Source organism: Thermobia domestica, chromosome 10 (genome assembly GCF_964235325.1).
Source record: "Thermobia domestica chromosome 10, izTheDome1.hap1.1, whole genome shotgun sequence".
NCBI classification, from domain to species: Eukaryota; Metazoa; Arthropoda; class Insecta; order Zygentoma; family Lepismatidae; genus Thermobia; species Thermobia domestica.
The window spans coordinates 68,534,349-68,606,437 of record NC_137463.1 but is presented as its reverse complement, the minus strand read 5'-3'; positions in this window follow the sequence as shown (position 1 = coordinate 68,606,437).

The window sequence follows — 72,089 nt, the reverse complement described above, 5'->3', positions numbered from 1 at the left end:
ATAAGAACTTAAATAATGGCACAATTCTTTTCAGAAAACTTCCAAGTTCAAATGCACTGCAATAGAATTGCAGAAATAACTGTTGGTAATATTATATATTGAAAAACGCAAAATGTGTTCCATGGTACAACAGTTTCCCCTATATTACATACGTATATGTATGTTACATACGTCAGGTATATGGTATATACATCCATCTGAATGTGAGTTCATTACCGGCTATATACAATTCCTTCTTTCATATGGTAAGTGCGTATGGATCTAACACTTACACAAAAAGTATTATCAAACATACGTTTTCAGTTATATGTTTGTTACAGGGTGTTTGATGTAGTACGTTAACAAAAACTACACGGTCTGTGCATGTAACATATGTTTTCACGTTCTCCACATACGTTTCTTTTCTCTGTAATAAAATTATAAAAGCTTTGTTTACTCCCAAAGATGTAGTGGAGGAAGTACCTACGTAAAATTTTATAGTTTGGCATGTGTTTAAATAAAGAATTCTAAGTAAGAACGTATATGGTAAGTATACTTGTACCTAGTAAAAATCTTCTAAAAATTAAGAATATGAGAACAAATCTACATAACGGTGAACATCTCTTTTATTTTTGTTCTTTTCGTGCATACCGATTTCTATCTAGAACGTGTAAAGTTGAGGAGCATCAAAATATAGTTGTTCAAAAATTCCAATATTCTCCTCATGTCTTCTAGACTGTTATTTATTTGGCGTCTACCACCAAGTGAGTACAAATTTATGACACACTTGCAAACTTGGATGCTGTAAACAATATGCCTACCTTCTTATATAACATCAATTAAATAACTGGAAGCTTACATGCCATTGAAACGTTTACTCATGATAAAAACAGGCACCAGCATGTACTAGATCACTCGAAAATTTCTATCGATTTAATTCAGAGTAGGACGCGACTATATTGCACTGTTTTAAGCACAGGGGGCAATCGGCGGTCGTATGTGCATAAAGTAAGAGAATTGCAAGAAACACGAAGCAACTTGTGCTAAATGCTTGTTACCAGCAAGATTTATTTCTACTCCATTCGGGACAGAGCGAAGTTGGTGGAACAGAAGGAAGATATGTCCGTACAGTGTAGGCACGAAGCTACGGCTGATACATGCGTAAGACTATAGTGAACTCGCACCAATCCGCGATAGTTCGTCACGAAAACAAAATTTCTCTCTGTTTCGTTCAGGCCGGATAGACCTCTTGTGCCCTCGCGCGGGTGAATTCGTAGAGTAGGCTGGAATTGACAGTCATTTGGCACATAAAGTAAGACAATCGATATAATCATGTGCTAAGTGGCCACTAAGGGCTAGATTTCTGTCTATTCCATTAAAAGTAAAGTGAACAACAATGGGAATGCACGTAGATTAAATGAATTGTGATAAGTATGCGTGACAGTGTGCTAGATTGTCACTAGAAGCATGATTTTACCTATTCGTTTCAGGAAGAGCGTAGCTGGTGGTCGAGCGCAGGTATGAGTTGATACAAGGTAAGAATGAAGCTAAGAAGTAAGAATTGAGATAAACTCGCACCTCCTTGTGCTACGTTTTCACACAAGGAGTTATTAGACAAAAAATTATAGTAATTGAACAATTTACTTCCAGTGGCGCCTTGAATTTTACTTGAGATGTCTTGTATTTTGGCATGCGCCTACAAAAGAAAAGTTTAGAGGGCATAATGATACTATTTCCACCAAGAAATGTGGGTTTCAATATCATATAAAGTTGATCCCGGATTCTTTATCTGTACTCAAAGTTATTTATGCAGTCGTCACATCTCTAACTAGAATAACAAGATATTATAACATGTTGTATAATATGTGATAATTACGTAATTCTACATAAGAATTCACACAATTCTCATACAGCAATACATCATATGAATTTCCCGAGGCTATATTGTAAATGATACAACTTAATAAAACAACTAATAAAATAAATGGAGTATGTTTAGCAGAAGGGATCCAGAAGCACGTAAAAAACACAACATTTACAGGAGAAATGGATAATGCAAGTACTTAGACGTAACATAACGTAACCAAATCTAACCTAACCTAACATAAACTAACCTAAGCTAACCTGAACTAACCTAATATTAGTATAAATAAGCGAAATCCTATCATATTTTGGAAAATTGTTATGGACCCCTATGCTATCATAATATAATATAAACTAACCTAAGCTAACGTAAACTAACCTAACCTAATGGGAACGGATATTACCAAAATCGTAACATTTTAGAAAACCGCTGGACCGCTTCTGCTAAACATAAGCTAAATAAGTATTAATTATAAATATTTTTGGGATAAATTTAAAACCCTAGATGACAGTGCTTCCTCTTCTTCATATGCTTCGAACATCATTAAGTCACAATGAGTTTTCGAGCGCAATGCTTTTAGTATAATTATTAATGTTTTCTTTACCCATGCCCAAATAATATAACATATTGCATTTGCTACTAAATGTACTGTGAATATATGAATTATTACTACTCGCAATAAAGCGCTCCATACAATCTACTCTAAAATAGTATGTTATTTCTTGCTCTCAAGTTGTGTACGTCCCTATAATTATACATTCTTTCTCAAATAGTTTGCGTAACAGTGTATATCGTTGTCGATAGCTTAGAAGAAGCTCGTTGCTCTAGCATCCGAATGCTATCTTCTCTTAGTGCAGTTATTGTACAATCGGTGACGAATTATAGCATACGCACATCTGAGAACGGTACAAGTATACTGTTTAGAAGCACTGATGCCAAGTTGAAAAGCAATTAAATGCTATCTCTAGAGGCAAAAAATACCACTTTCCATCTTCATTTCCCACATTCTACTACTACTACTACTACTAGTAGTAGTAATAAGTATAATAATAACAATAAAATAAGAAAACGAAACTTTGTATATCAAGTGTTACTTTTTAAGTTTCTCGGTGCATTATGAATAAATTTCAATCTTCCACGATTATAAAATATTTTGTGAAGGACTATTTACATTAATCGAAAGAAAATGAAGTCCACACCTATGTACCATCACCATTTACTGAGACGAATAGTTTTGTTCTCCACACATTTCATGTGGAACATTGGGAAATTGATTGTTTCTCGTTTGATATTTTCTTTCTTTCATTTGTTCATTGTTTTGTTGTCTTCTTTCTTCAAATAGCAGCTAAGAAATTTTGTTCCTTGGTACTTGATTTTTAGAGAATTGCATATGATTAAGCCACTCCTACCACTCCTAGCATGGACTTTGCCGATAACAAAAGTAGAACTTCAGACTAAATGTTGACAATATTGACACGTTATAGATGCCTTTCCGGATCCTGGCTTTTTGGGCTATTTTTAAGACTTTCAGTCAAGCAGCTACTGCATCGTCACTATTTATCCTAGGATCATGGTTCATACCCCATTCTCTTCAAAATAGAGCAGGCTTTCAAATGGTATTACCCTAGAATAATAATTCGACCGTCGATCTCTTCAGAATGGAACTGCCTTTCAGACGGTATGACTCTCGTGTCTCCATCATGTATGTGTGGCGGGAAAATGACAAAAAACGGGATTTTTGGGGTAAAAATATCCTTTTTTTTATCCCTTTGCCCATACCATGCCCATACCATATACCAGGAGAGGGAAAATTGATGTCGAAGGGAAACTTTTGATGGGGAATTTTTTTTGTCCAACTTTGAGCCCCTCTGCCCCCCCCCCCCGTGTGAACGTAGAGACCTCCAAAAAATCTGATAAATAGTACTTGGTAAACTAAATGTGTGGCGGGAAAATCACGAAAAACGTGATTTTTTGGACTAAAAATCCCTTTTTTCAACTTTTGCCCCTCTAGGCCCCCCTGTTTTTACGCAGAAATCGGAAAAAAATTCTGGTAAATACTACTCGGTGAACTGAATGTTTGTGAAAAATTTCAATCTTCTACGTGAAAAAATAGGCCCACCAGAAAAAAATTCCCGACCATGCCCCATGCCCCACTTTTACCCTATACAGAAGCATATTTGGATAAAAAATCACTGAGACGGCCCTAATTACCCTAGAATAATAATTCGACCGCCGATCTCTTCAGAATGGAACTGCCTTTCAGACAGTATGACTCTCATGTCTCCATCATGTATGTGTGGTGGGAAAATGACAGAAAACGGGATTTTTGGGGTAAAAATATCCCTTTTTTAACACTTTGCCCCTCTGGTTCCCCCTATTTTAACACTGACATCGGAACAAAAAAATTTGGTAAATACTACTCGGTGGACTAAATGTTTGTGCAAAATTTGAATCTTCTACGTGAAAAAATAGGCCCGCCAGTAAAAATTTCCTGACCATGCCCCACTTTTACCTATACAGAAGTATATTTTTTAAAAATTCCCTGAGACATCCTTAATTACCCTAGGATAATAATTCGACCGTCGATCTCTTCAGAATAGAAATGCCTTTCAGACGGTATGACTCACGTGTCCCTACCATGTATGTGAGGCGGGAAAATGACGAAAAACAGGATTTTTGGGTTAAAAATATCCCTTTAAAACCCTTTGCCCCTCTGGTTCCCCCTGTTTTAACACTGACATCAGAACAAAAAATCTGGTAAATAGTGCTTGATAGACTGAATATTTGTGCAAAATTTCAATCTTCTACGTTCAAAAATAAGCCCGCCAAAAAATAATGAACATAGGCTTAAAAAGGAAAAATACATTTTAAGATTATGACGTCATCACCTCCTATGTCTGGACGCAGGAGGGTCTGAAACCATATGTAATGTCTTCTACAATGTCTTTGGACTTTGAAAAACAACAACAAAAAAAAACGGACGAAAAAGCTCAAATAGAAGTGAAATAACGCAATGTACCATGAAAAATGCGTATGGTACAAATTGTACCATAGAATCCCCAAAGAGATTTTGTTGGCGTGCGTTATACATATTGTAAAATATCCCATATATGTTTCCAATTTCGACGAAAATTCCCTTTAACCGATTCCGAATAATTAATGATAAAGTTCTTCTCGGGTAATTAGCCAGGTGAAAACTGGTGGATAGGCCAACGTTTCGAGAGCTGTCATCGTTCTCATCATCAGGGCAATTATGTAGAGATCAGCGGATATAAGTAATGTATACTCTGGACTGGCGAAAATGCTGGTTGCTGATTGGCTGAATATGCTGGTTCCTGGTTGTCTAATTCGATCTGAAAACTTCAGCCAATCAGGAACCAGCAATTTCGCCAGTCCAGATTGTATATTACTTATATCCGCTGATCTCTAGATAATTGCCCTGATGATGAGAACGATGACAGCTCTCGAAACGTTGGCCTATCCACCAGTTTTCACCTGGCTGATTGCCCGAGAAGAACTTTATCATATACGCCGCCAGGAAAGCTTCAAATCTTACTTCGAATAATTAATGTCAAAATATCCCATTTTATATGAGGGGAGTCCTGATTCAATCCAAGACTATTGAGTTTATGGTGGGAAATATTATGTTCCAGGGGCATCATTTCAGACTTCGCTTAGGGGAGGCAAGGCACATAAGATTTTCACATTTTGTACTAGTATATTAGTAGACAATCGATTAAAGTATAGGTATTGAACAAACTCTTGGGGGAGCAATTACCCCATCCTGCCCCCCTTAAATGGCGTCCCTGTTATGTTCGTGTGTTTCCTAGCGGTTCTGGCGTTTCTTCACAAATGACTATCTCTCCAATTCTGATGAAAATTGTAATCATTCATTTTCCTTAATCTTACGGCTCTCTCAGCCTACAGGCCAGAAGCCTTGTGTGTGAAACTAGAAATTTAATTTATTAATCAGCGAACTAAAGCTAACTTGTTCTTATTACTTTGCTGTCATATTTGTTTATTTATTATCTTAAATATTAATTTCTGTGTTCAAAAGACTTCAGGCAATCTGAACATGTTCACCTGGATCAGTATAAACAATTTTCCATGTGCTAAACAAAACGAGTAAGCGCGAAGATATTATGGTGAAATCGTCCTGTTAATGTTTAAACTAGTACCTTCACAACAGTGAAGGATTCTCAAAAAACTCATGTACATGATTATCATTTTAAGTTTGTGAGTCCTAATGTTGAATTCAGTAGAGTATTCAGGTTTTGGTTTACTTAAGGAATGATATTTTAATTGGTAAATATCCTCTTGTCCAAAGAACGCCAACTAACGAATGCACGACGAACTAGAATGTCAGAAACTAGCACTCAATTATCAAATCACTTTGCTTTTATACCGCCTTTTCTATACTAAGTTCTGTTGGTGAACCAAACATGAGGACGTTATTAATTAGTGTATTATCTCAGGCTGCAAACAATGCCTCTTTACGTAAAAATACCATATAAAATTACTATTACAACTTTCCTTCGTATGTTGATACTTCTGATATATATTACAACTTTCAAAAGAACGAGAAAACTTGGATGAGTACGTATAGTCATAGATACGTACATTATAGATGCTTTGTATAATGTTAAGCAAGGTAACACTAATTAAATACAGTATTTTAGCGGTTTAAGAAAATTCAATGTATTCATTTTATTACTGAAAAATACTTCAGATGTTAGATATTTTGTTTCATAGTCTTGCAAATTAGTACACTGTAACATTGTCCTTAGCTATCAGATTATATTCAAATAATTATAAATAATTACACAATATAGACAAATATTTTACTTTTCGGAGGAATTTTATGGTTTGTTATTTTTTTATTCTTGATTTATTAGGAAGTCGTACACACTTGAAAAACATGCATCGTATATTTTCATAAGTCGTTTCCATACTGAGCGGCGAAATATTTTCCTTTGAACCGACATTCCGAGATATGTATAAATATGGCAGTCATCGTTTTAAGCGCGAGAGTAACAGGCCTAAGAGCTCCATCGCAATTTTCGACCGTTTAGAATCACCCCCATGAACGAGATGAAGTGCTTCCTGTAATCAGTTAGCTCTAAAGTATTTTAAATCGCAATAAAAAAACAGAGGAAGTGTCCATTATAATTCAGGAGCCAATTTGAAAAAAAAATATTCGATGTGAATTTAACTCTTATGGAAAGTAAAATCAAAAACTTAAGAAAAGGGTTCGAAACCAGGTATTACTCCACAATTCCTGAATATACACGAGATATTGCTTATGTTAAGCGATTCCCTGTAATATTGTCATTTATGAAATTCTATATTTTGTTGACGATATTTTGACAGATGTTTTGCCTTCCACACTTTATATTTGACATTGTGCCATGACTAAGGTCCCCAATTTAAACTCTCGTTCTGGGTCCTCCAAAAGCTAAGGCTATCTATGAATGAATATACCATAGCATTTCTGTCTAGACCTTTATATGCTTACTGAGGACAATAACGATAACCCAAAGCTCAACATTCGAATATTTGCGTGTAGTAAGGAAACTTATGACAACTCTGGACCATAAAAGTTTAGTAACGACATTAGTGACAACATAAGACCCATCTCAGGTCCATTTACGTTTAATAACGACACTATCGACAATATACGTCTCAACAAGGATGTTTTAATATTGAGGATTTGCCCATAACCGTAACTCGGTGAAGCAAGAAACAAACGAACTTCTCTAAACCTGATTGGCTTCTCTCTTTTCCGCCATTAATGTGTGATCAAAACATTAGATTTTACGTGTGTGAATATATAGTGTTTCCTTACGCTTTAAGTTTCAGAACGACTATTGATACAGATTTCGGACTAGTATTCAATACCTTTAGCGGGGCTCGCGCTAATATTTTCGTTGAAGCTCCCGCTTATTCGAGCTCGAGCTCATATCCTTCAATAAGGATCGCACCCATGTAGCCTCTTTGGAGCTCGGGCTCACTAAGTTCGTTGGGGCATCTATTTATTTGGTGTCTGGCACACTATTCTAAACTATTCTCGGGCTTATAACTATCAATGGGCCTCGTGCTCAATAACACCAATAGGACTTGCACTCATTTGTGCTCGGGTTAATTACTTTCAGTGAAACAAGTGCTCACTATTTTCGTTGATAGTCACTCTTATTTGAACTCAACCCCGCACTCACTAGCCCCTTCGAGCAAGCGCCTTTTTTGGAGCACGTGTTTGTTTGAGTTCGGGCGCGCCACACTCAGTTGTGCTCTAGCTTACTGACATCAGTAATACTTGCATTTATTTGTGTTTGGATTCATTACCTTCAATGGGGGTCGCTCTTACTATTTTACTTGAAGATTGCGCTTATTATTTTCGTTGAGGCTCTAGCCTATTTGGTCTCGGTCTCACATCCTCTTCAATGATGCTCGCACTCACTATTCTCTTTCGGACACATGATTAGCTAGGCTCAAACTCACTGGCCTCAATTGGACTCATGTTCACTCTCGCATGCTCCTTTCCCTTAACTGGGCTTGAGTTCACAAGTGTCACTACAAGGATATGTTGTATTCTTTTGAACTTTTTCTGTGCAATATGTGATATTTCTTTAAATATGTACTAGTCAGCTATTTCTATGGTAGAAAAAGAAGAAGACATAAAAATAATTATATTTTAAAAATCAATGTTTTCGTGTATGTATTTCTTTGTTTTGGTAACCATGACAATAGGTTGAGTGTGACGTAAGAACAGAGTTACTGTAAGCCATAATACGTATAAATAACATCAGAGAGATCACAACGAACATAAAAAGATATAATAAACGACATTTTGGTACCATATTACTTTTGTTTATTTGTATGGCTCAAAATATATCCAAGGATCAGGGCTATAGAACATCGATTAAAAGTCAATAGTTTTATTATTCCTTCTATTACTGAAGCTTGAGGTCAGTCATGTCAGCAGAGCTTACATTCATTTGAGCTCAGGTTCATTACTTTCAACAGGGCTTGCACTCATTACTCTCATTGAGGTTTACATTTACTCAGGCTTAGGCTTGCACTCTTCACTCACTAGTCTCCTGTAGCTCGCACTCAATAAATTCTTTCAGGCATGTGCTCATATGAACTCTTGCTTACTACCTATCAATGGGGCACGCGATCACTAATCAAAGTTCCATTCGTGTTCGAGCTCACTATCCTGGTTATAGCCTGGGATTACTCAGGTTCTCGGTCAGCAGTTCAATTTGTCCCCAGGCTCGCCAGGCTCGCTTTGTTTCACTTTTCACAACTAGACTTAGGTTCTTGCAGCTTGGGTTCATTACATTCAGTGAGGCTGGGGCAAACCCTGGATCGTGTTCACCAATTTTATTTGTTCTCGTGCTCACTCATGCTCGGGCTCCCTAACCACAAATGGACTCGCGCTTTAGGCCAATTCCAACTAGCCTTGAGTTCACTACCCTCAGTTGATCTTGCTTTTACTTCGTTTCGGCTTAAAGTCATTACTTTTAATGGTTCTCGAATTCATTTCCTTGAGTGAGAGTCGCATTCACTAGTGCTCAGGCTTACTAAGCACAATTGGCGATAAGTTTCCATCCGATGGTTCACTTAATATTGAAGGAATAGCAAGTGATCAGTGGCGTATTTACGATTTTGTTTCGGGAGGGGCTTTGCTAACTTTCGGTGGGGGGGGCTTTGCCTGGAAATGTGAAAATTTGCAAGATATTTCATTTACTTTACTATACTAAGTAAGATTTCGGGGAGTGCTTAAGCCCGGAAGCCACCCCCCTAAATACGCCACTGCATGTGATATATAGTAATTTTTAACTTCTTGGACAAATTGATTATAAGTTGAGCCAAATAAGATGGCGGAGCAGGCGTGGCGAAAGTATGACGTATAACTTCATGATTTTGCAATACCGGCACATCCTCTATTTTATAACATACTTGGTCTCACTTGCGACAACATATTGAGCAACTATAGGCCATTACTTTTACTAACAAGGAATTGTAATTTTGATCGTATGATCTAATTTTATTCTTTTTTTACTTTTAGTAACGACCCTAGCGATAGCATACGGTATAATTCAAGACCTTTTACGTTTATTAATGACAAGAATGGCACCATGAGGCGGAGCTGTAAAGCTTTTCTTCTACAGAACGGTGATCTTCTAGTTGACTGACTGTAGTCATCATACAGTGTAGCTGTAAAGTTTTTCTTCCACCTTACTCGATAACAACATTCTCAATGCTTAGCTGATTAGCACAGAGATAATAAATAGATAAATTAATTTTCCCTTAAGTGTGCAAATACATGGGATTAGCTCAAAATACCATAGAGCACTCACTTCTGGTGCAACTGTTCTCTGCTTGAATCCCAGGTGATGCGCGTTTGTGATGGAAAAACATCGTGCCTATTTTACTTCAGAGTTCTCTTCCTTCCACATTGTCATTCCATTTTAATTAATCATGCGTCTACTTTAGGCTGCAATGCATGGTCTTGGAACGTAAAATTCAGTTTTCACAAACATTTCTTTTTGTACTAAAGAAGCTTAAAGATGGCCTCAAAGTGTTTGTAACAGGTATTCTAGGGAAATGTTGTTTTGAAAAGTCACAATCATAAATATTTAGATTTTGATTTATATTATATTAATTCTTTACATGTATTTCACCCAATACCATTAGATGAAGCAAATTTTTTTATAGCGTATATACTTTCGAAACACAAGCTGTCGTACTAATTTTTTGGTCAGCAAACTATAATTCGGCATTTTTCTTACATTAATCACATAATTTCATTCCGTGATTTTTTGTGTTATTTCAATCTGCAGAATGAGCAATAATAATGCAACGTACGTTTATATATGCATTGTACGTAGGCGTGTAGGCTAAACTGCAGCCAACAACAAGTGAAATTAATCAAGATTAGCTTGCCAAAACAATTTTAGCTCACATTTCTAGCTTTTCTCGAAATTCTTATTTTCTGTTTCTAGCACTCACCGCCGGACATTTAATGTATATATATATATAGTGAGAGAGAGAGAGAGAGAGGGTGTTAAAGAACTATACCGACAAACTGTAAGAGGTGATTCCTCCCATCAAAATAAGAGAAAAAGTTCATATGAACCTATGGCGAAAAGTGCATAGTTTCAGAGCTAGGGCTGTCCAAATTCGCAAAAAGGCTAAATTTCAACAGGCCCTGTCTCGAATTCCAGAAACTGTGGATGGTGGTCCTTATCAGCGTAAAGGAAGCAATGCATACACAATCGAAAAGTGCATATTTCACCAACTGCCAATAGGTGTAGACGGTATTCCTTACAGAATGTAATTCTCAGATATGTTTTCAATAGTGCTTTCAGATATACCCTGATTTCAAGAAGGGTCCAAAGTAGACAGGAAGTAGACTTTGACAACAATGGACATCCAATGCTTCGCAGGGAAGGCGGAAGTGTTAGAAACCAGCAGCTCCATGTTTCTTTGTGTTCGGAATAACGTGTGATGATATGTATTTCGTCACGGTATATTTCACGATTTCTTTACTTATAAGCATGAAAGGGAACAGCGCACAATGCGTTTTCTCGAGTACGAGAAACCGTGCTGCTAACGATCCTTCCGACATCGCGCAAAAGGATTCCGTGTTCACTGCTATCAAGGCTTATTGTTTGCCTACTTTGGACGAATCATAAAGTCAGAGCATATCTCAAAATTCGGTTGCTGGCATGTCTGGGAATTTTATCCTGCAGGGAATACTCTGTACACCCACTGAACATTAATGAAATATGCATTTTTGGATTGTGTATGTGTGACTTCCTTTATGCTGATAAGGACCACCAGCGAAAGTCTCTCGAATTCGAAATAGGGAGTCTTGAAATTTAGATTTTTCACAATTTTTGACAGCCCTAGCTCTGAAACTATGCACTTTTCGCTATAGGTCCATCAGAGCTTTTTCTCTTATTTTGATGTGTGAAATCATCTCTTAAAGTTTGTCGGTATAGTTCTTTAACACCCTACATATTAGGGTGGGTCGAAAAATACGATTTCTTACAAATCGAATTCTAATAGTGCGGAAAAGTTTTACCATCTATCGAAATGTGTAAGTGTAATTTCTTTTTGAAATCGCGTAATATCTTCAGTTCACACATCCAGGTTAGTTTTACCAAATTGTCAAAAATCGTACTTTTTTGGAACACCCTGTGTAGAAGACAGGTTGCTTCTGATAATTGTAATAAAGCGCTAATTCTCAAGTAGGCATGTAACAATACACAGAAGAAAAGAAAATCAACATCAGATAATATCTTCAGTTCTTGCTCTAAGGTCAAAATCTCGTGAACTTGTAAAAAATCTTACTTTTTTGGAACACCCTCTATAAAATAGTTTATGTTGTTATAGTTTTAGTATGGCGGTTATATTTTTCCCAGCCATGCGGGAATATTCAGAAAAAAGAAAATAGAAATTAGATAGTATCTTCAGTTCGTGTATTGGAACTTAAAAATCGAAAATTTTACGAAAGGAATCATTTTCTATGTTTCCGATCTGATCATGCAGCTCTTCGCTCATTTCTGGCCTTAGAAATGACCCAGTACTCACCACGAGGAGGTGGCTGCACTTCACGCACACCCTTCACAACCACCCTACCGTAGAAGTTTCAAGTTCATTTCTTTTGTATTTCGGGCACAACTTTAAAATCAGACTTCTTACTAAAATCTGGCATTATAGAGCGTGACAAAAGTGTGGTCCGTATAAAACATCTCTGTTTAAGGAGCCACACACTTTTGTAGCAGCCTCTGTTACAATTTTAACACATCTTTCTATGAACTGCATGTGACATGGAAATTTTACGTAGTCAAACTCTGGTAGTTCTTTTGTCTTTAGAAATGACAAAATACTCGCTGTTGTTACACGGGCCATTATTGGTGGTGATGAACGTTTACACTTAACCAATCTATAAATTCGGTATAGTCAGTTGCTTCAAAAGTGAGATCAGGTGGTAAAAAGTTTCTCACACTTTTACCTGATGGTGGTTGATTCCTCGATTTCAACAATCTTCTGAAAGCTAATTCTCTTATGTGTTTCCGTTCATCCATCGCCATAGCCAAAATAAGTTTTCAGGATGCGCAAAAAAAAAAGGGGTTTCGCTATATTACAGGATCGAGAATTTCTAGTAAACTTTCCGATATATATCGTGATGTCTGAATCAATTTAAACACATGTTTTGCACCATGTTTTACGGACGAATTTTGTTTAATAGCAAATTAAGCTGGTGCGTATGTTTTTACAGTGTAAGTCGCCAATGTCTTCAGCTCAAATGAAGGATCTTCCGTCGAAATATATAACCTTAAAATAAGATTCGCTATAGTAAGCCACCTTGAATGCCTTAATGGGCCTGGATCCTTTACTGCAAGATCACTTGGACACTCTCCGCTGTTTATAGCTCTAACAATATCAAGAAGATATTTTTGGTCTTTGCTCAGATCAATTTGTTTTACGGAGATATCTTCAGTCTGAATATTCTCATAACTAGAGACCGGATGTTTAGGCACTAAAAACCTGGAAAATAGGCAGGCAAATAGGCACTAAAAATTTTAAAAATAGGCAGTAAAATAGGCACTAAAATGTAACTCGAAATAATGAAGATAAATACTCAATATAATTAAAAACTAGATTCAAGTCATAGATAATGTTCAAAGAATATAGAAACATACTTCTTTGTTAATATCTTCTTTTATTGTATATATAAAAACGAAGCTTGTTATGCATTCCATATATACTGGGAGAACCTGAAAGATGTCCACATACGTCAAGAGGTGATTCATAACATCAAAAGAAGACAAAAAGTCCTTTTGCATGTTGTCGAATTCCACGTTGTGTAGAAGTGATAAAGGGGCGAACCTGGAATCCAAAATCAAATCCTGACAATTGGAACGAGACATATAGGTGTGCACATACTTCGGGAGGTGATTCGTGACATTCAAGAGGACTTTTTGTCTTCTTTTCATGTCACGAATCATCTCTCGAAGTATGCGCACATCTTTCGGTTTCGTTCCAATTGTCAGGATTCGATTTTCGATTCCAAGTTGGCACTCTGCCACTTGTACATGACACGGAATATGAAAAAAATACACAAGGACTGTTTGTCTTCTTTTGATATCACTAATCATTTCCCGAAGTATGTGCACATCTTTGAAGTTCACTTTGTATATATATATATATATTGCAACGTACCACGTGCTTGTGTTTACAAACACCTAATATACACATATATGTGTGTATTATATACGTTATATAAATTATATTTTTCCCAATGAAGGCTTAATTTGAAGAAAATGCATAGAATAGGCAACATTAGGCACTAAAGCAATTATTTAGGCAGTAAAGGTCGAAATAGGCAAAATAGGCAAAATAAAATTGGCTTAAATCGAAACTATAACTCCCCATATAAACTTTAAAATGTTATTTTTGATCATATCTTTAATATTAAGGAATAGGCATTTTGCCTAACATCCGGTCTCTACTCATAACCAACAACAAGAAGCTGCTCACAGTGTTCAATTGTTTGAAGATAGTTCCAGAAAATGATTTGGGCCTGAAGTGTCACCATCTACGCACCCGAAAAGATGTCTGAAAGGTAACTCATTAAAATGTAATAAACAAATGAACCACTAGAGTGGTCTTCCAAGTTTGACCTCAATATTACGAATAATCCAACTTTCCCATCCAGTATTAACCCCACTGTCCCATCACAGCCTATAGCAACAAGATCATTTATGTCCACGTCCTGTCACTTAAATAAGAAAGTATACTCTCAGATATATCCTTTGCAGATCCAGTTCTAGGCGTTATGTGGCCAATGAACTGATTTCTGAAGAAAAAAATATATATTTTACAAATGGGGATATGAAACACTGTGCAATTTCTATTTTTCGTGAAAAATGTATTCGATTTCTTTTTTATGTGCCTGTTGCTACATGCTTGAAGAAAATCACAGCCCTATTAGGGCTATAACAACATAAACTATTTTATACAGGGTGTTACAAAAAAGTACGATTTTTTACAATTTCACGAGATTTTGACCTTAGAGCAAGAACTGAACATATTGTCGGATGTTGATTTTCTTTTCTTCTGTGTATTGTTACATGCCTACTTGAGAATTAGCGCTCTATTACAACTATCAGAAGCCACATGTCTTCTATACAGTGAGTTACAAAAAAAGTACGATTTTTGACAATTTGGTAAAACTTTAACCTGGATACCCGAACTGAAGATATTACGCGATTTCAAAAAACAATTACACTCACACGTTTCGATAGATGGTCCAACTTTTCCGCACTATTAGAATTTGATTTGAAAGAAATCGTTTATTTCGAACCACCCTAATCAGTAGGTCCACGTCTCATATAGCTTCGCTGCTGAAAGGGACGCTAAACTCGAACCACCCTACCATATATATATATATATATATATATATATATATATATATATATATATATATATATATGTGTGTGTGTGTGTGTGTGTGTGTATATGTGTGTATGTGTGTGTGTGTGAATGTGTGTGTGAGTGTGTTCGTTCCATTTTTGCTAGTTGTAAGCACTCGTTATTGCCAAGTATTCGTTTTGAACCTGAACAAAGAGAGATTAATAATATCCTTTAAATAACTTCGTCACAATTATTCCATTCCTGGGGCAATGCTAGTGATATGCAAGCTTGCCATAACTAAAACTAATATCTGTTGTATATAGACAATACGTTCTTAAAAATCATGAGAAACGTGCGTACGTTTTCCCATGCACTTTCTCTACCCAAATCCGACCCCCGATTCGAAAATCGAGAAGAAAACTTCGTATGCGATCAGATTTGGTGTGGATCTATAGGCGTACAAAGTGAGGCGTCTATAGGTGTCTATTTTGTATGCAATAATATGATGACAGACAGACAAATATTTACATTGTCTGATTAATATTAAATATATGTTTATACTTTTACGACGCATATGTGCAGTATTGTGTGAATACATCAGTATTGTTACTTGACACGATATTTGCAGCTACTGTACTAAGTTGCTATCTCTCTAACATGTTTTTGCTTTGTTATTCGCAATGACATATTTTGTTGGTTTCTTAGCTACAGAAGTTGCAATTACATCCTCAACAACCAAAGTCAAAGCTGGTACATGGTCGATGAAAAGAACAGCCAGATTTGTAAATTTTTCCTGGCTCATAGTGAAATGCAAGTAAGAATTTATCAGCTTCATTTTACTGAGATTCTAGTCTGTGTCAGCGTAATAAAAATCTGAAGTGCAGTTACCAATATTTTGTAGGCTTCAAGCCTCATTGAAGCCCCGTATTTCCGGATGCCTTATGGGAAAAGTCCAACTGTTCTTCCTGTGGGCATTTTAGTGAAAGAAAGATATCTTTATAATGCCGGTTTAATTCCACACCCTCGAGATCATTAAGATACAAACATGGGTGGCGCCGGGATATTGATAATGTGGGTGCAGGCTAGGATAAGACAACACATCCTAACATTGTTGCCAGAACGCTCTGCACAATTGAGCCTTAAGATCTCAAAAATAATCCCTAAGTTTTAATAAGAAAAAAACTAGAACAACACGGTATGATAGCAAGTGACTTATGAGAGACTTAAGAAGTCACTCAAACATATCCAAACGTAGTAAATAATCATATACAAAACCGAAAGGATTATAGTAGGAAATCTGAGAATCGAATTTAACATGAGTGAAGTTGCACCCACTGAGGCGCTGCCTATGGATAAAATACTGTTCGGTCATTCTTCACTTTCATCTGATTGCTGTTTTATAAAATCGGCAGCGGAACACAAGAATCCAAATCTATCATTTAGGTCTCTCTTATGGGAAAAACGGTCACTCAATTATCTAATCTAAGTTAGAATTTCATTAATATAGTGCTTCGATTTGGATGGTACAGTCTACGGGTTCATAACTTGCTTCTCAGGGGATGCACCTTTCTTTACAGGTGCTTTTCCTGTTAAGTTCGCTCTCTGTACGTTCTTTCTGATGTGTTCCGGCAGGCCAAGTTCCCAAGTATTACTTACATTTCATATGCTCTCCAAATGAAAAAGCGTGTGGTGGGAAGTGTATCCTTAGATTGCACGCATGTTTCAATCCATACAGGAAAACTTCAGACCAAAAATAAAGCAAGACAATGAAATTAAATGAATGGACATTTAATAGAAGACCTGCATCTCCCCGGATATAAAGTTGTCATGCAGTTCTTCCAGTGCATTAATAAATTGATCCAATTGACTAGAATGTATTTTTGAACTCTATTTTCAACTCTAACCACATTTATCTTTCACAAGACTGTGAAAATACATCCGTATCTCAATTTTTTTGTTTCAAGATTCAAAACTATTATCCAAAATTCACCGTGAACGTACTAAAGTCGAAGCTACAGTTAGTAAATGTATTGAATCCATATTCTCTATAACAAAACCTAAAAAAAAATACTACATTTCCATTCTCGATTGCGTGTGATGCTTTTCATAAAGGAAATATGAAATTATTTTCAGTAACTATTCAGTACTTTGTCGAAGAAATGCAAACCTTTTAAGCTGTTTTGAATTTTTACAAACACGCTGACGAAACGTTAACTTCGATAGCCAAAATGACAGCTTAAGAACAGTGTCATGAAAGCTGGTCTTTCATGATTGCAACTAACAACTACATGATTTATTTCGGCAACTACGGGGAAAACAATTCATTTTTGTGAAGTTAAAAGAAATCATTTCAAACTCCATACCTTATCGCACGAAATTGTCATTAGCACATACTGCATAATGCTGCAAAATATAGACAAAAAGTAACTGTTATAGGGTGCCGAATCGTTAGTGGTTAAGGTTTTAATAAGGTTTTCTCAAATATGAAGAAGGTGAGTGACCTGAAGATTTTTTAGTTTTTGCAGTCTGAGTACTCTCCCTACTATGCCATGTTTCCAGATATTTTTCACCCTTTTTTCCCCTACTGTATATAGATTGCTCCAAAATTGACCATTATTGAAGTAATACTTTCTGAGTCACGGTGAAAAGAAAACTCATAAACTTATTTAGACATTCGTAGCCCACGGAAAAGACACCGAAGTGGAAGATGGCGTGACGCTCCCAGAGATTTATATTTATTTTATCCACAAAGTTAAAAATTTATTTAAAATAACAGTTTTCTTTTCTCACTACTTCGATTGATTAGTGTGGAGAGCTATCGAACATAAAATATAGAGAAAGAAGGTAACGAAATCAACGAGCGAGAATCGAGAATACAAACTGGAAAGATAAAATCAGAAATTAATAAATGAGAGTAGAACATATTTTTTTAAAATTATGTTGCATTTCTTACAACATTATGTATCTTCCTAGTGGATTCTTACATCTTGTTATTGCATGGGCACACATCTGAAATATGACATAAGCAAAGAACAACGCGCCACATATAGAGCATAAACATCAACATTATTTCGTGCCTCATTTATAACTAGCAACATATATGAACTGCCATTTCACACCATACTCTTTATGGAAAAGTAGTGTATTTCAATACTATTGCTTTCCACCTTTTCGTTAGAATTTATATTTGTTAAAATAATATCATTTTAATAACAATGTGACGAGTAATTACAAAAAACCAACGACAGCACGATTCAACAATGTCGTTACATGCCAATACTTAGAGGTTAAATCAGCCGCCAGGTACCCGTTGATGTATACTATATTTACACAGTTTGCTACGACATCTTGAGATTTTATATTTGACATACTATTGAATTTTGAATGTGAAGGAAAATAACTAACGGAATCTTGAAGGACTGAAATTGCTGACTTAGCCAGAATACATTATTTATTTCATTTCACTGGCAAGCAATAAACAAATCTAATACAAAATCCTGCGGATTTATTGTACTATTTCATATATAAATTATTGCCATATATGCTTCTTTTTTCTGTAAATCGATTCTTTATATTTTAAACAAAATCGATTTTTTATATTTTAAACAATCATTTTTGGTGTTCTGACGTGTATTACTCTCATGCACAAAACTTTAACAGGGTTTCAGCGTACGTACACGATAAGAACAATTGTGCAAAAAACACTATAACTATTGCTAGCTGGACTCTAAAAGCACGAATAATGCTACCTACCCGAATAAGGGCAAGAGCTGAGCAAGGTGCCCGACCCGTAACGAGAGGTGTGTCCGTAGTAACATAAGTTACACAAATATGTGGTTAATGTTTTACACAAATCTTTTAACTATCGGATACTTCTATGTTGCGCGTTATGAGTTAGCACACTGACTTCACATACTTCACATGCCGAGAACTTGCAACAATTCGACAGATTCATTCTGCTACATATGTGGGGAAGTGATTTTCAAGGGACAAAGTAGGCCATTGTCACCGTTCCTGAAGACAGCCTACCATCTGTACTTCGGGTGTAAAATCGGCGAACAGGATCGCGTTTGGGCTCCGAAACAAAGTTGTAACTCGTGTGCGCGTACTCTCACAGGATGGTTGAAAGGTACACATAAATCGATGCCATTCGCCGTACCTATGGTTTGGCGCGAGCCCCGTGATCATGTTTCAGACTGTTACTTCTGCCTGACTAATATAAAAGGCTTCTCAAAAAACATGAAGTATAAAACACAGTATCCTAACTTGGATTCCGCGAGTAGACCTGTGAAACATAATGTTTGTCAATGTCCCCATACCACCAGACTCATACACCCTGTGCAGTGTTTCATCCGATGAAGAACCTGCTGATTGTGAGGATGTTGCACAATCTTCGAGTACACAGTCAGATCCCAATTACGCTCCAATGCCTGACACTAACGAACCACATCTGATAAGTCAGGAAGAGCTGAATGATCTGATCTGAGACTTAAACCTTCCCAAGTCTAAGGTCCTGTTGCTTGCATCACGACTTCAACAATGGAATCTACTAAACGAAGATGTGAATATATCGATGTATAGGAAACGAGAGGTGAGCCTAGTTCCTAATTTTACAAAGGATATTAATTTGGTGTATTGCAGTGACATTCCATCTCTTATGGGACAACTGAAGTTGAACTACAACATTGAAGATTGGAGGCTATTCGTAGATTCCTCTAAGATAAGTCTCAAGGCAGTGTTACTACACAATGGCAATGAAAAGCCAGCCATCCTTATTGCTAATGTTGTACATATGAAATAAACATACGTGAACATGCAAAATCTATTACAGAAAATAAAGTACGAACAGTTCCAGTAGTCTGTATGCGCTGACCTTTATATGCTTACTGAGGACAATAACGATAACCCAAAGCTCAACATTCGAATATTTGCGTGTAGTAAGGAAACTTATGACAACTCTGGACCATAAAAGTTTAGTAACGACATTAGTGACAACATAAGACCCATCTCAGGTCCATTTACGTTTAATAACGACACTATCGACAATATACGTCTCAACAAGGATGTTTTAATATTGAGGATTTGCCCATAACCGTAACTCGGTGAAGCAAGAAACAAACGAACTTCTCTAAACCTGATTGGCTTCTCTCTTTTCCGCCATTAATGTGTGATCAAAACATTAGATTTTACGTGTGTGAATATATAGTGTTTCCTTACGCTTTAAGTTTCAGAACGACTATTGATACAGATTTCGGACTAGTATTCAATACCTTTAGCGGGGCTCGCGCTAATATTTTCGTTGAAGCTCCCGCTTATTCGAGCTCGAGCTCATATCCTTCAATAAGGATCGCACCCATGTAGCCTCTTTGGAGCTCGGGCTCACTAAGTTCGTTGGGGCATCTATTTATTTGGTGTCTGGCACACTATTCTAAACTATTCTCGGGCTTATAACTATCAATGGGCCTCGTGCTCAATAACACCAATAGGACTTGCACTCATTTGTGCTCGGGTTAATTACTTTCAGTGAAACAAGTGCTCACTATTTTCGTTGATAGTCACTCTTATTTGAACTCAACCCCGCACTCACTAGCCCCTTCGAGCAAGCGCCTTTTTTGGAGCACGTGTTTGTTTGAGTTCGGGCGCGCCACACTCAGTTGTGCTCTAGCTTACTGACATCAGTAATACTTGCATTTATTTGTGTTTGGATTCATTACCTTCAATGGGGGTCGCTCTTACTATTTTACTTGAAGATTGCGCTTATTATTTTCGTTGAGGCTCTAGCCTATTTGGTCTCGGTCTCACATCCTCTTCAATGATGCTCGCACTCACTATTCTCTTTCGGACACATGATTAGCTAGGCTCAAACTCACTGGCCTCAATTGGACTCATGTTCACTCTCGCATGCTCCTTTCCCTTAACTGGGCTTGAGTTCACAAGTGTCACTACAAGGATATGTTGTATTCTTTTGAACTTTTTCTGTGCAATATGTGATATTTCTTTAAATATGTACTAGTCAGCTATTTCTATGGTAGAAAAAGAAGAAGACATAAAAATAATTATATTTTAAAAATCAATGTTTTCGTGTATGTATTTCTTTGTTTTGGTAACCATGACAATAGGTTGAGTGTGACGTAAGAACAGAGTTACTGTAAGCCATAATACGTATAAATAACATCAGAGAGATCACAACGAACATAAAAAGATATAATAAACGACATTTTGGTACCATATTACTTTTGTTTATTTGTATGGCTCAAAATATATCCAAGGATCAGGGCTATAGAACATCGATTAAAAGTCAATAGTTTTATTATTCCTTCTATTACTGAAGCTTGAGGTCAGTCATGTCAGCAGAGCTTACATTCATTTGAGCTCAGGTTCATTACTTTCAACAGGGCTTGCACTCATTACTCTCATTGAGGTTTACATTTACTCAGGCTTAGGCTTGCACTCTTCACTCACTAGTCTCCTGTAGCTCGCACTCAATAAATTCTTTCAGGCATGTGCTCATATGAACTCTTGCTTACTACCTATCAATGGGGCACGCGATCACTAATCAAAGTTCCATTCGTGTTCGAGCTCACTATCCTGGTTATAGCCTGGGATTACTCAGGTTCTCGGTCAGCAGTTCAATTTGTCCCCAGGCTCGCCAGGCTCGCTTTGTTTCACTTTTCACAACTAGACTTAGGTTCTTGCAGCTTGGGTTCATTACATTCAGTGAGGCTGGGGCAAACCCTGGATCGTGTTCACCAATTTTATTTGTTCTCGTGCTCACTCATGCTCGGGCTCCCTAACCACAAATGGACTCGCGCTTTAGGCCAATTCCAACTAGCCTTGAGTTCACTACCCTCAGTTGATCTTGCTTTTACTTCGTTTCGGCTTAAAGTCATTACTTTTAATGGTTCTCGAATTCATTTCCTTGAGTGAGAGTCGCATTCACTAGTGCTCAGGCTTACTAAGCACAATTGGCGATAAGTTTCCATCCGATGGTTCACTTAATATTGAAGGAATAGCAAGTGATCAGTGGCGTATTTACGATTTTGTTTCGGGAGGGGCTTTGCTAACTTTCGGTGGGGGGGGCTTTGCCTGGAAATGTGAAAATTTGCAAGATATTTCATTTACTTTACTATACTAAGTAAGATTTCGGGGAGTGCTTAAGCCCGGAAGCCACCCCCCTAAATACGCCACTGCATGTGATATATAGTAATTTTTAACTTCTTGGACAAATTGATTATAAGTTGAGCCAAATAAGATGGCGGAGCAGGCGTGGCGAAAGTATGACGTATAACTTCATGATTTTGCAATACCGGCACATCCTCTATTTTATAACATACTTGGTCTCACTTGCGACAACATATTGAGCAACTATAGGCCATTACTTTTACTAACAAGGAATTGTAATTTTGATCGTATGATCTAATTTTATTCTTTTTTTACTTTTAGTAACGACCCTAGCGATAGCATACGGTATAATTCAAGACCTTTTACGTTTATTAATGACAAGAATGGCACCATGAGGCGGAGCTGTAAAGCTTTTCTTCTACAGAACGGTGATCTTCTAGTTGACTGACTGTAGTCATCATACAGTGTAGCTGTAAAGTTTTTCTTCCACCTTACTCGATAACAACATTCTCAATGCTTAGCTGATTAGCACAGAGATAATAAATAGATAAATTAATTTTCCCTTAAGTGTGCAAATACATGGGATTAGCTCAAAATACCATAGAGCACTCACTTCTGGTGCAACTGTTCTCTGCTTGAATCCCAGGTGATGCGCGTTTGTGATGGAAAAACATCGTGCCTATTTTACTTCAGAGTTCTCTTCCTTCCACATTGTCATTCCATTTTAATTAATCATGCGTCTACTTTAGGCTGCAATGCATGGTCTTGGAACGTAAAATTCAGTTTTCACAAACATTTCTTTTTGTACTAAAGAAGCTTAAAGATGGCCTCAAAGTGTTTGTAACAGGTATTCTAGGGAAATGTTGTTTTGAAAAGTCACAATCATAAATATTTAGATTTTGATTTATATTATATTAATTCTTTACATGTATTTCACCCAATACCATTAGATGAAGCAAATTTTTTTATAGCGTATATACTTTCGAAACACAAGCTGTCGTACTAATTTTTTGGTCAGCAAACTATAATTCGGCATTTTTCTTACATTAATCACATAATTTCATTCCGTGATTTTTTGTGTTATTTCAATCTGCAGAATGAGCAATAATAATGCAACGTACGTTTATATATGCATTGTACGTAGGCGTGTAGGCTAAACTGCAGCCAACAACAAGTGAAATTAATCAAGATTAGCTTGCCAAAACAATTTTAGCTCACATTTCTAGCTTTTCTCGAAATTCTTATTTTCTGTTTCTAGCACTCACCGCCGGACATTTAATGTATATATATATATAGTGAGAGAGAGAGAGAGAGAGGGTGTTAAAGAACTATACCGACAAACTGTAAGAGGTGATTCCTCCCATCAAAATAAGAGAAAAAGTTCATATGAACCTATGGCGAAAAGTGCATAGTTTCAGAGCTAGGGCTGTCCAAATTCGCAAAAAGGCTAAATTTCAACAGGCCCTGTCTCGAATTCCAGAAACTGTGGATGGTGGTCCTTATCAGCGTAAAGGAAGCAATGCATACACAATCGAAAAGTGCATATTTCACCAACTGCCAATAGGTGTAGACGGTATTCCTTACAGAATGTAATTCTCAGATATGTTTTCAATAGTGCTTTCAGATATACCCTGATTTCAAGAAGGGTCCAAAGTAGACAGGAAGTAGACTTTGACAACAATGGACATCCAATGCTTCGCAGGGAAGGCGGAAGTGTTAGAAACCAGCAGCTCCATGTTTCTTTGTGTTCGGAATAACGTGTGATGATATGTATTTCGTCACGGTATATTTCACGATTTCTTTACTTATAAGCATGAAAGGGAACAGCGCACAATGCGTTTTCTCGAGTACGAGAAACCGTGCTGCTAACGATCCTTCCGACATCGCGCAAAAGGATTCCGTGTTCACTGCTATCAAGGCTTATTGTTTGCCTACTTTGGACGAATCATAAAGTCAGAGCATATCTCAAAATTCGGTTGCTGGCATGTCTGGGAATTTTATCCTGCAGGGAATACTCTGTACACCCACTGAACATTAATGAAATATGCATTTTTGGATTGTGTATGTGTGACTTCCTTTATGCTGATAAGGACCACCAGCGAAAGTCTCTCGAATTCGAAATAGGGAGTCTTGAAATTTAGATTTTTCACAATTTTTGACAGCCCTAGCTCTGAAACTATGCACTTTTCGCTATAGGTCCATCAGAGCTTTTTCTCTTATTTTGATGTGTGAAATCATCTCTTAAAGTTTGTCGGTATAGTTCTTTAACACCCTACATATTAGGGTGGGTCGAAAAATACGATTTCTTACAAATCGAATTCTAATAGTGCGGAAAAGTTTTACCATCTATCGAAATGTGTAAGTGTAATTTCTTTTTGAAATCGCGTAATATCTTCAGTTCACACATCCAGGTTAGTTTTACCAAATTGTCAAAAATCGTACTTTTTTGGAACACCCTGTGTAGAAGACAGGTTGCTTCTGATAATTGTAATAAAGCGCTAATTCTCAAGTAGGCATGTAACAATACACAGAAGAAAAGAAAATCAACATCAGATAATATCTTCAGTTCTTGCTCTAAGGTCAAAATCTCGTGAACTTGTAAAAAATCTTACTTTTTTGGAACACCCTCTATAAAATAGTTTATGTTGTTATAGTTTTAGTATGGCGGTTATATTTTTCCCAGCCATGCGGGAATATTCAGAAAAAAGAAAATAGAAATTAGATAGTATCTTCAGTTCGTGTATTGGAACTTAAAAATCGAAAATTTTACGAAAGGAATCATTTTCTATGTTTCCGATCTGATCATGCAGCTCTTCGCTCATTTCTGGCCTTAGAAATGACCCAGTACTCACCACGAGGAGGTGGCTGCACTTCACGCACACCCTTCACAACCACCCTACCGTAGAAGTTTCAAGTTCATTTCTTTTGTATTTCGGGCACAACTTTAAAATCAGACTTCTTACTAAAATCTGGCATTATAGAGCGTGACAAAAGTGTGGTCCGTATAAAACATCTCTGTTTAAGGAGCCACACACTTTTGTAGCAGCCTCTGTTACAATTTTAACACATCTTTCTATGAACTGCATGTGACATGGAAATTTTACGTAGTCAAACTCTGGTAGTTCTTTTGTCTTTAGAAATGACAAAATACTCGCTGTTGTTACACGGGCCATTATTGGTGGTGATGAACGTTTACACTTAACCAATCTATAAATTCGGTATAGTCAGTTGCTTCAAAAGTGAGATCAGGTGGTAAAAAGTTTCTCACACTTTTACCTGATGGTGGTTGATTCCTCGATTTCAACAATCTTCTGAAAGCTAATTCTCTTATGTGTTTCCGTTCATCCATCGCCATAGCCAAAATAAGTTTTCAGGATGCGCAAAAAAAAAAGGGGTTTCGCTATATTACAGGATCGAGAATTTCTAGTAAACTTTCCGATATATATCGTGATGTCTGAATCAATTTAAACACATGTTTTGCACCATGTTTTACGGACGAATTTTGTTTAATAGCAAATTAAGCTGGTGCGTATGTTTTTACAGTGTAAGTCGCCAATGTCTTCAGCTCAAATGAAGGATCTTCCGTCGAAATATATAACCTTAAAATAAGATTCGCTATAGTAAGCCACCTTGAATGCCTTAATGGGCCTGGATCCTTTACTGCAAGATCACTTGGACACTCTCCGCTGTTTATAGCTCTAACAATATCAAGAAGATATTTTTGGTCTTTGCTCAGATCAATTTGTTTTACGGAGATATCTTCAGTCTGAATATTCTCATAACTAGAGACCGGATGTTTAGGCACTAAAAACCTGGAAAATAGGCAGGCAAATAGGCACTAAAAATTTTAAAAATAGGCAGTAAAATAGGCACTAAAATGTAACTCGAAATAATGAAGATAAATACTCAATATAATTAAAAACTAGATTCAAGTCATAGATAATGTTCAAAGAATATAGAAACATACTTCTTTGTTAATATCTTCTTTTATTGTATATATAAAAACGAAGCTTGTTATGCATTCCATATATACTGGGAGAACCTGAAAGATGTCCACATACGTCAAGAGGTGATTCATAACATCAAAAGAAGACAAAAAGTCCTTTTGCATGTTGTCGAATTCCACGTTGTGTAGAAGTGATAAAGGGGCGAACCTGGAATCCAAAATCAAATCCTGACAATTGGAACGAGACATATAGGTGTGCACATACTTCGGGAGGTGATTCGTGACATTCAAGAGGACTTTTTGTCTTCTTTTCATGTCACGAATCATCTCTCGAAGTATGCGCACATCTTTCGGTTTCGTTCCAATTGTCAGGATTCGATTTTCGATTCCAAGTTGGCACTCTGCCACTTGTACATGACACGGAATATGAAAAAAATACACAAGGACTGTTTGTCTTCTTTTGATATCACTAATCATTTCCCGAAGTATGTGCACATCTTTGAAGTTCACTTTGTATATATATATATATATTGCAACGTACCACGTGCTTGTGTTTACAAACACCTAATATACACATATATGTGTGTATTATATACGTTATATAAATTATATTTTTCCCAATGAAGGCTTAATTTGAAGAAAATGCATAGAATAGGCAACATTAGGCACTAAAGCAATTATTTAGGCAGTAAAGGTCGAAATAGGCAAAATAGGCAAAATAAAATTGGCTTAAATCGAAACTATAACTCCCCATATAAACTTTAAAATGTTATTTTTGATCATATCTTTAATATTAAGGAATAGGCATTTTGCCTAACATCCGGTCTCTACTCATAACCAACAACAAGAAGCTGCTCACAGTGTTCAATTGTTTGAAGATAGTTCCAGAAAATGATTTGGGCCTGAAGTGTCACCATCTACGCACCCGAAAAGATGTCTGAAAGGTAACTCATTAAAATGTAATAAACAAATGAACCACTAGAGTGGTCTTCCAAGTTTGACCTCAATATTACGAATAATCCAACTTTCCCATCCAGTATTAACCCCACTGTCCCATCACAGCCTATAGCAACAAGATCATTTATGTCCACGTCCTGTCACTTAAATAAGAAAGTATACTCTCAGATATATCCTTTGCAGATCCAGTTCTAGGCGTTATGTGGCCAATGAACTGATTTCTGAAGAAAAAAATATATATTTTACAAATGGGGATATGAAACACTGTGCAATTTCTATTTTTCGTGAAAAATGTATTCGATTTCTTTTTTATGTGCCTGTTGCTACATGCTTGAAGAAAATCACAGCCCTATTAGGGCTATAACAACATAAACTATTTTATACAGGGTGTTACAAAAAAGTACGATTTTTTACAATTTCACGAGATTTTGACCTTAGAGCAAGAACTGAACATATTGTCGGATGTTGATTTTCTTTTCTTCTGTGTATTGTTACATGCCTACTTGAGAATTAGCGCTCTATTACAACTATCAGAAGCCACATGTCTTCTATACAGTGAGTTACAAAAAAAGTACGATTTTTGACAATTTGGTAAAACTTTAACCTGGATACCCGAACTGAAGATATTACGCGATTTCAAAAAACAATTACACTCACACGTTTCGATAGATGGTCCAACTTTTCCGCACTATTAGAATTTGATTTGAAAGAAATCGTTTATTTCGAACCACCCTAATCAGTAGGTCCACGTCTCATATAGCTTCGCTGCTGAAAGGGACGCTAAACTCGAACCACCCTACCATATATATATATATATATATATATATATATATATATATATATATATATATATGTGTGTGTGTGTGTGTGTGTGTGTATATGTGTGTATGTGTGTGTGTGTGAATGTGTGTGTGAGTGTGTTCGTTCCATTTTTGCTAGTTGTAAGCACTCGTTATTGCCAAGTATTCGTTTTGAACCTGAACAAAGAGAGATTAATAATATCCTTTAAATAACTTCGTCACAATTATTCCATTCCTGGGGCAATGCTAGTGATATGCAAGCTTGCCATAACTAAAACTAATATCTGTTGTATATAGACAATACGTTCTTAAAAATCATGAGAAACGTGCGTACGTTTTCCCATGCACTTTCTCTACCCAAATCCGACCCCCGATTCGAAAATCGAGAAGAAAACTTCGTATGCGATCAGATTTGGTGTGGATCTATAGGCGTACAAAGTGAGGCGTCTATAGGTGTCTATTTTGTATGCAATAATATGATGACAGACAGACAAATATTTACATTGTCTGATTAATATTAAATATATGTTTATACTTTTACGACGCATATGTGCAGTATTGTGTGAATACATCAGTATTGTTACTTGACACGATATTTGCAGCTACTGTACTAAGTTGCTATCTCTCTAACATGTTTTTGCTTTGTTATTCGCAATGACATATTTTGTTGGTTTCTTAGCTACAGAAGTTGCAATTACATCCTCAACAACCAAAGTCAAAGCTGGTACATGGTCGATGAAAAGAACAGCCAGATTTGTAAATTTTTCCTGGCTCATAGTGAAATGCAAGTAAGAATTTATCAGCTTCATTTTACTGAGATTCTAGTCTGTGTCAGCGTAATAAAAATCTGAAGTGCAGTTACCAATATTTTGTAGGCTTCAAGCCTCATTGAAGCCCCGTATTTCCGGATGCCTTATGGGAAAAGTCCAACTGTTCTTCCTGTGGGCATTTTAGTGAAAGAAAGATATCTTTATAATGCCGGTTTAATTCCACACCCTCGAGATCATTAAGATACAAACATGGGTGGCGCCGGGATATTGATAATGTGGGTGCAGGCTAGGATAAGACAACACATCCTAACATTGTTGCCAGAACGCTCTGCACAATTGAGCCTTAAGATCTCAAAAATAATCCCTAAGTTTTAATAAGAAAAAAACTAGAACAACACGGTATGATAGCAAGTGACTTATGAGAGACTTAAGAAGTCACTCAAACATATCCAAACGTAGTAAATAATCATATACAAAACCGAAAGGATTATAGTAGGAAATCTGAGAATCGAATTTAACATGAGTGAAGTTGCACCCACTGAGGCGCTGCCTATGGATAAAATACTGTTCGGTCATTCTTCACTTTCATCTGATTGCTGTTTTATAAAATCGGCAGCGGAACACAAGAATCCAAATCTATCATTTAGGTCTCTCTTATGGGAAAAACGGTCACTCAATTATCTAATCTAAGTTAGAATTTCATTAATATAGTGCTTCGATTTGGATGGTACAGTCTACGGGTTCATAACTTGCTTCTCAGGGGATGCACCTTTCTTTACAGGTGCTTTTCCTGTTAAGTTCGCTCTCTGTACGTTCTTTCTGATGTGTTCCGGCAGGCCAAGTTCCCAAGTATTACTTACATTTCATATGCTCTCCAAATGAAAAAGCGTGTGGTGGGAAGTGTATCCTTAGATTGCACGCATGTTTCAATCCATACAGGAAAACTTCAGACCAAAAATAAAGCAAGACAATGAAATTAAATGAATGGACATTTAATAGAAGACCTGCATCTCCCCGGATATAAAGTTGTCATGCAGTTCTTCCAGTGCATTAATAAATTGATCCAATTGACTAGAATGTATTTTTGAACTCTATTTTCAACTCTAACCACATTTATCTTTCACAAGACTGTGAAAATACATCCGTATCTCAATTTTTTTGTTTCAAGATTCAAAACTATTATCCAAAATTCACCGTGAACGTACTAAAGTCGAAGCTACAGTTAGTAAATGTATTGAATCCATATTCTCTATAACAAAACCTAAAAAAAAATACTACATTTCCATTCTCGATTGCGTGTGATGCTTTTCATAAAGGAAATATGAAATTATTTTCAGTAACTATTCAGTACTTTGTCGAAGAAATGCAAACCTTTTAAGCTGTTTTGAATTTTTACAAACACGCTGACGAAACGTTAACTTCGATAGCCAAAATGACAGCTTAAGAACAGTGTCATGAAAGCTGGTCTTTCATGATTGCAACTAACAACTACATGATTTATTTCGGCAACTACGGGGAAAACAATTCATTTTTGTGAAGTTAAAAGAAATCATTTCAAACTCCATACCTTATCGCACGAAATTGTCATTAGCACATACTGCATAATGCTGCAAAATATAGACAAAAAGTAACTGTTATAGGGTGCCGAATCGTTAGTGGTTAAGGTTTTAATAAGGTTTTCTCAAATATGAAGAAGGTGAGTGACCTGAAGATTTTTTAGTTTTTGCAGTCTGAGTACTCTCCCTACTATGCCATGTTTCCAGATATTTTTCACCCTTTTTTCCCCTACTGTATATAGATTGCTCCAAAATTGACCATTATTGAAGTAATACTTTCTGAGTCACGGTGAAAAGAAAACTCATAAACTTATTTAGACATTCGTAGCCCACGGAAAAGACACCGAAGTGGAAGATGGCGTGACGCTCCCAGAGATTTATATTTATTTTATCCACAAAGTTAAAAATTTATTTAAAATAACAGTTTTCTTTTCTCACTACTTCGATTGATTAGTGTGGAGAGCTATCGAACATAAAATATAGAGAAAGAAGGTAACGAAATCAACGAGCGAGAATCGAGAATACAAACTGGAAAGATAAAATCAGAAATTAATAAATGAGAGTAGAACATATTTTTTTAAAATTATGTTGCATTTCTTACAACATTATGTATCTTCCTAGTGGATTCTTACATCTTGTTATTGCATGGGCACACATCTGAAATATGACATAAGCAAAGAACAACGCGCCACATATAGAGCATAAACATCAACATTATTTCGTGCCTCATTTATAACTAGCAACATATATGAACTGCCATTTCACACCATACTCTTTATGGAAAAGTAGTGTATTTCAATACTATTGCTTTCCACCTTTTCGTTAGAATTTATATTTGTTAAAATAATATCATTTTAATAACAATGTGACGAGTAATTACAAAAAACCAACGACAGCACGATTCAACAATGTCGTTACATGCCAATACTTAGAGGTTAAATCAGCCGCCAGGTACCCGTTGATGTATACTATATTTACACAGTTTGCTACGACATCTTGAGATTTTATATTTGACATACTATTGAATTTTGAATGTGAAGGAAAATAACTAACGGAATCTTGAAGGACTGAAATTGCTGACTTAGCCAGAATACATTATTTATTTCATTTCACTGGCAAGCAATAAACAAATCTAATACAAAATCCTGCGGATTTATTGTACTATTTCATATATAAATTATTGCCATATATGCTTCTTTTTTCTGTAAATCGATTCTTTATATTTTAAACAAAATCGATTTTTTATATTTTAAACAATCATTTTTGGTGTTCTGACGTGTATTACTCTCATGCACAAAACTTTAACAGGGTTTCAGCGTACGTACACGATAAGAACAATTGTGCAAAAAACACTATAACTATTGCTAGCTGGACTCTAAAAGCACGAATAATGCTACCTACCCGAATAAGGGCAAGAGCTGAGCAAGGTGCCCGACCCGTAACGAGAGGTGTGTCCGTAGTAACATAAGTTACACAAATATGTGGTTAATGTTTTACACAAATCTTTTAACTATCGGATACTTCTATGTTGCGCGTTATGAGTTAGCACACTGACTTCACATACTTCACATGCCGAGAACTTGCAACAATTCGACAGATTCATTCTGCTACATATGTGGGGAAGTGATTTTCAAGGGACAAAGTAGGCCATTGTCACCGTTCCTGAAGACAGCCTACCATCTGTACTTCGGGTGTAAAATCGGCGAACAGGATCGCGTTTGGGCTCCGAAACAAAGTTGTAACTCGTGTGCGCGTACTCTCACAGGATGGTTGAAAGGTACACATAAATCGATGCCATTCGCCGTACCTATGGTTTGGCGCGAGCCCCGTGATCATGTTTCAGACTGTTACTTCTGCCTGACTAATATAAAAGGCTTCTCAAAAAACATGAAGTATAAAACACAGTATCCTAACTTGGATTCCGCGAGTAGACCTGTGAAACATAATGTTTGTCAATGTCCCCATACCACCAGACTCATACACCCTGTGCAGTGTTTCATCCGATGAAGAACCTGCTGATTGTGAGGATGTTGCACAATCTTCGAGTACACAGTCAGATCCCAATTACGCTCCAATGCCTGACACTAACGAACCACATCTGATAAGTCAGGAAGAGCTGAATGATCTGATCTGAGACTTAAACCTTCCCAAGTCTAAGGTCCTGTTGCTTGCATCACGACTTCAACAATGGAATCTACTAAACGAAGATGTGAATATATCGATGTATAGGAAACGAGAGGTGAGCCTAGTTCCTAATTTTACAAAGGATATTAATTTGGTGTATTGCAGTGACATTCCATCTCTTATGGGACAACTGAAGTTGAACTACAACATTGAAGATTGGAGGCTATTCGTAGATTCCTCTAAGATAAGTCTCAAGGCAGTGTTACTACACAATGGCAATGAAAAGCCAGCCATCCTTATTGCTAATGTTGTACATATGAAATAAACATACGTGAACATGCAAAATCTATTACAGAAAATAAAGTACGAACAGTTCCAGTAGTCTGTATGCGCTGACCTTAAGGTTATTGCCATCCTCAACTGTTTACAAGGTAGTTACACAAAGCACTCTTGCTTCTTGTGTCATTGGGATAGTCGAGCCGAAGATCAGTGCACCATCACAAAATGGCCGCCAAGGAAGCAACTAGTCCAGGGGAGATGAACGTGGCTAATGAATGTCTTGTGGATCCGGAGAAAATATTCTTACCACCCCTTCATATCAAATTTGGGCTCATGAAGGTCTTCGTCAAGGCCTTGAACCGGGAGTGTGAAGCATTTAATCATATCAGAAAACTATTTCCGAGACAGCCAGGCCAAGGTAAAAGAAGGTTCTTTTACGGGACCTCAAATCAGAGATGTTTCTAAGGATACTACATTTTCTTCTAAGCTTATGAAGTGGAAAGTGAGGCTTGGGAAGCCTTTCGAGAAGTATGCAGTAACTTTCTAGGGAGTCATAAGTCACCTGATTACAAAGACATTGTGGGCAGGTTAATTACTTCATTTCGTATCATGGAATGTAATATGTCCCTAAAGTTACACTTTCTGCATTGCCCCCTAGACTTCTTCCCTGAAATGTACAGCTTGGGGGAGGTCTGTGACGAACACTGGGAAAGGTTTCATCAGCAAATAACTACCATGTAGAGGCGCTACAGTGGTAAATGGAGTGTGAATATGTTGGCAGACTTCTGTTGGAATGACACGCGAGACATCCTGTAGTAATTACAAGAGGAGTAGGAAAACCAAGTGACACGTGTGTTTAACTTTAACTTTTTATGCAATTTTATCTGCATAATTTATATTGATATTTAAATTCTAACGTGCGAATTATTATGGGTGGAGAATAGCATCTTTGGGCGGATATTGAAACACCCCCTCCTTCCTGAAAACTGGTAGCTCCTGGAGAAAAACGGGTTACGGATTCGAACTCAGGAGGTCGAAACCTATAGGAATCACCTATTTTCGTTCGTAGGAGCGAAAAAAAGTTTCATTTTGCCGACCAGTGTTATTTACACACTAGTATGGTGTACTTTTTTTTTGGAGTGTAATATTTAATTTTGTCAGCCATAACGTCATTAGTAAATGTAAACAAATTATTTTGGCAAAAGCATTGGCTAACCAAAATGCCTGTTACTACTAAATAAGATACACCTTTAGTTAAATTATGGAAACGTGTATATTTAATGATGGAAAAAAGGTTGTTAGTATATTTACAGTGATTTATAAAAATATAATAAGACCAATGAACTTACAAAATTAATAACTAATTAATGGTGGTAATTAAAGTGAAAACTAATTAATTGAATATTACGAAAGTGAGAATTAGATGGGAGACATTTCCTATTACATGGTAAGAATCTTGAACATTTCCTAATGAAAAATTACAATGCAACATTTATCCATATTATAGGATAAGTAGAAGGATAGTTACTTACAATACTATTCGGCAGAAGAGACCAGAAGATTCAACCTTTGATGGGCAGGAGAGATCCATCTCAATGTTCCGAACGATGGAGACTTCGTCTAAACAACTGCCTTGCCTCTCCACTGTACCAACTGGCCCCGAAGCAAATTTACAACAGTCTTTTATATCAATCGTGTAACTGTGGTTAAATTCCTCTTAACCTATTTCTGTTGTGATCCACTCACCTACAGAAGTCACTTAGCATATAATAATATTTAGAATGTTACTGTTAAGTGGAAACGTCTTGTCTCTTCTAACACAATGAACATAGAGAAATAAATCAATGTCTGGTTTTTCAACCTGTATGAAAAATATTTAAAAATATATAACTTTTTCTCGACTGTGATTTCTACCACACTAGTCTATTAACACAATATTACAAATTTGTTCTGCAAATTTAACAAACATGTGGATCCGTACAGTAAATCTGCACCACAAATGAATAGGATATGTAAGTAAACGTAATTTCGACGATTATATTAGCCTATTATTCGTAATAAGGAAATAATTTTCGGATTAAGTTCCAAAGTTGATTGTCCATTTATAGTAAAATTTTGAAAATTTACCGGGAAGAAATGAATAATGTGTTTGTTTGTCTGCTTGATAGTGTATAAGGAGAGCGAAAGTTAAGTTTATTTTTTTATATAAGTGGTTCTAAAAATGGAACTATTCGGCAAGCGGAGGGAGCTACTTGGCTCAAGGTTACTGCATGTTTTGTAAACATGGCTAGACATGCAGCTCTGGATTACATTATTACATTTTGTGAAACAATAAGGTGATAATCTGGGAAATCCATTAAAGTAAGTAAAAATCATGGCTTAATAAATCTAAAAATAAATTGTAGACAATGTGCTAAGCAAATAACTGTAAAGGAACGTGTAGAAAGTTATACTTTTCAATGTAACGGTAACATAACCAACATGGCAACAAGGTTCTACAACGCAGGCACCCCTTGACATGTATCTGTAATAAAGACAGAAAACAACGTGCTTTGCGGGGCTCTAACCCACCTTCACTCGCTAACGTTCGATCGGCAATACTATGTGAACTAAATATTAAGGTTAAAGGGACCAATTATTTACGATTGTATCCAAAAACTAGGCGGACGACCAACTTCGGAATAAATGCATAATTTTCAGACACGTTTTCGTACTATAAATTGATTAAAGAGTTTTAATCGTTACAAAGGCAATCTGTGAAGAAAATTAACAAAACTGACTAGTCAGATTGAGGTAAATAGTGCCAATTATTATAAATTCAATCTAAACTCCTAAAGATCGTACATTGCACATACAGGGGTTGGACAACAAAAAATCTAAAACGTTTGCAAAAGTGTGAAAATCATACCTAATATTGTGTGGGGCCTCCTTTTGCGTACAAAATAGTTTGGATCCGACATGGAATGGACGTATACAGCTCCTGAATCGTGGTGTGTGGAATTTTGTACCATTGTTCCTCCAAAACATGCTCCAGTTCCTTAAGGGATGCTAGTGGAGGGTAATGAGACCGAACACGCCTTTCTAACTCAGACCACAATGGCTCAATGATGTTCAGATCTGCTAATTGTGAGACCCAGGGGAGGTGTGATAGCTCCTAGTCATGCTCCTCAAACGATGATTTCACCATTTTTGCAGCGTGACAAGGTGCAAAATCATCTTGGTAGATGCCACCACCATCAGGGAACAATATTTGGGACATGGGTAGAACCGGGTCCCCCACAATGGCCTCATATGCCTTTGCATTCATCATTCCATGCAGGGCTATGATGGGACCTGCAGAAAACCACAATATCACTGCACATACTGTAACAGAACCACCCCCATGCTTTACGATTGGGAGCAGACAGTCTGTATCATAGGCCTGCGACGGTGTTCTGCATACGTAAACACGTCCGGTTGTTGAAAACAAGGTGAAGGTCGATTCATCGAACCACATTACGTGTTTCTACTGTTCATAAGTCCACGCCTTGTGGTCCTTGCACCACTGGATACGCCTCTTCACATTTACTGCTGTGACCACGGGTTTGGCGAGAGCGACCCTGTTATGAATGTTCATTTTATGAAGTTTCCGTCGCACTGTTTTCGATGAAACCGGGTTCTGTAGGCCGGAATTGAGTTCAGACGTAATTTTCATTGCAGTGGTCTTCTTTCTGTCAGTTACAATCTGCTTCAATGCCTTCCGGTTCCTATCTGACAGGATTGTCTTTCGACCATTGTTGTGCTTTGCAGACGTCGTTTGTCCATGATTTGTGTATGCCCTCGTGACATTGGACACAGTGCCTTTCGATATCCCCACAATGTTAGCCACTGTTGACACTGAAACTCTAACCAGACGGGGACCAACGATCATGCCTCTTTGGAAGTCTGTCACGTCGCCCATTTTACCACACCACGACACTCACAGGTGAACGGGTTATTGCCAACGGAAGAGGAAGGTCCACATGACACATTGAAAACAAAAAAAAAAAAAAAAAAAAAGAAAAAAAAGAAAAAGAAAGAAAACGGTCGGCAACAGCAACACGCGTTATACAGTGGAGGGGCAAACTTACGTGTCCTGTATGAAGCGTTTTTAGATTTTTTATACCCCCCTGTAGCATATGAAGAAAATAACATACATCATACTTAACCTAAGCATATTTTTACATTGAAGAAATATAATTTGCTTTATCGAAAACAAGAGTACAAATAAAGTATCACAGTACCAAGTGGAATAATTTACTTACAGGAATAAAAATAATGAACATTTACTATAACGAAATATCATTTAACTGTAACGACCAATAACGAGTCGTACAACATAAAATGTGGAATCTGTTTATATACAGCTAATTAAAATATATTCAGCATTCCTGAAGTTGTATTAAGGTTATTTATAGACAGAAAACGATTTCTTTAAATTTAGGGTATTACAAGAGCTGGAAAAGTGTTCGCAGTATGAATAAACGAAATTTGTCAGATAAGCTCCGTAGGTCTATATTAGGATTCTGAAATATGTTGAAAAATGGTTTGACTTGAGTAAAGATAAAATTTACAAGCTTAATTCTTAGTTAAATTTTGAAGAACTCCTTAAGATGGAGAACATAATGATACTTACCGATAATTTCGGATAAATATAAATGATGATGAACTATATTTTTAAATATGTGCACTGAGTGGCATCTTGCCATTCATTAAGGACACTTAAACCTGAATCATTTTCAAACACTTCTAAGCGACTCAAAGTCTATAATTTCCTGAAAGCTTTTCACATTGTTTTAGAGTGCTACTGTCCAAAACGTTCCTAGAGCAGATTTTCAGTATGATCCTAAATATTTGGAATAATGAATGAAATATTTGGAACTGACACATCAAACTAAAACTTACAATATCACACTTGCTATTTAATGTTGCAAACTAAGGTCGCTACAATATAACAAACTTCCAAATTTTGGTCTCCTATATAGCAGTAATAACACTAGTGAAACGGACTGCGTAATGTATATCAAAAGTACTTGAGTATCTACTATTATAAGGGTCATACGTTTGAATTCAATTGAATAGATACACAAAGGATTGAAAATTTGATTATTTTTGAAAACCATTATTTCGAAAATCTGCTTACATAAGTATCTCATACCATCACAGACATAGTTCTCAAAAGACTTAAGTATCATATTGCTGTTTAAAGCAACGTAGCAATTTTTACCATGTTTGTCCATAAATATGGCATTTAAAGCAATATAACAATTTTTTACATTTTTTAATATGTTAATAAAATTTCAGATATTAAATTGCTGTCATTATTTATTTATTCAACACAACGGGTTCTACTCTCACTTATAGTGTTATAGTGTTGTTGCTTTTTAAATACATTCACCCACAGTTGAGTCTTTTAACAAGATTATACGTTTATACATTTTTATTATCAGTTTCTCAGTGGTAAAGCGTTCACCTCTGGTGCTTGGGGTCCCGGGTTCGATCCCACCCAAGTGAACTTTGTGGTGGACAAACACCGTGTACGTGGGTTTTCTCGGGGATCTCCCGTTTCCTCCCACTTTCTTCACTCCACCATATTCACTCATCTCTCATCATCACCGTCTCCTTTAACCTAACCGGCATAATCGTGGGACGTAAATCTCAAAGATTTTATTTCAAAGATTTTCTTACATACAATGACTTAAAATGTAGATCAATAGTAAAAGAAGAGACGTCCCTAATAATACGATCCCTGATAATACAAGTTTAGACTATGCTAACTCGTTAGAAGTGTCTTATTTGATACATAGTAGGAGTTATGGTAGAAGGAAAAGGGGGAAAGAGAGATGATAATAGATATTGAAATGGGTAATTAGTTCCTTAATATCAAGTGATAGATCAAGAATGATAGAACACAAAATCTATTTATAAAATTAATACAAACAACCTGTTGGTGTTTTCAGAAAACGTGTCATAATAATCATTAATTTAGGAAGTACTCCTATTGCATTCTGACTATTGTATGTTCTGTTTTAATCTAATGTATCACGTTTATTCCCTTAAGAAAACAAGGACACGTGTGCATAATGAATGTGAATAATTATAAAAGATTTGGCGTAATGAAAAGGAGGGAGCAAATGGGAAAACTCCAAGATAAAACATGGATGCATGTGGATAAACTCGCATGACCTTGAATCGAAGAAAGAAATTTTCTTGCCAGGAGAGATCGTTTCACCATTGGACCGCTGTGTCCACTCTCCTCATGATACTGAGGAGCTGCGAATTATTAGATCATCGCTCGATGACTCACGAATTGGGTTTAGGGTAGAAAACCCATAGGATTAGTAACCGTCTGGTTATACTGAAGACCACTATTTAATACTGGAATATTTAATTAAGGAACATAGTAATTTTGTTTGGTATATCTTTTAGGTTACCAACGTGCCTTATTAAAATCATACTACTTATGTACTGGGAGTGCAGCATGCGTTTAGATTTGCCGAAATAACTCGTCTAATCCCATTTATCCACTAGTCGTATTACTCATAAGCAATAAAAGTGAGATATCCTACGAAAATTGTACGTAAATACAGCTTGTGTTTTGTTTAAATTGCTATATGAAAAAAGGTAACGTTACTTATTTAGATATAATATCAAGTAGTTAGTAACATTGACTATCTGGAGCGTGACCATTGTGAGGTAAACTCCCTGTGAAGCAGCATAGGAAGATAAATGGTCGGTGAAAATCTTGTGAAAATGTTCTGACTGGAGTGGAGTATATATCCTTCTCGGCTTCTGGAGGATGGAATGATGACGTTTCCTCTCCCCTTCGTCTGTCGTACTTTCATCTAGAGAAGGCTTTCATCCAAAGGCTTCTGTGGCCACTTGAGTCTTGAGAGATGAAGCTCATAACGCCCTCTTCCAAGCCGCAATTACCTTCATATGAGTGTGTTTCTTACGAGGGGAAAACACAAAGCACAAAACACACAAGTAGACTACCTGAATGTTTCCAAGCTATGATGTTCGTATAACCAACAGGATGAATAATCTGTAGATTACAGCACTGTTTTACTAATCCTTAAAATAGTCATAAATAGACTACATCTGGAGAAATTCTGTCTATTTTTGAGTTAACGACAGTATTTCGAACTTATAATTCTGTTTTCTATATAATAATATAATTTATTTTTAGCTGTGCAGTTAGCATGCATGTCTTTAGCAAGCATGTTCCTAATTACATTCCTAGCATTACCATCTAAATTTCAGTATTAAACGAACTTCATGAGGCAATTTAGAAAATAAAATATATTTACTCTAGAAAGAAAGAATAAAATGGTATCGGGTGCCTAGAACCTGACACTCATAGTCGTGATGTGCTATAGTCCGAGAGTGAATATTTTAATTAAACTTAAAGCTAACATGATGCCGAAGAAACATAAAAAAGTCTTGTTCAAATTGTGACATTAAATACAAATTTTCTTTGGCAAATTGAGATTTCTCTTTTAGCCAAAGTATTAATAATATAAGACATATGGTTGAAAGAATATGATCTTTAATATTGAGGAACATAGTCGTTGGGTACAGTAATTTAATACATTTTAAAATATATCAGTAATCTTAATAGTTTAATCTCTTTAAAGTGAATAGCTCATCATATCTATGCTATACAGGTCAGATGTTTCCATTCTTGTATTTATATGTAGTTAATTACATTGCAAGTGCAGGATATGCAATTCTTCTTTCACATATGGTAACGGGCTAACGTTTACTTATGAAAACATATAATTTGTATTTCTCTCTCTGTCTCGATCGTTTTCCCTCCCTCCCTCTCACTCTCACTTTTCCCTAAAAAATAATAATATACACAAGAGAACGTCCTTGGTTAGAAATCGTTCTATATCTTCATACTTAATAACCGTATTTCTATGAAAACTTGGCAAATATATCTACGTTTATCCTAGACCATGTACAAACTTTCGGGATACTTATCGTGCCGGTACGTGAGCCTCCTCTCCCGCTTGAGGCACACAAATTGCTAAACAACATTAACGAAAAAAAATCTTGGATTTCTGCTGGACTTATCAAATTTTGTATCTGTAATCAAAAAATTAAATTTGTTCTGAAAAAAATAATGCTCGAATTATTAATTTAAGATAATTAGACAAGAGGCTGGAGTTTCTTAAGGAAAGAGAAAGTCTACCATTTTCCAAGGATTATTATTACTATTATGATTATTATTATTATTATTCTGTTATTATTATTATTATTATTATTATTCTGTTATTATTATTATTATTATTATTATTATTATTATTATTATTATTATTATTATTATTATTATTATTATTATTATTATTATTATTATTATTATTATTATTATTATTGGAATGTAGTTTCTACGTTATTATACAGTCTTCAAAATAAAAAGACTTACAAAACACTTTCTTTTTATCAAGTAGATAAATATGATTTGCTCTTCACTAGAAACACTTATATTACTTTAATTGATAGTACAGGGAAAAGATTGTACATTTCTATCTTCATTTGCTGCACAAAGTAACCCTACATTTTGTTTTGGATAAGTTGTAACCCTACTCGCACTCAGAAATTTTTGTTAGAAGGGGTCCACGCTTTTAGAGATCAATACTACAAGCCGTTACGCATATGTATTATTGAAAGGATATTTATTATTCTGCATCTGAGAAGACGATAAGTAACTGTGAAAACTTCCACCTATATTTTCAGAGAAAAAAGTTATAAAACTAGATTGTTTTTATAAGAGAAAGAAAAAATGAAAATGAAATCTTTCAGTTTTACGTCCCACGATTATGCCAACTAGGCTAAAGGTGATGCCGAGAAAAGAATGAAATGGTGGAATGAAGAAAATGAGAGGAAACGGGAGAACCCCGAGAAAATTCACGCACATGGTATTTGTCTACCACAAAGTTCACATGGCATGAGCGGGGATTGAACCAGATACTCCATGCACCAGAAATGAACGCTTTACCACTGAACCTCCGCGGACCCCTATAAGAAAAAGAGTACAGATAAAGTGCAAGATCAAATTTTCATACTACATCGATCATTTCCCTGTTGAAACAATTACGGTTTTATTGAGAAATTGCACAAATATATGTTAGGATGTTTTAAGGGGCTCCGCACCCGTAGAACCCTGAAGGTGCACTACTGTGTGCGAGTTATACAGAATACTGAAATAGGTGATTAGCAAAAGTACCTCGGTCTGTAAGAGCTTTCGCATCGTAACGCATATTATGAAACAAGTAATTATAATTATGCCAACTATCGCAAAATACTGTAAAACACAAAATTTGTATTGAGTTGATGCAAACCGCTACGGAACGAGGCTCAATGTGTCCGACACAATTCCCGGAGACTCCCAAAATGCGTTGTCGTTCTCGTATAACTTCCCTTTACCTTCGCTCACGGCCAAGAAACCGATTACTCTAGAGGAAACTGGTGTCACCTGTTAGCCCGTTCGTACTCTGCGGGGGAAGGTGGAGGGAAGGGGGAATGCGCTGATAACTACACGATTGTTCTTGCAGTTGAGTAACTACAGGCGCTTTCCTGTTGCGTAGCTAGATTGAAAATCTCCTAAGAAAGCAAGACAGAGTGCGGGGCAAAAAAGTTAGTGGATTTTTTCTAAATTTATACATTTCGCAGAAGCTTTTAACATTGAAAGAAGGTAGTGAAGAATAAAATTATCAATATAAATTATTTTATATTATATTAACTTTATTTTGTAATATTCTAAGGCTACCGCCAGTGGGCCCTGTAGTCCTCAAAATACGACCTGCTAATACTACTCCTACTCCTATTACTTTCCCTATTACTCCTACTGCTATTCCTACTCCTGCTATTACTGTTACTTGTACTATGGATTCGTATAGTAAAACTGCACGCCTAAGAACGTAATCTAACGAAACTCAATGTAACCCGACCGAATATAACCGAATGCAATATATTTTGGTACTTTTTTCGATTTTCAAATTCCTCCGACGATACAGCAGTAATGCCCTCACTAGGTTTCAGGATTTGTTTATTTCTAATTTCAGAGTTTTAAAGAATGTTATGAATAAGAATTGGAAATCTTATGTAATGTCTCTCTTTGTCCATCTGTAAGGATATGCGAGGTCTGTTCACAAAGAAACCGAACCACAAGAAAATACAATTAACATAATTGCCCTTGATTTATTGTTTGCAAGTGTCGCGTTGTGGAACTTTTTGGAAACATTTTAATAGTAGTTGCATCATTATGCCTTGTGTGATTGTAATACTGCGATCGTTGGAGTGAAGTTATATTCGATTTTGGTGCATTACGAAAAACAAATATTTAAAGACAACAGAGTAGATGGATCAAATTTTGTTTCAAATTCGTCAAGACGTTTACAATAACTTTGACTGGAAGTGATGGGAAAGAACAAATAAATCAAATCCAGTGTTAAAAACTGTTAAGGTAGAATATTCATTAGGGCCTCGGGGACTCACAAGGGAACATCTTGCAACAGCATTGCCCAATCAAACAATGTGCAATCGATAGAGGACTGAAAAAAAATAAGACATCGAAAGTTTTACGGGCTAACACTCAGAAACACAGGAGATACAGAGGAAAGAAGGATCTAGAATCACGTGAAGATAGAAATGCAAAAGATACAGAAAGAACTTCAAAATTATTAAAGTAATCAAAATGACATTTACGAAACAGTATAATAAGCTAACGTTGTACCCACAGACATGCTTAATAACATCATATGTAGTGCTGTGTTGCTAACGGAGCACAAAGTGAAGTTTTGTTAAATGGCACGAAACACAAATCTAATTATGAGTACCTGTGAAGTCGTGATGTACCTAATCATAAATGTGAATTCGTGATGTACAGTGTTGCCTCGGTAGCTCTGTATGAATTCCTATGTGAATCTCGAACGCAGAAGAGTACACGATTCGAACTAGTTGAAACCAAAATATGAGACTACTAACAAGAATATAATCACTGAAGTACAAAAAGAAGGGACGAGGCACAACGTCTAATCATTTTGCCTAAGGAAAATGTCAAAATAATACCCATACACAGCACCTAAGCTGAAATGATCCATGCCCTTGGATGATCAAGTGGTCTGTAGGCTCGCTGCTGTGAACATGTTCGATTTCTGATTGGAGCGTTCTGCAACATAGTAGTAGGTGGAATCCTACCGTAAGTTAGATGTAGTGCTGGAATTTGTGTTCCGTAACATTTAACAAAACTTCATTTTGTGCTCCGTTGGCAACACTGCACTACATGTGATGTTATTGAGCATGTCTGTGGGTACATTGTTTGCTTACTATACTGTTATGTAAATGTCATTTTGATTACTTTAATCATTTTGAAGTTCTTTCTGTGTCAGCGTATCTTTTGTATTGCTATCTGCACATGATTCTAGATGCTTCTTTCCTCTGTATCTCCTGTGTTTCTGGGTGTCAGCCCGTAAAGCTTTGGATTTCTAACTTTTCTTCTCTCCTCTCTCGATTGTTTGTTATTTGATTGGGCAATGTTACTATCAATGTAAAATGTTCCCTTGTCAGTTGTAGAGTGTTCACCTCTGGTGCAAGGGGTCCTTGGTTTGATCCCAGCTTGCGCCAAGTGAACTTTGTGGTGAACAAACACCGTGTGCGTGGGTTTTCTCGGGGTTCTCAAGTTTCCTCCCACTTTCTTCATTACACAATTTCACTCACTTCTCATCTTCTTTAGAACAGTCGGCATAACTGTGGGACGTAAATCATAAAGATAAAATATTCATTGAACTGTTACAAGTAAAAAATCAATGCAGTTAAAACATTAATCGAAGACGAGGGCAAACCTTGTGATGACGTTCACGTTCAAAAAGTGATTAATGTTATGTGGAAAAAATCGTTGTTTGACTGTCGATGAAATAGCTAAGGAAGTGGAAGTCAGTAGGTTTCCAAACCATCCTGTTATGTGATCTTAGTTAAAAATACTGAATATTAATCGTAGTGCCGCATAATTTATTCATCGATTCATAATAAATAAACGAATAGAAACATATATGTAAATCTGTGAAGATATTTTGAATTGTGTAAATGAAGCTATAGCTTCTTCAAAAATATCGTACCACTTAAGTTCATGTCTATGACATTAAAACAAACGCAAGTAGGTGGGAAATCCCTCGAAATCGCCTCTACGTGTCCGTCAAAATTGCTCAAGCATTAATATAATGCTTATCATTTTCCTTTATCTTTGTTGCGTTCTTCATTATTAATATGTCCCTCGTAGTCAAACCAGCAACAAAGAGTATTACTTGAAAGTAATGAAGCCTTTTAGGGAAAGCAGGGAGTGCAAAAAGGAGACATGGATACTATAAGAAACAGCTCGTGATAAGGAGCTTCTGATTAGGAAGTTTTTGGCAAAGAACAGCGTGACTGTTGTGCCCCAACTGTCCAACTCGCCTGACTTGGCACATGCAGACTTCTATATATTCTTCAAGTTGAAATATCATTTGAAATGTCGCCGTTTGCTATCCATAGAAGACTTAACGAAATATTCGTTACGAATTTGTCCCTAGAAGTACATTCTATGATGCTTTCCAGCGGTAAAATACATGCTGGAAACGATATATTACTAGTAGAGGAAATTATTTTGAAGGAGATTAATCTGAATAACTTCCACAAATAGTAAGTATCGTTAATTATTTCAAGGAAAAAAGTAGTTTTTTTTCGTACAATGTCGAATAAGAGCAAAAGGGATAGGTCACAATTATAACCCCTTAATGAAAATTCACTCTAGACACCAGACACTGTATAAAAATTTAGAGTGTATTCATAGTTATGAATATTGTTTTAGATTAAATATCAGAGTTACTTAAATAATACTCTCTCGCCAAAAGTGAATGGCAGAGAGCAGTTTATTCCTATTAGTTCAATATCAATGCCCAACAAGCGTGGTATTTTTTTTAATATTTCAAAACTAACGTAACCTATGTTTTGTAAGATATTTAATATATACAATATTCTTTTTACGGAGGATCACGGTTACTTAAACACGGTTACGAGCTGTAGATTCAACTCGCCAAGAATAGATTGCATCTCTGAGAAACAGAATTCAGATAAAAGAGTATTCTCACAGTCTGTTTATTTCAATATATATAAACTTGTTAAACGCGGTCAGTTGAACAGAGCGAGAGTCGAAATTTGTTCCGACTACTATCAAACTATCTCATATAGAGAAAAATTGTAAAATGTATTTCCTTTCCTGCCCATGAATACTTCATGTTGAAAAATCCAATTTTGAACCTTCATGTATACGTAGTTGATTTCGGATAAATTGGTCACTGTTAGCATTATCAACATTTAATATGTAATTGAAAAATATTGAAAAGAGTATATTTTACCAGAATGAGCCACGAAGTTATTCGTTCCATCAAATTAGTATGAGTAACTCAAATGCGAAACTTCATGAAACGTAAGGGTGCATCCTAGGGCAAAGCATAGACTTAAGACTAACCGTTTCTGGTACAAAAATACTTACCCTATTTACCCGACTATAAGACAGTACTTTTCCTCAAATTCCCGATTCGAAAAATGCGGGGTAGTCTTATGTTTTCGGTCAATGTCTTTATGTTATGTAGTTGTTTATATCAAACATTAAAATATAATTACCGGTATCCTGTGTGTTGTTTTTCTTTTGAATATGGTAAATCAGGTGAAAGTACAAATACATACATATACCGTAAACTACGGTTTTTACTTTTATTACGGTACTGTATTTTATCGTTATTTCTTCTTTTAATGCCATAATTGAGCATCCAGTAATTTGCATACGTTTACAATATGTAATCCATACCTTTTCGTTGTTATTATCAGAGTTACATTTAAATGTAAAAGGAAAAACCTTCTCCAAATATGATGTTTTCAATCTAACATGAAGGAAGTTTTTAAATTGGAAGGACCATTTGGGCTGTACACTCTTTGTGCGTCCAATGTTGAATGAAAATGCAATGTTGATATTTACATTGACCCACAACTTAAGTGAATGAAGTTACTATCTTTTACGCTAATGTGTCAGTTGCCAGCCCTCATTTTAAACATGCCCCCATTCACCATACTCTTACAAAATGTATCCTTCTCCCGGTAAACGGCAACGTTGTATTTTCATTTAACCTCGGACGCATAAGGAGTATGTATAATTGATAGTAATACCTTCTAAACTGTACAAGATAGAATAAAACAAATTACACCACTAAATTCCTGAGCTCAAGCTAGTGTTATTTGATGTGTCATACTTCCCTTTCCATTTAAAGAATGACTTGAATCCAAAATGGCGGATTTCAAGATGGTGGCCATGAATGACATACACTCCAAAAGTTGCGGCCCCTCATCAAACCTCTGTTCCCATCATCACTTTTTACTTTTCTCGTCGATTTTCAAACTTATGCAGGTGTCCAAGGACTTTTGACTTACTCTGGATTTCTTATTGAATGCTTATATTCTTCATTTAGTGTGGAATGTATGAAATACGATATGATGAAGTGAACAGTGTTAATAATTTTTTGTCAAAACCTTCTGTTGTAAACTGAAGATAAAAGTAAGTTGAAATGCACATATGGAAAATAATTAAAACAGATAATGCAGCATTGGACTAATTTTTGCCTTCAGAATATCTTGGATGTAAAATAGAATAGAGTTATGCAGGTCGTAACAAGTGGGACATTACACCATTTTGCATACAGTACATCAGTCAGTTCCATACGAGGGAAATCTGCGCTTTATTGGAATCTTCAAAACGGATCACAATTGTTGACTATGTTCAGGCCCCTAATTGGACTGGTCAAGGGAGGAGTTCAATTTCATGCCGATGTTTCTCAAACCACTCCGCAGAAGTTTTAGCTGTCTTAGTGGGCACATTATCATCCTGTAGTCCTGTGTCCATTATCATCTGGAAACAATATCTCAACGGTAGGATGCAGTGTTTCTTAAAGTCGCGACATAAACGTGGACAATAAGGGCTTACAGCCTACAGAACCAAAGCCATATTTCCCTGTTCGGTGAAGATACTGCGGATCATACTCTACTCATCCTTGGATATTCGCCGCGCATAGAAACGGCCTGTGATTTGAAATAACGTGAATGGTGACTCTTTGAACCACATAACAATTTCCAATCATTAGTAGACCGTCTTGAATATTCAAGGCACCATTGTCAACATGTTAAATCGTGGATGGTCCATTAGCAGTGGTTTTGCTTGTGCAACTCGACTTTGTATGCCCATGTCAATTAACGTGAAGCGAACTGTGATTATCGACATAGCACGTAGGGTGTACGAAGTGTTGCTTGTATTCCTTCGTCACCTTCACCGCATGATGGTTCCGAGTGCAATATGTTTTAGTGTTCGGTGGGACCTGTGACTGATGGTTTTATTAAAACTAATGTTGCTTTCGTTTGACGTTTTACCTTGAGTTTTTCGTAGGCCGTCACTACCTTTGGACCCATTTTCGTCACACTCGTACAACTTCGGAAATCAGAGAGCAGTGACGAATCTAGCCCAGGGCCGGAGGGGGCTTAGGCTCCCCAGTTTTTTGAGTGACAAAAATAATTGAAGCTATTATTTATATATTTTTGAAAGTTTATAGTAAATTCATGATTAAACTATCATAGTTTGGGTTCTGGTTGTCCCCAGTTTTTACCTTCTAGATCCTTCTCTGGCAGAGATCGCTCATTTTACATTATCACCGTGTTCTCATTTTACTGCACACTGCTATCGTTACACTGGTACTAACGTAATACAAAGTTTGCCCTAACGTACCATCAACAACAACTGACACTGTAATCGTCATCGCCAATCCAGATATCTGACATGTTCTCAAACCACGTGTTCTAATTATCTTGATGTATTAAAGAAAACTCATAAACAATTATCTTAAACAAACAACAAAACTTGAAGCGAAGTCAATTAATACGCTGTTCAGTAGTATAATTGATAATTGCCTAACTGACAATGTTGCCATATGACAAACTTTGAAAGAAGGGACACTTAGATTTCACAAATATATATTTAAAAGTTTTTCGTACAAATTATGTTTCCTTGCTATGATATTAAGAAATTCCTCGAGTGATATATATATATACCGAATACGGAAATATTACTATATAGTGTTTCATGTAAACAGCTATTGTGTATTTTTCAATTGAATGTAGATAATATTTCATTATCTCTCAATTGCACATACTACTAAATTTTGTGTTGTATAATTATTATCATTTTCATAATTTTAATTTATGAAGCTATAGCAAAGTACGCGACTTCATGTTAGAGTGTTGTTAAAAGACTTTGTCATGTTTTCAATGTGTAAATTTGTAAATAAAGTTGTCCAAATATATTTTGTGGAAATAAGTCCCATCAACCGAAAAAGATACAAAATGAAATTTGGAAGTCACCATTATCTGCATTATTAAACTCAAATGATGTTCAAGGTGATCAGTTGTCTGTAATTCCAAGAAGGACGGCTTCTCCATTTTTTCGGAAACTTGTCCAGACTATTTTAAGACCCGGAAAAGAGAACATGTCTTGGTAAAATGGACGTCTGGGAACTGTACTAATTGATTATTCCATTAAAACATTCGGTGCGAAAGATTCCGTACCACAGAAACGGAATTCTCCCTGCGAGGCCGGTCTCAGGTTCAATTTCCAGTAGAGATACTAGTAGGAACTATGTAAAAGCCTTTTCAGATCAGGCATCGTCAGTATTATTTCTTGACTTTTCATCATTTGCACTAACCAGTAAGAAAATGCCAGTAGGTTACCTACTATATACTTCCAGTCTGTCTTCTTTCTTCCCTTATTTCCCCGGGCACTGTTGCCGAGAGATGTCCCCCCTCATACGTGAATGACTTAAAATGCTATAAGTGTCAGCAGGGCCGGATTTAAGGGTGGTGCAAAGTGCACGTGCACCCCGCTTCGTTGTAAATATACACTACTAAAGTGAGAAGCTAGCAGTGAAAAATAGCAACATTTTCCGAAACTTTCTGCTGTCATGTTCCCGCTTGGACTTAAAATAAAGGGAAGTTTTGCAAATTCGATAGTTTGAGCCAATTTCACAAAAGTTGAAACAAAAGAATTCACCGAGATCAGACTCTTAGTTAGCATTTCCTCATTTACACTTCAAGTGCCTAAAAACATCTTTATAAAATCCAATTCAAATCAAATTTATTGGTAGTTATTGGTGCACTCTCCTCAGAAAATCCTGGACCCGACCCTGGGTGTCGGTATTGCTCTGAAATATAATTTCTATTCTTAATCGTAAGAAATAGGGGAGATCTAAAGAAACACACACTCCTAAGGACGATAACCTAAGCAGCTACATGGAGCATATAAGCAAAGATTCTTGAACCACAACAACTTCTATTTAGTTCTAACTGTAACACCACATTTCAAAACATCAAGCAAGGTATGCCGCAATTTACGATATATCTATACCTCGTGCTGAAATTTCAGAAACTATATTGACACAAAGTGGTACGGTATTCTCTTCACATCCGAAGTTCCTAAATTGAACGGACATACTAGCATTAAGACACGCTAGTTCGGATGAATGCACTTTGGAACCATATAGAAAGCAACTTACTACACACAAACAACCTGTTTCATCACATACAACTTTAATCAATTTAGTAACGATTAAAGCGAAGGATGTTCTCAGATATCAGATTTAGAGGTATAAAACTGACTCATAGGTAGAAACATGCATGTAAATGAAGAATATGTACTCCTAACAAAAGTGGCCTGATGTATTTAAGAGTTTTAACTCTCAATGAAGTCATCGACCGCCTGTCATGCAATGTAGCAAACATATACAAAATCAGCTGGAATCTAAGTTTTGTGCAAAAACTGTCAGTACTATTGATATTTTACAGCTAGTACCCCAATAGATTTAAATGTGACTTTTACATTCAAAAGCATTTCAAGAGGCAGTGACGTAGTGCGATTGATCCATCTATATTATCGATATGCTCAAAAAAATATCCAGCGCAGAGTTATAAACACAGAACAGTTGCAGAGCTAACAAAACCGGAACTTGTGGTGGCATTGGAAAGAATTCACAATTCAGCCAGCAATAAAATCTGGAAACTTCATTTTACGACCCATTTATTGTTGATTATACACTTCGATTCATGATTATGATACTACGATACATAACCTAGAGCTATTACTTAGAGAACTTGTTTTTGACTGAAGAGTACTGTCCGTAAGCGCGATAATTACGAATTCTTAAATATGGAATGCAATATACTACACTGTAAAAGAAAAGAAACTACTTTTAGACACAGCAGAACACTGTAGAAATTACCGACACTCTTTGAAAACCTCCAGATGATACATATTCACCCCCTTGTGGGTACTGTGTTGTCCAAGTATGTCCCAGATGTATATACAAAATGTGCAAAATGTATGTCATTACTTTGTTTTCGAACTGTTTAAAAGGGTGAAAGAAGTGTTTTAAATATGCCATACTAGATACAGTATTTAAAAAGTAATGCTTTTGGACATGCAAAGCACATTTTATAAACACTATTTCATAAATTTCCCCCTCAATATCTGCACTAAAAGTGTTTAAATAGTGTTTTAATTTTTACAGTGTATCTGAAGACTGCTGAAAGAATCTAAATGTTACTACTAAGCTGTTTTAATTCATAGCAGTATAACGTGTCATGTACTGAGAATGTATGCGAGGAATCTACTAGTTATAGTCGGTAGTACAACCATTGGAGCTCGTATTCGATGAATTTCAAGTTTTGTCAACGGGGGGGGGGGGGGGTCCACCGACATACGACTTTCACGCTTCTTTATTAGATATTAGTTTGTACAGTTTATTAAAAAGTATGTGTTTCCCAAACTCAGGCGATTTCTACTCCCAGCACCTTCCAAAATGACGCCTTTGACTCCATTGTAGCTTAAACAAAGGACCTTGTATGCTCACAGGAAGAGCACTTAGCGATGAAGGTACACATGAGTAAAGCTATGTGTTTCTACAATGCAATAATAAAAATACATAATTCTAGTTAATCTATCAAATGGTTAAAATGAGTTTCTTTGAATCTACAAAATCAATTTATTTCTTTATGGTATAGATCAGAAAAGAAAGAAGGAATTAAACCATCATTGAAATTACACTGTTGAAGATTGTAAAGAGAGCCATTTTCTTTCTTCTTTCGAGTGAGGGTTCTCGTGAAACATGTTTTCTGTTATTTTGCCTTTGTGCGTGAGAAAGAGAGAAAGGCTGGTAATTCAGAGGAAGAAAGAGGTTGTTGAGAGCTTTAGAAAAGTGGAAAAATAAAAAAAGACAAGAAACGCAAACAGAAAAGGAGAAAGAGAGAGAAAAATCATTAAAATGCAGATGAGCAGGTTACCAATTGTTTGAAGCGAGGTAATGAATGAAAGATGGTCCCTAATCTAGTTTTCCTTCTTCGTCTTTTGACTCTTTAACCTTAGCAACCATTGCGTCCCATCCTACTTTCGTATCCCATTTTTCGGTTGCTGAGAGATCTGTCCTCGGCGATCTTCCAAAAACAACCAACCGCATTCATACAGCCTTCTCTGCATCAAGGTATCATACCAGTTGAAAGAAAGTAAGGAAGAGCTTTATAGACCTAGTTATACTAGTGCTGTTAGGCACTGATAAAGCGAGTTTTTTTTTAGTTTTATTGTATACAGGGTTAGCATAAATGATTCATTTGTTTTGAAAAGACTATGTTTTCAAAAGTATTACATGTACACACGTGAAAGATATATGAAAATAACCACAAACTCACCAAGTTTTATTGCGTAGAGTTTGGCACCCCCTCATTGGCACATCCCAGTTCGTGACTACCTAAACTATGAAGTTTCGCATCGCTGGGTTGGGCATATTGGTCAGAATGACCTAGCTTTGTTCCCCTGGCCTCCCAGATTTCCTGATTTAACGCTGTGCGACTTCTTCCTGTGGGAGTATGTTAAGCACCTTGTTTACGTACCCCCACTACCACAATCCTCAGTTGTGCTCAAAGAACGCATCAGTGCTGCACTGCAGACAATTGACAGGATTATGATACAAAATGTATAGAATGAGGTCGAGTGTCATCTTGACGTGTCTTGTGTCACCAAAGGGGCACATATTGAACACTTGCATAGGGTCGTATATCTTTTATGTGTGTACGTGCAATACGTTTAAAAATATTGCCTTTCCAAAATTAATCAATCATTAAACTACCCCTATATATTCATCGTCATATCCTTTACCATTACATCCCATCCTATGGCTAACTTCAACCTTAAACAATAGGATTATGGATTGTGGAAATTCTCATATACATATACATTATGTTTAATCAAAACCAAACATTTTCTTTTTTCCAGTAACTATCGTGGTGGGCCAAGTTTGTTCTTGTATAATGCGGGTGGGATACATTAGTCATGTTGTCTTTTAGAAATAAATTTACGTTTTGGATCTATGGCTAAAGAAACATGTCTCGGGGTTATGTTTACCAAAAGAGGTCCAGAAGCACGTAAGAAACACAAAATTTACAGGAGAAATAGATGGTGTAAGTACTTAGACATAACATAACGTAACCAAATCTAACCTAAACTATACTAACTTAAACTAACCTAAACTAACCTAATATTAGTAAAAATAAGCGAAATTCTATCATTTTTAAAAACAAAAATATGCTGGATCTCTACCAGTGTTAAATTCAGGCATTCTCAAAGGGGGCTGAGGCCCCCTAGGATATATGTGCGACCCTCTAGAATATCTATAATGACACACACATTGAAATATTTGCTTTCATCTGTTTTTTTTTTTTTTTTTTGGAAATAAAACTGTCAAAAGCAAGAATTTTTTTTTAAAAAAGAACATTAATTTCCTTTAATTGTTCAACCTAGTTGTTCTAATTAACACACCGCCTTCTTGTATAAAGTCAAAATTAAATAAAACCTTGGAAATTAAGTACAGACGCACAGAAACGCTTTACAACGTTACTTAGAGAAAAATGGCAATAGACCCCTATGTTGGTTATTGCAACCGACCAGAGAATAACAAGTCGCGAGTTTTGTTGCAACAGATTCCTGCTCCTCTATTGCAATCTAGAACAGAGCCCCCCCTTTAAATTTTTATTTCCTCCCTTGTACAAAAGTCTGAATTCTCACTGACCTCTACACTAACATAATCTAACATAAACTAACCTAGCCTAACCTAAACTAACCTAAAGTCACCTACACTAACCTAAACTAACCTAATGTGAACAGAAATTACTGAAATTGTAACATTTTTAAAGAAACAATTCCTGGATCCCTTCTGCTAAACATTAGCCCATATCTCGCTGGTAGCTAATTAAAAGGAAAATGATTTCCATATCCAATCTATTTTCATGAATGTTAGTGGAAATGAATATAACTTTTTGAATATTCTGCAAAATAAGAATATTCGGATATCTAGTTTCTACCGAAATTCTATACACTGGTACGAGATGGTTCTCGCTTTCAACTCTTCACATTAGGTGAAAAACTGATTTGCAACAAAAAAAAGGTGCTAAAATTTTATCAGAAAATAAATAACAATAAAAAGTCCGTTACATATTACAGAAATTTCTAACTCATTTTGTGCATTTCTACGCGGAAGTAAATTATTTTACATCAGTAAACATTGAGATATCATTACACAAAAACCTATAATTATCCAACATGACCCCAATTCCTGAAAATTTTAATAATCAAATGTAGAGTTACAACGGTACGTCTGTTTATTGTTATCACTTGTAAATTTTGTAAATTTCGGCGGAAAATATATTTATATATGTACTAAACTTGTTATTCGAAGAAGAAAAAGAAGTTAGTTAGATATAAGATCGATATAAAGAAGACAATATGATTTTGGTGTGTCGTTGTCAAGACAACAAGATATAAATAAATGGAATAATGGCAACAGAGCTTCGCCTTATTTAATGGCTCAATAATAAAAATTTTTAAGAACCGTTTTACAGTCTGAATAAATTTTATTAGTAATTTCAAACTTCGAAACAGTTATGTCTCAAAAGTGTTTTCGACTTAGTTTATTTTGCCAGAAGGGCAACGGAATATCTTTGATTACTTTCATACAAAGTAGATTTGTGTCTTTTATTATGATTTTAGTAATTTTGTAGACTCATGTCACCTTCTAACAACAATTCACTACAATAATTTGCCAATAGAACCTAAAAGCACAAAATATGAACTTTCATATTGAAACTGTACCTTATCAGTACAATTTCATCATCAGTCGATACAAAAACAAAGTTTAGAAATCCCAGTTTGTAATTTTTCGTACAGTCTTAATATTATCATAATTTCCTGGAAATTTCGTGTATCTATCAAATATATATATAAAAATGACAGTGACTATATTTGTAACTTAATAACTCTTGAACTACCCGACAGATCTCGATCAAATTCCCAACATAGATGAGGTTTTTGCCTGGGATAGTTTTTGTCACTTCACTTCGATGGTGCAACTTAGGAGACGTGAATGGTATTAGTGCCAAATCCATAGTTTTCGGGGTCGCTGAGTGACACTTCCGATGCCGTTTAAATACAAACAGCTCCGTAACGTGCAGGAAGGAATCCAAATCCCGCTCCGCAACTTAGTTGAAAGAGGAGGGGGGAGATATATAAAAATGATAGAAAAAGACCGATATCACAGAATGCTTCAGTAATAGGAAAAAGTGACTGACTAAGGGAATTTATTACTAATGTTTCTTATTTTAATCGAGTAAAGCGGATAATTGATACCAGTTAATAATATTTATTCATTTTTGTTTAAAATTTTTCATTTACGTTAATTAGTTAGTCATGTCTTGATTTAACTACCTTATGTCTTTTTGTATAGCGTAGTCATACTAAGGATCATTTTTTCCTTACCTATTGATATACATTTATATAGGAAAATCTTTCTAAATTATGTGAATTTATATCATTTATATCATTTTATCATACTCTAAATATTTGATTTTCTTAATTAGGATAAATATTTTTAAAGTTACTAAACTAGAAAATGCGATGATAAAATTAAAAGTAGGTGCTCTATCTTCATAGTCTTGTCATATGTTTTGAAGAAAACATTGTCATCGAAATAGGGGTGTGAACTCGTCTTCTACCGAACTTCTCGGGTTGAGATTAGTGAGTTGAAGATGATAGAAAATAGAAGCCGGTTGTGTTTAATGTCCGTTTCGGAACATATTTAGCAGTTTTATTAATTTTATATTAAATAAGGTATGTTTGGCAATTGAAGTGAAGTTAATATTAAGTTCAAACAGAAATATTTAGCTGAATTTGTGGAAAATAAAACAAGTTGAAAAATGTCTTAAGTGAAAAAGTACCTCTAAATTCTTCATTGGCATTACGTGTTTCATCAGTGTGATTTTTAACAAATATTGAGCATTACCGTAAGCTAAACATTCATTTTGGTTTAAAGGATTCTCCAAATTAAAGTAAACCTGAATGTACAGTCTTTAATATTACAGTTCATATTACTTCACTGGCAGAAATTGAGAATTTGATAGTATGAAAAGCAACAAACAGGATTTGTGGTTAGTTTTGTTTTAGTGCCTCCTTTTATAGAGTCTAGTGCTTGTATTTCCGAGTACTGCACAATATTTAATTACGCATTTAATTTATTAAGAAATGAAATGAAATGAAATATTTGAGTTTTACGTCCCACGCTTATGCCGGTTAGGCTAAAGGAGACGGTGATGATGAGTAATGAATGAAATGGTGGAATGAAGAAAGTGGGAGGAAACGGGAGAACCCCGAGAAAACCCACGCACACGGTGTTTGTCCACCACAAAGCTGACTTGGCGGGGGCTGGGATCGAACTCGGGACCCCAAGCACCAGAGGTGAACGCTCTACCACTGAGCCACCGCGGCCCTTAAATTATTAAGAATTAAAGATTCTTGGCGATTAAAATTGTAATTGTTATTTCCTAATTCAATGACTTCAAAATTATAGTATTAAATAACATTCTTCAAAACATAATTTAACCACAGAAAATTATCAATAGTACAAGCACAGTTTAAGGGATACTTTTATTAAAAATGATTTTTGCTGGTGTTTACAAAAATTAATTCTCACAAATATTTAGATCTAATTTAATTTCCTATTTAGATTTTCGCATGTTTGGCGGCCTATAAAAGATATTAAATTGTGTTTTGATAATGCGCGTGTTCAATTAGAAGGAATGAAATGTGAATTATGGAACACAAATAAGACAAGCTATTTCTATTTAGGTACGGGCTAATATTAAAGTAAGGCAGTCATGGATACTCGATGATATAATATGGTAGAAATAATGCAAGACTAGTAATATGATTTTGATTATATAAACAAATTGACATTGCACGTATAGGAAATAACGATTTAGTATTTCAGAAACTATTTGTGTAAATATGTAAGCACAATCTTGCAAGAAAATCAGAAATTTATTTTATTCAAATTTTATAATTACGTAATTATTGGAAATCGATTACAGCAATAACTGTTAAGAAGACTCTGAATTAATCCAGATCAGCACTTAGAAAATGTTTATTACAGAGTTTCCTTTCCTTTTTTAAAATATCCATATACATTTTACTATAAATACAGGTTACTCTAATCAATTCACAATTTTATTTTCGTATTTAGCTAGATAATTTCTTTACATTTTGAAAATTATTTAATAATAATTCTTCAGTTTATTTTTAATTATAAGATACTGCATTTTTCTATTAGTAATAGCAATAGAGTTCTCCAGTGTTCAAAGACGAACCTGGAATGCATTTTCTGAATTAAAATGTTGACACGTTTATGATAAGTCAAATGGTCATTGCACGGATCGCGGTGGCTCAGTGGCAGAACATTCACCTCTGGTGCATTGGGGTCCTTGGTTCGATTCCAGTTCGCGGCACGTGAGCTTTTGTGGTGGTCAATCACCGTGTGTATGGGTTTTCTCGGAATTCTCTTGTTTCCTCCAACTTTCTTCATTCCACCATTTGATTCATTTCTCATCACCGTCTCCTTTAGCCTAGCCAGCATAAACGTTGGACGGAAAACTTAAGGATTTCATTTCCAAAGCCATTGAAAACAATAATAATTATTAATTTGTATTTTAAGTAAAATTTCTTTTTTCTTTTTCTTTTTTTTTACATTTGTAAAGGTAATTCCAAATAGCTGCTAAAATGGGGGCCCAATTTACATAAATTATTACACAGTTATGTTTATAACTATCATTCATGTACGTTGTTATGAGTAAACAGTAAATGATAGATATGGAAGCTCTAACAGTGGTCTGTGCTACAATTTTGGTAAAACTCAACATATAATTTTTATTTTACTTTTACAACTCCAGTTGAGAAGGGAAGTTATTGTTTCGAATCAATAACTTTTGTTAACAGTTTAATGGAAATGTTGGAATATGAAAACTTGGCAACACTGAGTACGGAAGACGATAAAACGTAACTACAGAAGAGTATAAAATAATTCATATAGAGTTAAGCTGAGTAAGAAAGGAAAAAAAGTAGAAAAGAGAAAAGGAAAGGCAAGACGATATACAGCGAACGAATATACCAGATGATGAAGTAGAATTACCCTATGAAAGTAGCTGAGATATAGAACGACCTTCCTTCCTTCTGGAAGCAAAAGGAGAGTTTTTCTTCTACTTTATTTTCCAAAGAAGGTTGAAGGGTGAATAAAAGAGTAAGGTTACCTTAAGCTTCAATAATGAAATAATGAAGTTACCGGCTACTTTCTCGTCGTACAGGAGGACTAGATGAAATTAAATCATAACGTACCCTAAAGGACCAGTTAACATGTAAAGTAAAACTACCTCATTTTCTTGCATTATGTTCTGATTTAGAGAAGGGTAATTTAATTATCTCTTCTGAAATTATATACAATGTATCTCTTTACTTACAAGATATTTCTAATGCAGGATTAAGTTGGGTTATTATTTGAAGTGTGGGCTTAAGTTGGCCTTTATTTGGAGTATAGCTTTAAGTTGGGTTGGATATAATGCATTGTAGTTCTGTACCAGATATTACTCTTTGTTTCCTCCAAGAATTTGGATCGCTGTAAAGTAACAGGTTAAAATCGCCCTTAATTTAAGTTTTAATTGCTTATATCTTTTATTTTTAGTTTTTCTGGCAACTAACGTGCCGCTACTGAAATATTAATGTTCAAAACAAAATATAAATAAGGCCATTGCCCTAATAATAAAGAGCCTAGAATGTTTGTTTTCAGTAAATTTTCAATCAATTAAATTGAGCAATACGGTTTAAGTTGCAATTAAATCATCACAATATACGAGGCGCGTTCGAAAAGAAAACTTCGATTGGTCACTGCGTGAAGCAGTGGGGGCGGCGCAATCATCTTTGCACAAACGTGCGAAGTAGATCAGTTTACATCCACCCGTGGTAGAGTAAAGGTTTCTGATCACTAATTCCACTTTTCTAGCGTCTCAAAATGTGCGCTGCAATAGAAAATTCCGCCAAGTGCGAGTTGCAATCAGTAATACGTTTCCTTATGGCAAAACGATATTAGGCAGCAGCTATTTATTGGAAATATTGTGCTGTGTATGGACCAAGTATGATAAGTGTCGGAATTGTTCGTGAATGGCTTTATCCGTATAAAAGTGGATGAACAAACATTTATGACGGAGAGAGGAGTGGCAGGCCATCAGTAGTCACTCACAAACTCATTCAGAAAATTAACGGAAAAGTTAGTGAAAATCGACGTTTCACAATATCGGAGCTTTAAGATGAATTTCTACAAATTTCCAGGACTGTGTTATGTGACGTAACGCTTTGGTGGTCATGACGAGCTGAAATATACGGTCACAGGCTGGCCCAAGCCACAGGCGGCAGACTTTTATGGTGATTGAATTTCTAAGATAGTGCAGACATATGATAAGTGCTTAAATGCATATGGACACAATGTTGAAAATTAGAGCAAAAAAGTAGTTTTCAGATGTATATAATAAATTATTCTTATTTACTTTCCGAACGGCCCTCGTATTACTGTAGATATGGATATACTGTATGTTAATCGTTAATTACAAAAATATGGAGTGGCCTTACCCTATTTAGATAAAATAAAATTTTAAAAAATATGGTTGTTACGTTCAATCCAATCATCACAACAGTTTTAAATCTGTAAATATTCTGGACGAAAGCGTCATATATTAGCACCAAGCAAGCAACGCATGTAGCGGAGCAGCATATGTTAATTAGCATTACACACAAACCATTTTTATTTTGTTATGTTAAAGATAATAGAGGGAGAGAAATGCTGTTTCGAAGAAAAATCGCTTATACGCCATATTTCATTCTCAACAAATATTTTTACTGATTTTGACAGAATTTATTATACACAAAACAATTTTTAATAATCATTTAAAGTGATAAACGCAACTGATTCTATCTCAGTAAATGAAAGTATAAAAACTTTAATTAAAGTTTAACAGAACCAAAACATGTTGATCTATTTCTTGGTAAATTTGTTTATCAAAATCTTCGATAATTCTAATCAATTTTTATCTTGAATTTGATAATTATTAATAACATTACTTAACGGTTTAGGTGACTCCAATCTAGGTCTGAAGCTAAATATTTAATACTTCCGTTGAGGTTATAAAAGTAAAGAATTTGTAGATAGTAATTAACTAGGTCTTTAACTACACGCTCGGGAGAGTAATACTCCCGGAAGTAAGTTTCTTTCACGGGACACCCTAGCCAGTTGTTTTACGCGCTACCCTAGCCAGCTGTTTTAAGTTGGTTACAAAATTTATATCATGGGGGTCAAGGTGTAACAAAACGAGCTCTGCTAGGCTTCTAACCCATTCCTACTACTACTCCTACAACTAATATTCCTACTCCTACTCCTCCTACTCTTACTCCTACTCCTACTTTTACTACTGCTGCTGCTGCTACTACTCCTACTCCTACTACTAGTACTACTACTACTATTCCTACTCCTCTTATTCTTACTCCTACTCCTAGTTCTACTACTGCTACTGCTGCTGCTACTATTACTCCTACTACTACTACTATTCCTACTCCTACTCCTCCTACTCTTACTCCTATTCCTACTTCTACTACTGCTACTACTACTTCTACTCTCGCTTCTACTACTACTACTACTACTACTACTACTACTACTTATACTTATACTTGTACTACTACTAATACTACTACTACTTGTACTACTATTTGCACAAAAGTAAGTAAACCTCTTTTTGAGTAATATTTTCATATTTTAATGAAAAAAAGTGTTATGAAAATTCAAAAAATGAGAAAATCCTTGTGCAGGGTTTGAACCCATGCCAAAAGCAATTCCCTTATTAGCTCGTAGCACTAACACGCTCAGCCACGAGGAACAACAGCAGAAATTGTTTGATTTCTGCTATATGTAAGCTACGTGCCAAGAAATGGATAGCACCAACCAATCAGAACAGTTTATTAAGTTCCTACTTCCTAGCGTATTACTATCCCGAGTTACTCTAGGTTTTTACGATTAAGATTTGTTATTATATTCAGTAACTACGTACAATTAGAACTACTTTCTAGAATTAATTGTGAAGAATGCACTGTAAAATAAGATTATACTTGCAAATGTAAGATCTTGAATAAGGCATTAGTATTACAAATAAAGAAGAGAGAAATATGGAAGTTCACTGCTCTTCAACGTGTGTTACTAGGTATTGCTGTTCACAAGTTTGAGTGCGAAGTTACATGTATTGATTGGCTATTACTGTATATTTTCAGTCTTCAAATTCTTGATATAAAATATTTGTATTTCTACAGACCGGCTATAAAGGACAGAGTTTACTATTTACAGTAATGAGTATATGGGGCATTTTTTTATCTCTTACTTTTGTGCAAAATCATCTTCATTCCTTCGAACTGAATCAGAATTTTAATTGTTTCCTGTTACTGATTCTTCTTCAGATCTAGTTACATATGCCTTTCTATATCAAAATGTGCTTTTATTGTATACACACTTAATCTTACTTAAAGCAAATTTAAGTTGTAAATATTAAGGTGAATAGTAGTTTCACATGCACACACACATATATAGGAACATGGTTTTGATAGTATAATACAAAGATTTACTCACTCATATTGAGTCGAATTTGAATGTTCCACTTACCTAGGGAATGCCGTATTTTCAGCATTAATTGTGTTTGATCTCCACGTGACCTACATTGACTATTTCCTAGTATCGGAATTTCCATTACAGGAAATTGCATTGCAGCTGGACCAGTGATGCCAACCTGATACTGTAAAATTCCATCTCCAGAGATAAAAAAAATCCCATTTTGAACATGAATTTCATAGATTGTACTATTATTATTGTTAATAATAATAATAATAATAATAATAATAATAATAATAATAATAATAATAATAATAATAATAATAATAATAATAAATATAGAAATAAAATTTGTGTATGACGTGAATTACTTTCTTCAATTTCAGGGTGAATCATCAATAAATATCGATCTTGTACGTTATAACTATTTTCTTTAATCGAGAAGAATTATATATTGTTATGTCGTCAGAAATGTAGTGACACCATCTGACCTTTCTACCATCGCCTTATGCTTCGTCCTCAATACATTTCTTGCAGAATTTTTTGGTAATTAACTGTGTCTCTCTTTGATATTTTGCTTTCTTTCACTTGCTCATTGTTTTGTTTTCTTCTACCTTCAGATACCAGGCCACGAATTTCGTTTCTTGCTACTTAATTTTTAGGAATCACATATGCTTAAGTCCCTCCTTACTAGTACATAATTTGCCGATAAAAAAAATTTCAGGCTAAAAGTTGACAACACTGACACGCCTATTGATCAGTTATTATGTCTACTTCTTTTTCGTAGAGAATTTTTCTTTTTGGTGTGGATTATACATATAATAAATATTTCACATATGCTGTCAATTTCGACGGAAACCCCCTTTATCGCATTCCGAATAATTAATGTCAAAAAATCCCACGAAATGGGATTTTTTCCGCGGGTTCGCATCACTGAGCTGGATCATGAGAATTGCATCCCACTCTTCTTTCTAGACTTTCCACAGGCCGGTGACGGTGAGTTCTTGAGGAAGGCACCGTTTGAGGAATCAGATAACACAATTAGTACATCGGGCTGGCATCCGGACTCTTGACAGGAATGTTAGAGAAGAGAATTGTCGACTATTTTGACTAACCCTGTATACGGATCTACCGGTATGATCTACCGGTAACACAAATAACACAGACACTTTCCATAGAGTATCTCTCATCTAATAATCGTTCCTATAATTTGGATCTCGGGCTTTTTTTGACGTGAAGCATTTCTTAGGAGAAGTCCCTTAAATCGAGGCCCTGTTGACGTAGTCATTTTGACTCTGGCGTTTTTGTCGTGGGACGCATTCAACCGGTATCCTTTTTTCGTGGGACCGTTTTGACTCGGATCTACCTGCCTTCCCTCATTTTTCTTGGACTTTCTGACATGATATCTTTATTCAGGCGGATCACACTAATGTAAATACAATGTGGGTGATACTTTCTGTACCACTGGACGTATATCCATGAAAAGTTTCATAAGCATAATTTGTCACTAGAGAAAATATATTATGAACATATTCCTCTCCCAAGAACCCCGGTTTGTCAGTGTTGCCAACCAAGTGTAAAATAAGTAGTTGTAAAACAGGTTCCGTGTGATGAAACGTTTATTCACCATGCTTGGCAGAAACATCACACGACACTATAGCAAAAATTCTTTGAGCGTGACCGTCTCCCAACCATTCTAGATCGACAGTGTTGCCAACAAGCGTAACATCAGAATGTTGAAAATGGCTTGCGTGCCATTGAACGAATAAATAACAAATGTCACAGATGCAGCATTGGACAGTCGAAAACAGTGTGAGTGGCCCCGTCTCCCAATCATCCAAATTTGGCAGTATTGCCAACCAATGCGAGCATTAAAGATTTTCGCATGAAGTCTACAGCATTGGCGGACATAATTAAACCGTGGCCCATACTATGTTTGTAGTATGTTAGCGAAAACCCACAAGCACATGCTTTCAATTACGTCCGCCATTGCGGTAGACTTCATGCAAAAATCTTGAATGTTCGATTTGGTAGGCAACACTCCCACACTGAGGTGCTTGGGAGACTGGGACATTCACATTGTTTTGCATTGTCCAATACTGCTCTGTCATATTTGTTATACATTCGTCCAATGGCACGCACGCCATTTTCAACATTGTGATGTTAACACTTATTGGCAACACTGACAATCTAGAATGGTTGAGAGACGATCACACTCAAAGTCATTTTGCTATAGTGTCATGTGAAGTTTCTGCCAAAGTATGGTGAACAAATGTTTCATCGTACGGAACCTATTTTACAACTTATTTTTACACTTGGTTGGCAACACTGACAAACTGCGGTTCTTGGGAGAGAAATATGTCCACAATATATTTTTCTCTAGTGACGAATTATGTTTATGCCACGTATCATGGCCGGTCTTAAACAAACCATCTGTCACGTTGTATTTACAATTCGTTGGCAACACTGACCAAATGGGTACGTCGGGCTGCAAAGTGATATCAAACTCTTTCCCGATTGACGTTCTAGCAATGAACCAAAACTGAACACGATCGGCTCAGACGATTCCGCGTGATGTATCGTAACATTCATTTTTACTTTTGTCGAATATGCTATACATAGGGTCACAAACACTAACAGACTGACCCTTTATAGGGTCAGGTAGCGGGTTTGCTCGTGATCTAAAAACGGTTTCGTATTTCTCATGGCAATAGCGTTCAGACGATATATAGGTTTTCCTCAGGTACTTGGTCCCGGTATGGAATCATCCCTAGTTAGTTAAAAGCGTCTCTTAGTACCTATAAATAATTAGTCATCTAGTCATTGGAATAAATACTCGCGTAATAATAACTTATAGTAATATCAATACTGAAAGAATTTACTATATTTATCATATGACTAGTTGTCAAATACTAATCATAGAATCGGTTGTAAATTAGTTGAATGACGCCAGTTAGCGTAATAAAACAGTATCAAATAATTACTCAAAATTATTTAGATTTTGTTTAAAATCATTGCAATTTATATTTCTTTCTTCAGCAATATAATTCGGCTTCATATGTTGTGTATTTTATTTCTTTTTTCTTTTATTTGCAGTTCAAAATGACCTCAACGTTCAGGTCTACATAACCAATACACTACGCTAGAGGTTATTTAAGTATTCTAAACGACAGAATAAAACAGTGTTAAAATGTCACATTTGGAGTTAAATAAACTAAATTAGGAAATATTCAAACTGTATTCTTGAATTAAATATGTACTATAATATAGGTACCTAGCATACAAAAGATCTCTTTATATTAATTTTCCAGCGCAGAAATAATACAAACCAGACAGGTATTAAACTGTGTGACAGGATTCTCAATTCCATAAGAGCTCATTCCTGGTTAAGCGGTTAGCGTACGCAGCTTTGGCGTCGGAGAACCGGGTTCGTTTTCAGGCGGGAGGTCATCTGGCTCGGATTCCACGTTAATCAGTAGGATCCGTCTCATATAGCCTCGCTGCTGAAAGGGACGTTAAACTCAATCAACTTAACGCAATTGTATCATTCATACATATCCAGAATCAACCCTGCATTGAAAATATGCATAAAGTTGTATACACCTTAACACCTTATACTAATATTGTATTACGAACACCATATTTTCCTATACCAAAATTATCGATGTAACCAAAGCAAAATTATCAGCCATAATCAAAATACAGCATATATCAAAACATGTTAGTTCAATAAGTTCTTAACTATCTACACACAGAACCACAGACGCGTTAGTTGACACAAAAAAATGCATAACTTTTGTGACTCCAGCAAAACGTTTAGATGCATAATTTTTAATGATGCAACTAAATGCATAATGAAAACTGTGTTAATTTATGCACTTGTGTGCATAAAATTCATTATGCAAATAAACGTTTTGCTAAAATCACAAAATCTTATGTATTTTTCTGTCTCCTACTGAAGCATTTACATGCATTAATTGAAACAGTGGTTTGTTTCGCTGGTTGCATATTCCCTAAATATACAGGATTTCCAAGGGTGTGGAAGCGATTAAATAAATTTAGAACACTACTAAAAATATGTAATCAAGACTTTTTGGGTGATGCAGAACAGAGTGCAAATATTCCATATTACATGAGAGCCTCTACGGCCATTTTGGAAATAGTCATACTGGATTTGAGTTAATTAAGTGAAATATAGACTTTACGATACACTACTATTTTTGAAATAAAGTGTGTAAAGTGTCAATAAGACATTGACAAGATTGTTTTTTATATTCTTTGTTAACGAAATTTTGATCACATAGGTCTAGAACAGAGTTGTCCAAATGGGGGCCCGCCAAACCATTTTCTGCAGCCCACAAAGCTCTCACAACATACGATTATTATTACTGATAATATTTTCATTTATGTTCATTCTTTTAATGTTTCCACTCTTCTTTCGAAATAAGGCATCCATTTAGCGCTTCTGTACAACAAAAAGGCCCGGACATCCAAGGCAACACTGGAGTCAGTAATGTAGCTATAGGCAAGGCATCGTTGCTGAAAGAACGATTACTTCAATTAACCAAACCAAACCAACCATACCAATTCACCATGAAAATTGTGAAGAACCGCTTCAGAAGCTGCCTTGGAGATTCTTCTCTTTTGCATCTTCTGCGGCTCGCAACAACAGGATTGGATGTAGATATCCCAGTCCTTGTAAACTCTCCTAGTCATCCTCATTTATCACATTGAATGTAATATTTCAAATACATTTTTATATTTTTCTTTTGTAGTATAATATTATACTACTACTACTACTACTACTACTACTACTACTACTACTACTACTACTACTACTACTAATAATAATAATAATAATAATAATAATAATAATAATAATAATAATAATAATAATAATAATAATAATAATAATAATAATAATAATAATAATAATTATTATTATTATTATTATTATTATTATTATTATTATTATTATTATTATTATTATTATTATTAGCTGCGGCCCTTCACCTTGTTAGCAAAGACGGTTATGGCCCTCAGGCTCATTATAATTGTACACCACTAGTCTAGAACATATACAAAAACTTGTCATTGTAAATTTATGATCATAATTTTGTTCAGAATGCAAACAAGCAGAGAGGAAACTACCATAATATCGTTACGAAATCACACCTTATTTCAACAATAGTATCTTATCGTAAGGTTCCCATTTCATTTAATTAATTAAAATCCAGTATGATACCTTCCAAAATGGTCACAGAGGCTTTCATGTAAAGTGGAATATTTTCACTCTGTCATGCATCACACTAATAAACGTCGATTTCATAGTTTTGGTAGTGTTGTAAATTTATTCCATCGTTTTCACACCCTTGACAACCCTGTATATCAGATTTGCAATATACAATTTAGGCCACTGAATTTGTAAGATCCATCTAAACTATGTCACAACCATTATGAGAAAATAGTTACAAAAATAAGGCCTTCAAATAGTCTATCTTACAAGTCAGAAAAGGAAAAGAACTCTATTTATTATACCTAGGTAACATAGCTTTCTTTTACAGGTTGCTCTACAAGAGCAGTTTTGCCATTTTCACTAAAGCTAAAATCCCAAATTATCTTTGGTAAAATAAAAGAACACGGGTCAATGTTAGAAAAATCGTACCGATAGCAAATCTAGCGATGGGAAACACAAAACTTTACAGAGTTAAAAAAAAAAAAAAAAAAAAAAAAAAAAGTGGAAACTACCAACTCAGATTATAAATCAAACTTTGTGTGTCTATGTTCTCTGAATCTTTCTATCGCTTTTTTATAATATATTTTAGTATACTAATTTATGCCCGTTTGGACTTTTTCCGTTTCGCCTTATGCCCTCAAAATATTTTGCCATACAACCGATCAGGATGTTATCTTAAGGCGGAAAGGGAATTCCCGTTTGGCTTTTTCCTGCTTGACCTTATAACATACAAGGGAATTTTCACTCTCTTTCTGTAACAAAGAGGGATTTATCTTATTCTCAACTGCAACGTCTCTTCTATTCCAGACAAATTAAACTCAAATATCTTAGAAGAACATAAATTTTATTATCACACCCGCAATAGCATATCAAGTTTCTATGTGGATATAATATGAAACAGCATCAGTATATGAAATTACATCAATTTCACTGTTCTTAAGTCTATCTTTTAGGCGGTGAATCCTGTCGTCAAACCGTCTCTACTTTAGCTTTCTAAGTGTTTTCTGATAACCCACTTGAAGAAGTACTCGCCATCTTTTATTTTCACGTTGCCTGTCTTTCATTAATTCAATGAAAGAATGTATGTCTAAGTGATCCCTTGATGCCTTTCTTCGTAATTTGACGTGCCACTGTCCTGCATTGTTAGTCATTCATTCTTGATCGTTTTCAAAGTGATTCCACAAGTCACTGCAAATAGGTAAAAAATACATCATGAGCACATTAAAAATTCAAAGGATTGCAGGAGAATCTACGTTGGAAATTCGATGGCAAAATTTTGGGTGAACCTAATTTATTTCTTTTGCAAAGCAAAAGAATGTGTTCTTTTGATAATTTACAAATCAGTGAATGTAGAATCTTCAATACATGCAAGTCGCAAGAAAATCTATATTACACTTTACATAAGGTGTTAATGGAAAAAATGCTATACTGTAGAGTGCTCGGGATAGCTTAATTAATGATTTAATAATAATAAAAAAACTTACACTAAACGCCATCTATTTATGTAGGAAAGAAAACATATTTACAGAGAAAATAACGTGTCAACATCATCCAGCCAAGTGTCTATAAGATAATCATGGAACTCCTCCTTCATAGAACGTCAGGCGCATCTTCTTGCAAACGTACAAACACTACATCTAAATGGGAAGTTGGTACCAGAGGCAGTGCTGCTGCATGTCGAATCCATCTTTTTACTTCAGTGTTCGCTTTGTACAATTGAGAAAGTTCTAACTGCTGAACCTTCCTCCAAACAGACTGAGAGAAGTGGAAGGAACATCCTGTGATTTTAACCAGGAAATACTTTATTTATAGCATTGATTGCTACTTTCTTAAGATCAATAGAAACTTCTTTAAATTTGAAACGCAGTCCAAATTTCTCAGCTTCTTCCCTGATTACCTCCAGTACTCTTACATGTGTCTCTTGCTTTTTACTGGGAAATGTGCAGCAGAGGAGAACAAATACCTGGACGAAATATTTTCCGTGCAGGATGTACATTTGGGAGAAAAGGAGAGGTACAGTCTTAAGTGTCCCATCCATTACAATCCTGTCGAACTGACACATAATTTCCAAAGTTCCAATAGTGCCGAAAACCTGTTGAAGATAGAAAGACTAGAATAAATAACACAGACACTCTAAAGAAAATGCTTTAATATTAATATTCTTACTCCTATTACTATTGTCATAACAGATTTTCACGATTAAAAAAAAAGAACGTAAAAAATGATAAACTATTTTCTTGATTACTAAAATATAACTTATAAGAATTCTACTGGTGTCATCGCCTTCATCCCCCAATAAAAGTTTTTGCCGTCCTGCGTTTCGCTCCACGATCATTCCACATTCAATTTACTCAATCTTTGCGATAGTGGTGCCCGGTTCATGCTCATACGTTATATAGAGAGTGTTTGACGGCACCAAAAATAGGGACAACAGATGCAGTTTCACCACAGTAATTTCCCTTAGCAATCTTCTTCCTGGAGAGAAGAAAATAAATTCATTTTAAACATCAACAGCAAAAAAAAAAAAAAAAAAAAAAAAAAACAACTTTCCCTCGAGAAAGTAAAGACAGACGGAATATTGCTTAACTACGACCGGTTAATTGTGTTACACTATAAATAAAAAATGGACTATGTATTTGTATGCTAGCTAGGATGCCATTTAAGAAAAATTCCACATCTAAAGTTCTAAAATAACTCTTGGAGAAGTTGCAAGAGTAAATATTAGAAACATGCAGAGAAGCTTCAGTGTCAAAATTACTTATACCTTATAACAACTATTATATACTTACCTATACTTACCTATTTGTCTTAGTAATGGTTGATGTTCGTTCTTCCGCCGCTCTCTTCTTGATATGTGAGGTACAAATACAAGGGTACATGAGCAATTTTTTAAACAGTGACGCAGATAACACAAAATTCTGAATACTTGCTTTGATTATACGCTATTCTGTTCGTTCAAACGTAAATACTACTAGCATTACAAATGTTTTCCAAAATGACACTAAATTTCTCTATCATAACTTGAAAATCCCCTTTGCTGGTGTAAGGCGAAACGGAAAGGGCAAACGGGAATTCCTATTTCGCCTTACAATCAAATTAGCATATACTATCTTCGCATCATAGCCTGAAGTAATGAAAACAGGCACAAGGCGAAACGGGAAAAGGCCAAACGGGAAGACATCCAAAGTTTCATTTTAAAATCATCTGAAAGAATTGTTCACTTACATTTCCCTGTTTTTAATTATTAAAGATATATTTTGCAAACGGACAAATACGTGGACGTTTCGAATTAGGTACAAAAATATGAAAACTTTGTTGTGATGTATAATTACAATATTCTAAAAAAGTTATATTTCTGGGATAAAAGTCTGTAGGTCTAATTTACCATGTTAAATTCAAATCTGAAATCAGAATTTCGCTATCAGGTTTACTTTCTCAGTAATATAGGATGTTACGTAAGTACACGACGCAAATTCTAAAAAAAAAAAAAAAAAAAAAAAAAAAAAACTGAAATTGGAACAGTAACTAAGACGTTACTGGTTTAGCCTGTAGCATGTTTTCTAGTAGGTGTGTCATCACACACACATCACAGTAGCCTTCTGACATGCTGAGTTATGTTTCTTTCATTTCCCATTCATGAAACTACGAATTTTAATTAAAAAAGAAGTAACAGTCAGTTTAAATCTCATAATCAAATTGAATTCATTGGAAGAACATAACACTAGTGGAAAATCCTGTTAACCTCTGAAAAATTAACCTGATAGTGATACCAGAAATTACATTTGAAATTTCCTTTCCTTATTATACGCTGTGTTAAAACGGCACCATTCACATTTCCCTATCATGTCCCTGAAACGGAAAGTTTGAGGGAAAAAATAAGGCTTTTGGTAGAAAAATCCCTTTTTACTATTTGGGGTCCCTCCGGAACACCCTATGTTAACACACAGATCTCAAAATAAACTGAAAAAAATACTAAATGGTGTACGAAACGTGTGTACAAAATTTCAAGCTTCTATCTTGAATAGTAAAGATGGGAGAAACAAATTAAGAATCAGCTAAGAACATCCCCACAGTGGCCCAGATGACTCAAAAAGATTCGGATGTAATATAAAAATTTTCTGAGACATCCTAAGGTCATGTTTTGCACTTCATTCTCATCAGAATAGAACAGTCTTTCAAACGGTGCCATTCATAAGTTTCCGTCATGTATCTGAGGCGGGAAAAATTGCAAAAAATGAGATTTTTGTTAAAATATCCCATTTTTTAGCATTTCCGGACCCCTTCCCCCTGTGTTAATACACAGATCCCAAAATCAACTGAAAAATGTTAAGGGCATAGTGATTATGTCTACGAAATTTCAAGCTTCTATTTAGAACAGTAAGGTAAAAAAATATATATTAACACATGTGCTAAGAATATCCCCACAATACCCCAAATTCCCGCATAAAACGGGAAATTTTCTAAGACATCCCTTTTTACCCTAGGATCATCGTTCGTACCTCATTCTCTTCAGAATGGAAAGTGCTTTGTAACGTTACCAATCACATGTTTTCATCATGTATCTGAGGCGAGAAAATCTCGATAAAGGGATTTATTAAAGTATCCCTTTTTGAAACCTTTTTACCCGTTTGAACACAGCTTGGGGCACCGCAGAGATCTGAAATATATATGTAGAATACTAAGAAGTACACTGAATGTATTTGCAAAATATCAATCTTCTAGGTGCAAAAGTAAGCCCGCCAAAAAAATAATATGCTCACAGTACCATAAATTCCCGTTTAAAACAAAATCTCAGGTAAAAATTTCCTGAGACATTCTTATTTATACTAGCATTATGGTTCGTACCTCATTCTCTTCAGAATAGAACAGCCT